General features: G+C 35.4%; 1 protein-coding gene across 1 annotated transcript; it reads right to left on the reverse strand.

Moving 5' to 3' along the window:
• Positions 1-16,400: 16,400 nt before the first annotated feature.
• LOC149544474 (protein CYPRO4-like) lies at positions 16,401-23,947 on the reverse strand. Its single transcript, XM_089798870.1, has 2 exons — positions 22,243-23,947; positions 16,401-16,897 (listed from the first exon to the last, which is right to left on the reverse strand). Exons 1-2 carry the CDS (start codon positions 23,833-23,835, stop codon positions 16,616-16,618), a joined length of 1,875 nt encoding a protein of 624 aa, XP_089654996.1. The 5' UTR covers positions 23,836-23,947; the 3' UTR covers positions 16,401-16,615.
• Between the last annotated feature and the right edge of the window lie 48,142 nt (positions 23,948-72,089).

Raw genomic sequence — 72,089 nt, forward strand, 5'->3', positions numbered from 1 at the left:
CCTTTGAAAAGTCACAACACTTTGTGGTTATAATCTTTTATAAAAGTCACAAAACTTCATAAATAAAATCCATAAGAAAAGTCCCAATACTTTATAATCTAAATATTTTTAAAAAGTCACAACTATTCATAATTATGACCCTTTCAAAGGTTTGTATCCTTTCAATATCATTGATACCTTTTCAGAAAGTCACTTCCTTATTTTCTTCATATCACTTTCCTCTTCCATTTTTCCTTTTTGAACTCCTCTCCTATCCTCCTTTTTTTGCTCCTCTCTAAAATAAACTCTCCTCCCTTTTATATCTTAATGTTAAGGAGTCATGTCTATTGATAAACATCTCTTGACTTTTCATTAGATTTAGTTAATTTATATTATTCTATGTTATATTATTTATCACTTACTTATTTGTGTTTATTATTATTTATTATTAAGTTCTATTTAGAAAGTTAACATACTTTCTACAATATTGTCTCTTGTATTAAATTTTATTTCTTTACTTACTCATTAAAATTTTATTATTTTTTAATTGTTGAAAATATTATACTAAATAATATTTCATTAATAACATAGATTAAATAATTAATGTTTCCTAGTTTTATATTTTAGTATTAGTTTTAATATAACTTTATTATCATTACTCATTTAATAACATTGTAATATCTAATTTTTATTACAAATCTATCTTAAAATGGGGATATGACAGTCTGCCCTTCCTCAAATTGTTTGTCCTCAAGCAATTAGACAATTTCTTCTGTTGAGTTGAAATATATATTTCTTTTAGTTCAAATTCTTAGGTTTCTATAATGGATATGTTTGAATCCTTTCTAATAGTCATTAATTTTCTACATTAGTCTTTCATATAAATTATTTTTCTAGATCCCTTTTTAACCCTATAGGATGGCAAGATAATGCTCTAATACCACTGTAATATCCCCACTATTAGGGTTAGTTTAGGACAAGTAATACCTTCCAAATAAAGGTTATAATCACAATAATAATAAAAACTAACTTTATTATTCTACCCTCAAATTTAACCCAAAGCTTAAGGACGTCTCTAGATTAGGCTTCCTAGCTCATAGCTGTTGGAAATATAAGAGGAGTAGTTGACAGGGTAGGGGTGAATTAGTTACTACAAAAATAAATCCCAGATCCCTTTTGATGTCAGTACAAAATTCAAATAAAAAATTGAATACTACTGAAGCTCAGTAAACACATAGTGTTGTAACTCGGTAGTAACTAGATTAGCTTAGTAAATGATTAACATATAAACATTTAGATGTTATCTATGATTACCATTACTTTAACTTAGCTACAAACACATAAAGAAAATAGCATGAACACATTCGACACTAGGATTTAATGTGGAAACCCAATTTGAGAAAAACCACCAATAGCAACTAGTTACTGATTTTCACTCTTCTAAAGTGAGCCCTATTAGGAGCCAACCCTATTAAAGGTTACAAAATAAACTGTTAGGTTTGACCCTAGTGGCTTGGTTAGAGGTCTTGAGAACAATTCAATGGAATTGCCACCTTGTTAGAGGATTTGCAAATAGTTATTAAGCCAACTCTGTTAAGAGATTTAGATCATTGCTACAATGATAGAGAGTAAATGCAACTTAATTTTTAATTTTAGATCTCTATTCTAGCTTGTACTTGATCCTTCCTGATCGAATATGAATTTGCTACACCATAAGGATATTCTACTTATCCTTCAAATTCACTTCTTTTGCTTACCAATAGATGTTCAATCACATCACCATAATTTGCACATTCTCTTGCACTCACGTTTGCACACTTTGAAATCACAACCTGACCTTATACTTATACCTTCCATTTGTCAAGTTTTCTCAAATACAACTTACAATAATCAATATTTATCACCTTAGTTGGTTGGAGTCAATAGATAGATCAATTAAACTCAATACAACAAAATAGAAAAATCTTTTGCTAGCTGACCCTGCTTGTTAGAAACTAATTTTGAAGCGATTTCTTTCATTGACCAACAATAGCTTAGTTAACACTACAAACTTACAAAAATATTTTGACAATTGAGTAAGCTCAGTTATCACTCATTCCATCCAACTTTCCTTCATTACCCGAGTGAGCTCAGTCAACACTCGCTTTCTGCAACTTTTCCTTCAATGCTTGAGTGAACTTAGTAGACACTACTTTTTGAACAAGGAAAACACAGGAATGCTCGGAAGACACTAAGAACTATCTTCACTGTCTGAGTGAACTCAACATATATTGACTGATATTTATTATGATATTTGTGTAACATCAAAGACAACACACAACTAATCAATTTTATCCAACAATTTCCCTCTTTAGCATTGATGAAACACAACATATCATAGCACAATAAAATTTTGGATTTGAGAACTCCCTCTATCAGTATGAGCTTTTCCTTTTTACTGAATCCTATCTACAACAACTGTTACCAAGTTCAATCAAAGAATTCTCCCTCTTTCAGCATACTTCATCTTTTAGAGAACTTCTCCCTCTCTAGTTTTTGACTTTATTTTGGTTCAAAAATTTCTTACAGATATGACAATAAACTTCTCCCTCTTTGACAACACATGTCAAAGACAATAACTCTGTAAATTCCAATGTACCTTAGGTACTGATTCATTTGCAATATGCCCTTGCCAATCCTGCACCAACTGATTGATCTTCAATAGGTTCTAGTTGATGCATTCACTAAACTTCAATTAGTGAATTTCAGATAGGGGAATGACCCCTAGCTTACCTCTTAGATACATAAATGCATCCTTAGTTAATGGCTTGGTGAATATGTCTGTAATTTATTCCTTTGTATTCACATATTCCAATCTGACTTATTTATCTTGCACCGATTCTCTTAAGAAGTGATATTTTATAGCAATATGCTTTGTTTTGGAATGCATTACTGGATTCTTTGATATGTTGACTGCATTGGTGTTATCACAATATATAACAATTGGATCTTTGATTTCTACCTTCATTCCTTCCAACAATTGTTTGAACCAAACAATGCTAGAGCAATTGAATGTTGTTGCTACATATTCTACCTCTACCATGGATTGAGAAGTACAATTTTTCTTCTTGCCATTGTTCCATCTGATTTATCTCCAATGATCTCATCAGGTGCATGATGTCTTCTAAAATATCTTGCTAATACAAGAATGTTCGATAGACACCAAGAACTATCTTCACTGCCTGAGTGAGCTTGACATATACTGACTGATAATGATTATGACATTTGTGTAACATCAAGAAAAACACACAATTAATCAATTTTATCCAACACATAGCTACCTCATTGTCTTCTTGGGAGCGCATCCCTTAAGATTTTTCTTGGGCGGACATCCTCTATCCAAGGCTACTCACATATGCATATGTTGACAATATCAGAATATTTTGGCACATCAATTATCAACAAAGGTAGACAATGAAGATCTTAATATCTCCATGCCCCATGCTTTGATATTGATTCTTAGTCATGACAAACAATGAAGATCTTAATATCTCACATGCTTCGTGCTTCAAGTTCACTTTGATATTTGGTCATGATAGACAATAAAGATCTTAATATCTCACATGCTCCATGCTTCAAGTCTCATTAATATACATGGTGCTAACCCCGTAGGTTAACACAATATTATACACAAGTATGATTCATCAATATAAATAAATTCACAATAATTAAACAAATATAATCCATAAACATACCTTTCTTACCTTCTTTTGTTGGTCCATGTGGCTCTATCTTTAGTTGGCCCTTCAATGAACTATTCCTTCTAGAATTATCTCAACTCTATATTTACTTTTTAAAATTCTTCCTTTTCTAATAATAAGGAAATGACAAATATACTTTTTTGTTTCTTCTTTTCCAAGAGTCACAACCTTTCATAATACAAATCCTTTGAAAAGTTAGGACACTTCATGGTTATAATCCTTTCATAAATAAAATCCTTTAAAAAGTCTCAACACTTTATAATCTTAATATTTTTTAAGAGTCACAACTATTTATAGTTATGACCCTTTCAAATGTTCATGTCCTTTCAATATCATTGATACCTTTTCAGAAAGTCACTTCTTTATTTTCTTCATATTACTTTCCTCTTCCATTTTTCCTTTTTGAACTCCTCTCTTTTTTTCTCTCTATAAAATAAACTCTCTTCCTTTTATATTTTAATTTTAAGGAGTCATGTCTATTTGTTAAACATCTCGACTTTTCATTAGATTTAGTTAATTTATATTATTCTATGTAACTATATTATTTGTTCACTTATTTATATTTATTATTATTTATTTATTAAATTCTATTTAGAAAGTAAACATACTTTCTACAATATTGTCTCTTGTATTTAATTTTAATTCTTTATTTACTCATTGAAATTTTATTATTTTTTAATTATTTAAAATATCATATTAAATATTAGTTCATTAAGAATGTAGATTAAATAATTACTATTTCTTAGTTTTATATTTTAGTATTAATTTTAATATAACTTTATTATCATTTTTCATTTAATAACATTGTATTATCTAATTATTATTAGAATTATATCTCAAAATGAGGATATGATAGGTTATATGTTGTCCATTTTTTGTCATCTTCCTTTGTCAAGTGAATGTTCCTTCCACAACATTATTCTCATAATGTATCGATGACATGTGCCTTTATAGGTGTTTGTACTTCTTTTGCACTCTAAATGTTCATGGTTCTTATTTTTGCAGGAGATTATGCATTTAGTTTCAATGTATATGTCTTACCTCTCAATATTATAGGGGGTTTATGTTGGTTCTAATGCTTTCTTGGTTTAATGGAGTGATCTGTGTATTTAGTATTTGTTCCTATGTACTAGGTGGATGTAGTGGTTGGTTAAATATTTTTTGTCATCTTCCTTTGTCAACTGAGTGTTCCTTCTACAACATTATCCTCATGATGTATCAATGCCACGTGCCTTTATAGGTGTTTGTACTTCTTCTACACTCTAAATGTTCATGGTTCTTATTTTTGCAGGATATTATGCATTCAGTTTCAATGTATATGTCTTACCTCTCAATATTATAAGGGGTTTATGCTGGTTCTAATGCTTTATTGATTTAATGGAGTGATCTATGTATTCAATATTTGTTCCTATGTACTAGGCTTGGTTAACTATGCATTTCAATGAGATAAATCATTTACCATATGGACACTCTTTCATTCCTATTTTTTGAGGCTATAAAGATATCTTCCATCTTCGATTGATCAGCTCTCCAAACTTAGTCTTCTCTACTTAGTCATGTTCTATTCAGTGAAGGTTTTTAAGATCAATAATTTGATAGTGTTTGTAGCTTCATGCTTTAGTAGTGTTATATATGATCATCCTTTTGTGCCTATTTTCTAGAACATTCTCTAATTTAGAGGCTTTTGTAGTCCTTCACTTGTATTTCAACACTCTTTTCGTCTCTTTTGAAAGTAGTGTTTTTCCCATGTGGTTTTCTCTATCTCCACTTTACAAAGATTTGGTTGTGATTAGGTACCTCATTAGGCCTTGTTGTTGGGACCCAATTTTACTTTCAGTAGTATTTTCTAGATTTTTAACTACTCCCTAAGTTTATCTTAAGAGAGGGTTGGGGTAGGGTATTAGAGTAATAAGATATTTTCTTAATAATTAAATCATTTTGATTTAATTATTAAGTCACTAATTATATCTATTTTACTTTATTAATTAATTCTTTTATTAATTATTATTAGACAACCTAGATTTTTAGCTTTTAGGTTTTTCCTTTCTCCTTTTATAATAATTATAATTGTAAATCAATTCATTATCTCTAATGTAGTTTTCTCTTGAGAATATTTTTGCTTTGCCTCAATTCTTCTTTAGTGACAAGTTTTTGTATGCAACTATTCATGGGCTAAGAAGATTTGTGTTTTTGAGATCTAATAAATACACATGCTCAATATCATATGTAAGATAGGATGAGTTAAGAAACTAGAAGGTGTAGATTGTCATTCCTCTGCCTCATCCAACATGGGTGAACTTATGTCGAGGATTACTGGATCGAAGAGACTAATCTTAGTCAACCAACCTGAGGTGGGAAGGCTTTGGTGGTGCTAGCTGTGAAGCACTTATTCAAGTGCTTTGATGCAAATAAGACATATACAAGCATTGCAGGCTCAAAATGAGGCTTTGAGAGATTTTTGTAGAAAGATAGTGGGTCTCATTGATCCTGCTAATCTAGATGCAACATTGAAGATTGCACTAGAAATGTGAGTCATGCCCGACATTCTTTCAAATTCCTCAGCACCTGTGTACAGTGGAGGTACAATTTTGTTGATTTTGGAATGGTGTTTAGAAGGCATCTTATGGTTATTTCATTCTATTTTCTAGACTAAAGCCAAACTTTGCAACATAGTAGAAGGCAAGAAAAACATCTTGGATCCAACCCACAATTGGGAAGAAATGAGTTCAAACCTCTAGATAATAAGGAAGCAGAGCTTCTAGAAGCTTCTAGAGCTATATGAGAGTACATAACTAAACAAGGGGCGCATGCACCAAAGTTCATGCCCTTATATTTTTATGGTTGACTAGAGTAGTATTGCATCAAGGGGAAATTAAATTAGTTACAATTTTTAGCATAATGGAATGAAACGCACAAGAGTGGAAGAATCATGTAGAAGAAATATGCAATTGATGATGCAGGAAGCTCCCCTTAATGCCATAGACTCATAATAGAAATAAAGAAACAACAAAAAATGCAGGAATAAAATATGGACTTCTTATTTGTGCCGCAAAATTGGTATTATAGAATTCACAAGTATAATAATTTGCAAGACAAGTTGTGAACTATCACCCAAAGTTGTCCTAGACAATGTTCAAGCCTTTCTTAAATAGACAATTTTATGCCACCCAAGAAGGTTCTAGATCCTCAATACCTAGTGCCAATAGACCCCAACAAAACATGTAGAGTTGGCCAAATACATCTTTGACAATTATTTTAGAAATTTTGGGTAGCCCAAATTCAGAAGGCCATAACTCACAAATCGTTCCTCTGACTGGCTATTATAACCACTTTTCAGAAATGCCAGCTCCTGATCTACATGCTCGAAATGACACTTACACCTCTCCATTGAGTTTTTGGACCTCATCTGAGCATTCTAAGGCCTCCAATGGTGAGCCTGAAGATTTTTCTATAAATTTTTCTATTGAAATCCGCAATAACTTCTCTGATACTTAAGCTGGAGCAATGAGATTTTTATGGTAGGCTCATATCTCTAAAATTGACCTTTCTATAGAAAATGGGAACAGTTCAAGCTCATATGAAAAACTTACAAAAAATAGAAAGTTTCAATAAATAGTAACCACCCTGTCAACTAGTCCTTATTAAAATAGAAAAGATTGAAAATAAAAATATTTTTGGGTGATGCAAGATTGCTCATACACCTAGAATGCTCCTGCATCAATTGAGATTAAATATAGATTTAATTGTAGAATGCTTACATAATACATTGCAGGTTAAAGGTAGTCAATCTTAAAACATAGAGTTATATATGTGGCTTGCTATGTAAGTAGTACTTGAACCATATTGAAAAGGTATTGTATATGTAAAAAGATAGATTCCCAATCCAAATCTTACTATGAAATCACTATTATAAAAGAGTAAAGCACCAAAAAAATAATTGAAGGCAATAGCTAAGTATCAATCTTTGCATTAAACATGGCAAGGATAAACGTTTTCAACTACTTGGAGCCTAAAAGCACAGAGCTATCAAACAAACACTTCAATCATATCTACATTAACATGTTTGCAGATGTGTGTATTTGATTTCTCTCTTTAATTCCTTGATGTCTGCTCTTGTTCATAATCAAGAGTCTGCTTCTAAAATCTGAATAATATTCCTTTACTACAACTCCCTCATCTCTTATTCTATTTTGACAATTTCCTAAACTCGCTTGATGTTGCATCTTTGAACATAAATAACCCATCGACCTTTTTGTGAAGAGATTTAACTCTCCCAAGAGAGCCGACCTTTTCATGTTTCTAAACATTTTGCAAGGGTGCCATTTTATGGAGAGTTAGGCCATGTGATATTTTATTTTAGCTTTGATAGTCGGCACTAACAATGCATAGTTAAATTTATTTGAATGGTTTTTACATCTTGTTATAGATCAGGTAGAAAGTTAATAATATTATGGTTGGCTATAATAGCCTTGTTCTTGAAAATTATTATTATTCTTATTGCATATCAACAGATATTTGGTGTACAAGTTTTATTATAGAATTGTTCAAATTATTTCTTGTACAAGTTTTATGACAATTTTTCTCAAAAATTTGAAGACTTCAAGGAAAGAGGAGGCTTTTATGACTTCTCCATATTGAGAAAAGTTCCATTGCATTATCTCCCATTTGCACATTGTTATGGTTCAAGGATGTTGTATCAGATGCATGTTTGAATTGAGAGAAGCTTTCTGTTGGAAATCTTTTGTAGTTTGTTGTCACTTTTGTGGAGGAACCTATACATGATGCAAATCAAATTTAGAATTTGTTAAGTAGAATCTAGAAAAAATAATGGTTTTTTCTATTTCTGTATGTATGGAAAGTATAAAATGAAGAAGGAGAAATTGTGTCTTTCATCATCAGGGTACCTTGCTCGAAAATGTAATTGCTGGTCATCTGCTATTGGAAGGTCAATTTTGTTGTTGATGAATGGAATCTCCATCTAGTGCTAGAAAGTTGGTTTTGATGTACATGATATAGACAGTGTAAGTAGGTTAGTGTAGAAGGAGTTATGAAGTCATTATTATATATGCAAGTTAAATTTAACAATAGAGGTGTGTAATAGAGTACTTGATTTTGTTTCTCATTGTTGTAGTTGATGCAGTTGTATCAGTTGGAGTCGATGCATTCGAGAAGTTGAAGAATGGAATAGGTGATGCATAGTGAATTGAAATACATGAAGCATATAGTAAAACTTATAGACAATTTATATGGTGAAAAAGCATTATAGACATAATAGCATTAGTAAAATGGTACAAGTAGCATCTAAGTCTTAATTTTAAACATGGCATGGAAAACATTAAGTAAAATGGTAGAAGTAGAATACAACTCTTAATTTTAAACATGGCATGGAAAAAATTCAATATATGCTGAAATATTTGTGCTCGAATGTTACTAGTGAATGTTCAAAATTATCATAGATAGCATGTATGTTTTATAGTAGACTTAGACAATCCTTTTAATTATCTTCATAAGAAACAACTGAGTCCTACTCTTCACACATGTTTGTTGTTGATGTGCAGAACTATAGAAAGTTGCCCATAAAATTTTAGTTCTGAGGTGCTATCCTTCGTGAATAGTAGGGGTGTTGTTGCCCATGCTAGTTGGAAAAGTGTTGTCCTTCACAAATAGGAGGGGTGTTGCTGATGTGCTTTTGAGGTGTTTCTAATCATACAAACATCTTACTTTCCTCTTCTACATTCTATTATACCTCTGAATCAACAAGGGACTATGCAAGCTTAAAATCACTAATAGAAAGAAACATTTACACAGTTTGTCATATCCTCAATATTCTTATGTCATTAATGAGGTAGCATAATTCAATAACATTACTTGTTTCATTCAAGTGTTGAAGCTAGGAATATAAAAAGGAGGAGAAGGCGGAAAAAAAGGTTTTCCTTCCAAGATCATTAAAATTATTTAAGATAAGTCTTATTTCTCTCTATTCACCTAAATATTAGTTTTATATGAATATAGTTGTTCAAGCTATTCTGCTACAATTAGACTTCTTGCTTCTAAAATTTTCTTTTTCATGTTATAGTTCTCTAAACACAGAGACTCAAAGTTGAAACAAATATCTAGATAGCACATGACAATACCCAAAAAAAAAAGACTTCTATACAACTCAAGAAAAAATTGATTCTATTGGGTATGCCCAAACAACTCCGATCAAGTTGATATATGATTGTTACATCATCTAATCTTTTTTTCGCAAGATCTTCAACCTTAGAGCTGATCTTATCAACATAATGCCTAGAACTAGACAAAAATAATAATTAATTAATTAACAAAAAGATCCTATTTTTTCAATATAGCACCATAGATAATATGAATACAACCCACTCTTAAATTCAAGAAAGAACCCCTTCATCTTTCTAGATGGCTAGGATTTCTATCAGCTACAAGCCTATAAGGGTTTAACAAAATGTAAGGCCAATTCAAAACAAAATGACCTAGCAATATCAAAAAGCTTAATGCAACATTTAGACAACAACTAAACAATGTTAGCCAGTTATACAACATTATTGTACATTGTAACAACATGATAAAATAATAACTTTCAAAATAGGTAGATATAACGAGAGCCATAAACCTCATCAAGGATTTCAAGCTTAGACAATAAGCATCTAATTCCAACATTGCATTTGAATTCACCTGCAAGTGCATGTAAAATTGAAGACATTTTTAGCATGTCACGACTCATTAATTCGACATATTTTTATTAGGACTTAGTATGTTATTTGACTTTTTGACTAAGAATATGTATGACTCGACTTGAGTCGAATGCCCTTATATTTTATTTTTAGACTTTTAGTCGATGATATTAGATGGATAAAAATTTACTTTCTATCAATGTAGTCATTTTTTTATATGTTGATCTTATGAGATTTCGACATGATGGTTAAAAATTGTGATTTCATTTACATGTTTATATTTGATGATGTATGATTGAATGTTTTTAAAATTTGTATTTAAGATATTATTTATGTATTATAATTATGACATCACTAATGCAATGGGTGATGTCGAGTTTGTGAGTGTGCAGGTACTGAAGGCGAAAGGGTGGTTGAGGTAGAGGAGTTTAGCTCCTCAACAAGGTTGGCCCAGAATTTTCATGGTGTAAGCGCGCGTGCACGCACACACACACACACACACACACACACACACACACACACACACACACACACACACACACACACACACACACACACACATGTAGATATTTAATTTCATTAAATCTATTCTCTTTCATTTTCAAAGCTACTTCAAATGCAAAATTTAAAAAATACAATTAAAAGAATAATGATGTGTAGTTTGTTTATTTTAAAATTTAGAAGAACTGTTTATTGTTTTATGACAAATTATGATTCAGATTTAAAATAAAAATTACACTCTCACTTTGTTTTCAATTATTAATTTTAAGTTAAATTTGAAATGGTATAGTTCATTGAGAAATTATTTAGTATTCAATAGTTTTTCAAAATTTTAAATAACATATTGTAGTGGTCTTGACTAAGATGTAGTTTTTTTTAATAGAACTCTTAGTTTTAAAATATCAGTTAGCCAAGTGGCAATTTTTCCTTGTGATAATTTTGTTAGTTGCAAACATAAAAGGGAAAAGGAGTAGACATGTGGGAGTTAATAGTGGATCGATCTGAAGAGAAGAAGATGTCCTCCTAGGCATGAAGAGTTGACTGAACTTTTTCAGCAAAAGAAAAGGCAGATTTAAGGGAGGTCAAACTGGAAGAAAGTGGGGGGACGTTTTTTGTAAAAGGGGGAAGAAAATGTGTTGGGAAAAGGGGAGAAGGATTTAATCCTTTCTAAATTCCATAGGGTGAATGGAGATGCATGCTAAGGGAGGGCAATTTTTCTGTTGAAAAGAGGAGAGTCAATAGTAAAGAGAAGGGGGGAGGGGTCAAAGGAGAGTGATCGAGTTGGAGGGGAAAAGTAGAAGTGAAGGAGGCAGTGGCTTGAGTGGTAAATCAACTTTTGAAGAGAAGCTCCAGAGGCCCTACATGTCCCTCAAACCATCCAAGTTCTGCTCTGCGTTTTATTTATTTATTATGGGTTTTACATTGTTAAAAGTACATTGATACTATATTTCATCTATGGGGTTTCATTAGCAAGAATAGATTTGAATTGCATGAGATTTGATGTTCTTCTATGTGAAATGATGGGAAAGATAAGTCAAACATATTCTAATATCACTTGTAACTCCTGTCAAATTTTATTTGCTGTGGATTTGTTTTAGTTTTCCTTGGCTAAATACACCACAACACTTATATCTCCCTCCTTGTTCACATCGTATTTTTCCTTTGACCTGAGCCTAGGATGATGAGTCTATTATGTTCACTGAGGAGATGGGTAGCCAAACTGGGTACAGTTTCTCCACACCTACGGCTTTCTGGGTGGAATGTCACCTAGTCTCCTAAAGTTTGCTCTCTCTCTCTCTCTCTCTCTCTCTCTCTCTCTCTCTCTCTCTCTCTCTCTGGGATCCTGGGAATGAGTATGTAGAGTGTAATATAAAAAACAACAAGGTTCGGATTGAAGTCAAATGTAAGATATTAGCATATGTTTCTAAGTTCCATAGTAATGTCTTATTATTATTATTATTATTATTATCCATATTGAAACAACGATTTTTTTTACGATTTGTTAACCAAATGATACATTGTGATGTTTGGTATTAACAACATCATAATTTTTAGACCAATAAACATTGTCTTTTATTTATATTTATTTGAGTGTTACCTTCATACAAAGTAATGTGCAAGGTTTAGTAAAACTTAGTTGAAATTACCCAAATGTGTAGAAAATATAACAACAATTCAAAGGGAAAACCATGATTTATAACATTAACTTAAATGGAAGAATGGATAAGTATGGGTTACATCTTATTATTTTTCTTGTACTTGAGATCATTTGAAATAATGAGTTACTTGGAAATTAGTTAAGTGTTATGTTAACTCACTCTTGAATCTAGTAGATTTGTTGTGATGTTGTATAGCCAACGTATTTTCAATTTTTTAGATGTTTCCTTTTGAGATAATTGATTATTGGGTTACATGAAGTTGTAATTGGGAATGAAATTTTGATTCTTTGGGAAGGGTGTTGAACGTGGAATCAAAGAGGAGGGTAATTAAATGGAAAATTTTGATGAATTATTTTTCCTTAGAAATTACCTACTAGTCTTGTACACTAAACTAGTTCATGATGCTTGGCCAAGCTCAGTAAAATAGTTATGCATATGATTGAGATGCAGTGGTTATTTATATTTTTCCCTCTTCAACATCCTTGTGTATGTTTCTACTAGACATATGAGTAAGTAGATTAGGCACAAAGCCTACACCAGATCTTTCCAATCCAATTGTGTCGAGTTGCTAGCCTTCTCGTGCCAGGGTTGAGTAGTTCTTCTTAACTAGAGAACCTCGGGGAGTTAAACACTCCACTGTTGGGCGGTAAAAGCACCTGGACCACTCTTCCATCTCATGATGGCAGATGGACGTTGTTCTGATGGCTCAGAGACGAGATTACATGCAGATGGACACTAAGATTCGATGGCATGTTATTTTTATATGATTATGTTATTTTTATATGCTTATAGAAATTGAGGATATAAGAAGAGATGCATATGAGAAAATAACTAAAGGAGATTGCCTTTTCAGTAAGATTAGTTTGGAGATATATTAGGATGATCAAAAGACTCATCTATAACTTGTAAAGTTGGTGATACAACAATTCCAAGGGTCATTTCAAGTTGTCACTATAGAAGACAATCTCTATTTGTTGTTCAAAAATGAAGAAATTATAAGTAAAGCCATTGGGAAGATCGAAGAATTCGAAGCTTTAGAGCACACTATCAGAAAGTTTCAAAAGAAGCAATGGCAGAAGCTTTGCACGATGGACATTCTAGACCCATTCAATATCATGGTTACTATTGAGAGATTCAAAATAAAACATCCAAGGGTCTTACTGGACTAATAAGGATCAATACCCAGAAGCAAGTTTCACAAATTTGGACTTAGCAATATTTGCAATTTTTAGGAATTTTAGACCTCCAAAAATTCGGACATCTGACAAGTCCAAAAGTGACCAACACTTGGGAGGATTTTGAAGATAAAGTTTTGGACGGTCATGTTCTGACAATTTCAATCGATAACACATTTTTGCATTTTTCTTCACCACTACTAAATATAGAAGCTTTTCTTGCGAAATGGCTATACAACCATTCAGATAGAATGGCTGTATATTATAATTTATTAATTTTTGAAATTTACAAAACAATCAATTTGTAATTTTAATGTAATATTTAATAAGAAATTAATACCCATTCTATTGACTGCGTAGACACTTCCTTTTCTTGTGGGCTTTTGGATGGGATAAGATGCTTCAGAGTTAACTATGAATTGCAAATGAAGAGATAAAGTTGTGCATACAAGATGGGCAATATTTTTATAAGTGAAGTTCGAGCTTGTTGTTGAAGATCATTTTTTGTTGCACTTCCATCTCCTCCTTTGCTCTTTCTTCTTTTCAATTCTCGACATGTAGTGGTTTCGCGCACATAATAAATGAATAAAAAATAGTTCAAGTCAGTTAGCGACTAGTTAGGAGATAGTTTTGCATATAGAAACAAATGTATTTGCATATTTTTTCATATTTATTTGTATACTAGAAACTCTTAACTCTAAAAATATTTTTTCATATTTTTTGTATGCTAGAAACTCTTAACTCTAAAATTCTCAATTTCAAAGTTGTTGCTCTACAAAAGGGGGATTGTACAATGTATTATAGATTGACAAATTGTACAATAAAGTGTGTGCAATTCATGGTCCTATTGAGGGTGTGGTTATTCTTGCTTGAATATTGCATTTTTATGAATCTATGTTGCTAATTTGTAATTGCAATAGAGTTCTTTGTGATCAATATCTGCAACCATTAAATTTTCTAGAGTTTGTTATTGTCATGATTTCTCCATTGTTACTAATTGAAGATAAGTTTTCTACTAGTGCATTAAGATCAATTTGTTTTGTGTGTATACATGTCAAATGTGGTTGCATGATTCAATGAGTTGTGACTAATCATTTGTCTCATAAGTTTTCCTTTGATGATTGCATTTGTGAAGTTTATGTTGGACTTCTCTTGGCTATGTGGATTTCCTAATATTCTCTAAGATTTAATTCAGAGTGTTCAATGGTGGCTTATATCCTTTCAAGAATTTCATTTACTAAAATTTGCTCACAATTGTTGTTACCTTGCTCCTTGCTCCCTTTGTGTTTATTTCTAACAACTAATTAAAATGAATCCATCATAGTCGCATATTAAAATCTAACTAATTAAAATGAAAATCCATCATAGTCGCATATTAAAATCTGTAGTCATTTAAAAATGAAAAAATACAAAAAAAGGAAAGAATTCTCATTGTTTTTTTATTGTCTTACAAATTCATTTTCACAATCTTCAATTGAGCTAAAGAAACCTTGAACTGACTCTCGTCTCCTTCCAGGAGAGAACTCCGTTGATGTCTCCTACACTCGTGAAAGTCAAATCAACAAGTTTAAAATAACTTACATTAGCAAACAATGATTCAATAAAGCCCAACTCATTTATTTAATAGCTTACAAACAATAACCACAACAATAGTGTGATATCTTTCCAATATTCATTTAATTTTTCAATACTTATTTTGTAATAAAATAACTACGAAGTAGCTATTCCATCATAGAATTACTATTTAATTGTTTTATTTTCCAATGGCATTAAGTTTCCACAATGCATGATGATGGTCATTGAAGGCTTCTCAAATAACCATGTGTATATATTTAGTCTTGACATTCTTTTTTATTTTCTTTCAGACATAAATTTCTTATATTAGTGTAACATATTGTTTAATTGTGATAATTTGTCAAATTATACTAGTATAGATATCTTAAATAAATCTATCCGAATAAATGTCAATAGATATCTATTATAAGCATGATTAAAATTTAATTTACTACATCTAAAAATATTTTTATTTCCATTTTTTTTTTGCACTTAAATTTTTTTATATTTTGCCTCTTTTTTTGCACACACAAGTTATTTTAAAAATAATTATTTGTCTCTTAATTTATAATTTTTAAAACATTTTATGGATCATTTTTAAAACTTTTTAAAAATAATATACCATATTTATAACAAATATTAAGATCTTGACATGTAGATGGTTGTCAAATTTAACGTAGAAAGTAAATTTTACACACCTTCCCACTCCACCCATTCTGCCATTATAGAATGCCTGCCATTAATTACTAGCTAAATCATTAATAATATTCAATATACAATAGACCAAACTTAAGGGTTCACTTCACATTTATTTTAAAATGGTATTACCAAAATAATAGAAGTCAATAGGCCATCAACATACTTTTGAAGTTTAATGATTTTCTACAATAATCTAAAGATGGTCTTGTTGAGAGAAAGGTCCCAACATTATAAGAGATGGTACTTGGTCTAATGACTTCCGCAAAACCCATCAATCCCTAGCTCTTAGGCAAAGAGATTTCAGTCTAAGATTCAAGCTCTTATGTCAAGAAACTAAATGATTCTTTCCAGTATTGAAAATAAAATATTCCTCTTTAACTTTGCGAGAAACTTGGGAGAAAAAAATGCGAAGTAAACGTAACACACCGTAAAAATGTAATAAGTATGGATATAATGTTACAATGATTATTACATTATCTTCAAGTTCAAACTACAGCTTTAGTCAGGAATTTGTTCGAAGTCGTCACATCACTATGCTTTTGCTTCGTCATCATACATAAAATGCTTAGTCAGATGTTGTTGCTTAGTCATCAAATATACACAAAGTGCCGTGGTATATGTTATTGCCCAGGTGCTAGGCTAAAAGAGCTTACTTTCAATGGTGTTGCAACCACAAGTGGGGCCTCTGGAGAATTAGTAATAGCATAGTTATCATGCATGAATCTGCTTTCGACTATGGATTCATCTTTTGGAACAATCTTATAGCAATAACAGCTTTTTAGCCCCTCCTGCGTTCTGTAGCACTCATGATTACTATTTTTCACTTGTTTGAAATTCCAGATGACAGAAAAATTGCCAATGCTGGCAACAAGATGGCGCTCTTGCCTCCCGCTATCAGTAACCTGCAATGACAAGAAGATGTTAGATATTTCTACTAGTGCGAAAGTGAGAGAGGTCCTACTGGTAATCAAATAGATGTAAATCCATACTTTCTAAAACAATTTATATTCTTAAGCATCCTACTCAAAATTGATGATATTTATCTAATCGAGATTATTTGCGTTCTAAAACTCAATACTGTAAGGATAGGGCAGACGATTCGTACAGAATAAATTTCTTAAAAATTGGAAGATGTTTAAAATTTAAAGACACAAATATATTGGGAACCCTGTGTTGAGAAAGATTGAATATCTTTCAGGTTTCCATATCTGCTTATTTTGAAATTATTGCTCCTAATTCAACTGGTTCAATTCTTAGTTTAAGGGAACAGGGAAAGTGGTCAGTAGAGTTCAATCCGTATAAATCCTTACTTCAAGAAACAAATACAGAATATTGATAAAGATTGGAGAAGATTTCTCAACTTTCAGAATTGCATGATTATTTGAATCATAAGTAACCAGTTTACCAGTAAGCTACGAAGTCCAGGTAAACTTGCCGAAAGAAATAGGTTAGCATTAATAGTTATTTTTTACAGGCTCCTTGAGAAAAATTTCAGAATATCAATCCTATTTTGAAAAATAAGTCTTGTTTGTCGGTAGCCTTTATGTACTTTAGGATGGAACTTTGAGAAATATTGTCTACTATTCATGGAACAAAAAATTTCGTTTCCATTAATTGTTAATTAACAAAAAAAAGTTTTGAGTTCATCACCAGTGCCACCACAAACAATCATCTCACAAAAAATTGAGATGACTTAATCATGGCGTAACATAACCAGTTGACAGAGAAGACATGGATCTGTGCGGAGAGACCCTAAAGAATGGAAAGGAAGAGCTATGACGAGAGATCCTAAAGAATGGAAATGAAGAGCTATTGTTACTAATGTCACTATCCCTCTCAACTAACATAGGAGCTTGGAAAAACCTACGTCTCAAATAATTTATTAGTTGCAGAAGTATTTTGTATACGGTTTTTTCAGAAAGGATGTCAAATTCTTTCTTAAACCTAAAGAGGAGAAAGATAGAAGGGAAAAAAAGCTATCAATGTCTACCCCATAATTACCAGTTAAGGGAGAAATGGGCAGCACAACAAAAAAGTATAGATTATTATTCAGCAATATCATTCTTCAGATAGTGTGAAAGGATGGTCTGGTAAAAGGAATTAAATAGGAAATAATCTCTCTCATGCCTGTGGCCTTAAGATGAACAACACCAAAAACAAATTCATTCAACCGATCACCTTGAGATTCCCTCAAAAAGTAGATAAAAGTATAAGGTAAAAGAAGAGACACCTAAGAAGAAAGATATTTGTTTCCGTTTAAAGCATCTGAGAGGAAAGAATTCATACTTTTGAAAGTATATAACAGATCTATCACCCATCTTATCTTATCAGATGGGCAAATGATTAATAAAACAAATTATCAAACTAGTACATCTCTGATGCAGGAGCATCTTGCATGGGAAAATTGAATAAAATAAAATAAAATAAAATAAAATTTGAAAAATTAATATAAATTAAAAAAAAAAAAAAAAAATTTGTGGAGGAGAGAGAAAGTGACGAAAATTAAAGGAGAAATAAAAAAATAAAAAATAAAAAAATAAAAAAGGAGAAAAGAAAGAAAAAGAGGATTTCTATTTTCGAGGTGCATAGGTGGCATAATAGAAAAATAAAAAATAAATGGTTGTCATTCCATTTATCGAAGTGTGTGGGTAGAATTCTAGAAAGTTATGAATATTGTAGAAAGTTGTGGATATTGTAGAAGGTTATGGAAGTTGAAGAAGATTGTGGAGGAATTCTAGAAGGTTGTGGATAAGTCATGCATGGGGTGGTAAGTGCCTATTTAAGCAAGGCATATGAGCATTTCTAAATCAAGCTCAAAGAGTAGCTTGAGAAGTAGAAGCTCAAGGAGTAGCTTGAGAAGTGGAAGCTCAAGGAGTAGAAGCTCTAGAAGTGGAAGCTCGAGAAGTGGAAACTTGGAAAGTGTGAAAGAGAAGGAGGAAGTGAAGAGTGAGTTTTCTTGAGTCTGTGGACAGAGCGCCGAATGTGAGGCAGTTTACAGCAAGATTGTGATGGACTTGTGAGTGTAGACAGAGCGCCGAATGTGAGGCAGTTTACGCTTGGATCTTGGATAAAGTTGGAGAAGAGCTAGTGACTGCAATTTAGAAACAAGGAGGTTGCTTGGTGGCTTGCGAGCACAAGTTGAGATCTCAGAGGTTTCTACCAGAGTGTGGAGCTGGACTAGCTTGGGTTTGGATTGGATCTTGAGAGATCTTGTAGAAATGTTATTGTAATTGCTAAAGATTTTCAAGTATAATAAAATTGCTTGGGAAGTATTTTGTCATTTCTTGTCTCCATTTTGTGGCATTTTTGGTTATGAGTTGGTAAGGGTAGTGCATACCTTCATTAGTGGTATCAGAGTAGGCCCTTCGTCAGTGGTATCAGAGCGTACCTTCATCAAGTGGTATCAGAGCGGTACTTCGTCAGTGGTATCAGAGCCGTACTTCATCAGTCGTATCAGAGCCATACTTCATCAGTGGTATCAGAGCAGGAGTTCCTGAGTGTACAAGTAGATCACCGAAGTGTGAGGCAGTTTGTACTAGGATCTTGGTTGGGTGAAGTTTATTAGAGTGGAAGTTCTTAAGCGTGTAAACAGATCGCCGAAGCTGAGGCAGTTTGCACCAGGACCTTGGGAGGACATGTAGATTGATCGATGGATGCGGAGATGGAAGACTAAACTTGTTGAGGCATGATTGTGGAGAGCTGGTGGATTGCAGATCCGTTGTCCTAGACTTGTGATGTGGTTCCTCATTATTCGTGCGAGGTGGCAGGTTGCGATCTGACTTGCAAACAATTTGAGGTTGTCACAAGGAGTGTGGGAAGGATTTGTTGCAAAGGGTTTACGAAGATCTTGGGAGATGGCTCCAAGAGGATTGGACCCTAAGATGATTGCGAAAATCCATGATATAGTGGAGAGGAATTTTTCTAAGATGATTTCTCAGTTGGATGCTAGATTGGCTAATCAAGCTAAGAAGGTCAAGGTGGAAGAGGTTGGTTTTGTTGATCAGATTATGGAGTCTGATACAGAACTTGCAGAGCAACTAGAGGTTGTTGCTAAAGATATTCATAACCTTGTTGATGTTGGGACAAAGGTTGGTTTTCATGATCAGTTGGTTGAGTCTGACATGGAGACTACAGAGCATTTGGTCGTGGATGATCTAGTTGATGTTGGTGGTGACTTGTATGTTGCAGAGCACTTGGTCGTGGATGATCCGATTGTTGTTGGAGGTGAGTTATGTATTGCAGAGCATCTTGTTGTGAGCAATGAGGTTGCTGGTGTTGAGAGTTTGGCATGTGTTGATGGAGATCTACATGTCGCTGTTGATGTGGGGTTTGTTGCTACGGGTGTGGATTCACTAGTTGTTGATGTGGATGAGAGTTTTCTGTTGAAGCATTATGTTCGGTTTGTTCCTGAAAGTGAGCATGTTGATTGGATGTTTGAGATTTGGGTGTTTGATAGAGTAGTGCAGATGTGGAAGATTTGCATGGTGGTTTTCTTGTCCCTGTTGAGGTGGAAACCTTTGGTGAAGATGAAGATGGTGGTAGATCTTTCTTTTTGGCGTCAAAGTGTGGGACACACTTTTCTATCTACCGGGAGAGTCTGATGTAGGAGCATCTTGCATGGGAAAATTGAAAAAAAAAAATAAATAAATAAATTGTGGAGGAGAGAGAAAGTGACGAAAATTAAAGGAGAAATAAAAAAAATAAAAATAAAAAAAGGAAAAAGGAGAAAAGAAAGAAAAAGAGGATTTCTATTTTCGAGGTGCATAGGTGGCATAATAGAAAAATAAAAAATAAATGGTTGTCATTCCATTTATCGAGGTGTGTGGATAGAATTCTAGAAAGTTATGAATATTGTAAAAAGTTGTGGATATTGTAGAAGGTAATGGAAGTTGTAGAAGATTGTGCAGGAATTCTAGAAGGTTGTGGATAAGTCATGCATGGGGTGGTAAGTGCCTATTTAAGCAAGGCATATAAGCATTTCTAAATCAAGCTCAAGGAGTCGCTTGAGAAGTAGAAGCTCAAGGAGTAGCTTGAGAAGTGGAAGCTCAAGGAGAAGCTCGAGGAGTAGAAGCTCTAGAAGTTGAAGCTCGAGTAGTGGAAACTTGGAAAGTGTGAAAGAGAAGGAGGTAGTGAAGAGTGAGTTTTTTTGAGTCTGTGGACAGAGCGCCGAATGTGAGGCAGTTTACGCTTGGATCTTGGATAAAGTTGGAGAAGAGCTAGTGACTGCAATTTAGAAACAAGGAGGTTGCTTGGTGGCTTGCGAGCACAAGTTGAGATCTCAGAGGTTTCTACCAGAGTGTGGAGTTGGACTAGCTTGGGTTTGGATTGGATCTTGAGAGATCTTGTAGAAATGTTATTGTAATTGCTAAAGATTTTCAAGTATAATAAAATTGCTTGGGAAGTATTTTGTCATTTCTTGTCTCCATTTTGTGGCATTTTTGGTTATGAGTTGGTAAGGGTAGTGCATACCTTCATTAGTGGTATCAGAGTAGGCCCTTCGTCAGTGGTATCAGAGCGTACCTTCATCAAGTGGTATCAGAGCGGTACTTCGTCAGTGGTATCAGAGCCGTACCTCTATCAATCTCACTAGCTCCTACGAATTCAATAGGGATCTCATAACAGATGACTTGGGTTCAGGTCCCATTGCTTAAGCATAAAAACCCAAATTTTATCTTTTGGGGCATATAGCTTTCATCTCCCACTACTTACAAGGTAAAACTAAACATACAATCTTATCCAAAGGCATTTACACTAGACCTATGGATTGTGGAAATTTAATAGACTTAAAGATAACATTAGTTGGATCAATTACAAATTTACTACCTAACATAATGATTAGATTCAAATGAAAAAAATTACCAAATGAGGGTATAAAATAAAGAAAGTTTTGTTCATCCAAACTTTGTAGTTTATCTTGCTAATATATGTATACTCCAGATACAAACTATTCCTGCAGGGCAATCCAAATTTGCACATACTATATTCAAAAGGTTGGATCTGCATAATTGTACACAACAAGCTACTACCATTGACTGTGACATATAAGAACTTGTAGCATTTGCTCAACATGCCTGTACTGTTCCCCAATCTACTGACTTAGAGCATGCAAAAGATATTTTCACATCTATGCAGCAGATGATGTATATTGATGTCTAGTGCTCTCCAAAAAACTAGCAATAGATATTTACTAAATCAACAAAAGAGAATTTGCAAAGCAAGTAAATAGCTCAAGAAAAGGGAAGCCTACCCAAGAAAACTGGCCTCCATGTAGCTTGTTCTTTTTTCCAGCAAGATGTGCATGTACAGGAGTAAGCTTAAGCAGCCTTGGTGCTGCAATCTTGTTCCCCATCCGACCAGTGAAACCTGTCTTTGGCTTCCCATCTTTGTCTGTGAAGACGGTACTGATAAGAATAAGGTAAGTATCAGTGGTTCCAAGAATCCATTTCCCATCATAAGTGACATCAACATGTGTGATAGGCGACCCAAGTCCAGGAAAAGCTGTTTTGGCCTGCCTCATTGATGTCTTCCCATACAAACGTATCTTTCCATCAGAGGATCCAACTACGATACATCCATCTCCAGAGCTTGCAAAACACTGGAAATTAGTCCCTCGGGAAAACTGGTGACCTTCATTCCAACCTAATACAGGACTATTGATCTGTTGGACATTTCCAACCCTGTCCCGCATATCCCACCTACAAAGCCTATTGTCGTCAAGCCCCAGGAATGTTGATTCGGAAGGATCCAATTGGGCACCCTTGTTATCATTAGCGACATCCCTCATTGTAATAGGAGTTCCATCCTTCTCAAACTTCCATTCCGTCACAACCTTACCCGTTTCAATATCCAACTGATGAACTCCGGTGGAGTGAGGCATGCCCTTCTTTGCAGGACTCATCAGAATCATATTGCTCTCTGCTTTCATAAGCATGCCCTTTTTGGGTGTAGCAAAATAAGATTCCCCACCACCACCGCCAACGCCACCCAATTCAACCTTCCTGAACTTGACAGCCATCCCCTTTCCGTGTAATCCAAGAGGAGAATTCTTTACCGCCTCAATCCCATACTCGTTGACCAAAAAACTATGATCCAGGCCACCTATTGTCAAACTTTGGATCCCCCCATTAACAGCTTCTTCATACTCCTCTCTCAAATTCTTCACCTTCTTATTCTGATCTTCTTCCCCCAAGCTCTCCTCTGCATCCTCCCAAACAGAGTCATCAGCAGCATCGGGATTAGCCCATCCCATAAAATCCTTCCCAAATACCTTAACCTTGTTCTCCTCGGTAGCCTCAAGTAAGTAGGTATTCTCGAACAAACAATTCTGAAACCCCGTAACAAAATTCCTATATCCCTCTGGACTGAGAAACTTCACTGCCCAAACCCCCTGATTTACAAAATCAGCCCTTAGCTGTTCATCACAAAACCTCATCTGCAGCCTATCATCCACTCTTCCCTTCACCTTGTCTCCCACATTAATCATCCAACTCCTAAAAACCCCTTTAGCTCTATCCCCCATCCAGTCTTCTTCTTCATCCGTACCCTCGTCATCATCATCACCCCCTTCTCTGAAAAAACTATAACTAGCCACTTTATCAGCAACTACCCATTTAGCATTGGCTGAGTTTCCCCCAATATGTTTATACAATTTAACCTGTTGGGAACTGTTACCTACCTGGGCATTGTCCAGAGAAAGCGATTTGAGCTTTGCACCCAATTCGGAGGCCGCGAGATTCGATCTCTGGCTGCTGGATTCAGAACCTACAGAGGAACTGGTTTCTTCCTCGCCTTCAGAACTCGAGCTGTCTAGCTCATCAACCCTACTGTGAGATCCACCCATTTGAGAACTCTATACTTGGTTTTCAGAAAAGGGCAATTCAGTAGAAATGACAAAGAGGACAGGATATATGCGGGCCAATGTCGAGCTCTTTCTGCCTAAATTTTATAAAATCGCCCAGTCTTCCCTTCACTGAGAGATTTATAACTTTTCTTTTTCTTTTCTTCGACAAGAGATGACTTAGGATGTAAGCAACACAATGATTATCCGTAGTCGGTTAAAGATAAATGCTATGCCAAGCGTGATGAACACTACGTTTCGCAGTGGTGCACATATTTCAGGTAACTAAGTGAAACCCTAGTTTTTAGTGGAAATGACACCTAGGGTAATTAACGAGTTGAGTTTTAAAGGATTTTGTAAAGCCGCGTCCTTTTAGCCCATTTGACAGCACACGCGGAAAATTCAGTATGAAAATGATAATTTGTTAGGTCTAGTGGCGAATTTTTTACCTTTAAATGTATACGACAACTTCAAAATTTATTGGCTTGTATGAGTGGACATAGTATATATATATATATATATATATATGGCGTTTTCTAAGTTATTAATGTTTAAAAATCTAATTATAGGTAAATATAATATTAATACACCACCACTTCAATATGAGTGGACACAGTGTATGTATATGTGTGTGTGGGGCATTTTCTAAATTATTAACGTTTAAAATCTTATTATAATTAAACATAATATCAAATTATATTGTAGTTAATAATGTTAATATATAAATATATTATAATATTTATTATAAAAATAATTGATTTAGAATATTTTGAAACAATAGAATATAATTATTTCGTAATATTAAATTCTATTTATTTTTATGAATTTAGAAACTTATTATAATAGATAAAATCTTAGATTCTTTTCTTATTATTAATATTCATCAATTAAATATGATTTATCATTAATATTGATATATAATATTTATCATTTAATATTTATAATTATTATTTGATTCTAATTTTATAAGTTTTCTTAAGAGAACTATGAGAAATGGGCTAGTTTTAAAAAGTTATAATTTTTTAAAAATAATTTTAAAAATATTTTCTATCTAAAACATTTTTTATTGAAGTATATCTATAATTTTTATATCAAACAATATTATCAAATTGAGTTTTCTTCAATTTTATTGGTCTAAAGTTTGAAGTGATATAAGTGGATTTGTAGGGGGTATAAATATTTGTCATCTCATGTACAATGAAACAAAATGGCAAAACATGTTATACAAATAACTAAGAGAAATTAGGGTTTTCACACTGTTCTAATTCTAAAAGCATGCAAAAAGACCCTAATATATTGGCATTACTTTAGTATAGTTTTATAATATTTAGTTGACACGTTAACCCAATTACATCCCCTTTTAAGTATCGATGTCAAACTTGTTCTATGCTATTCAATAATAGACCACATTGTTAGGCTTCTCTTTATCTCCCAATTTTTGTTATATTTTATTTTTAAAAGTATAAAAGTGAGTTAAAATAAGTTTTATTTAATATTCTAGCAACTCATGTTTACTATTCGTCTTGCTCAATGCCTTCCAACAAAGGATACAAGGACTCAAATAAAATTATTTATCGATTTCTTTGAACTAAATGAAATGGCAACATGTGATTTATAACCACTTCATGGACTCATTGCTTTCAACCCAAGTCCAAAAGGGGTCTTGAATTACTAAGTCTCAAGACTCGAGATTTTGTTAGCTACTAAATGGATTATCATAGTTATCAAAAAGGATGATTTGTGAAAAGTCTTTTTTCAAAATAATTAAATTTTCTCTCACTTAAACAAAAAAGGAAAGTTGTGGGCATTTAGATATAATTATTGTTGTTCATTTCTTCTCTATGAAGGCATCTCCTTCCCTCCAATTAATTTTGAAGGCTTGACAAAATATTTGTCATCTTCTAAGATGGAGAAATGCTTATCTACAACATGGTTTTAGCTTCTCCACTTCTTCCATTTTGTGGAATAAACATACATTGTATTATAAGAAACTTTACACCTTCTATTTTCCAAGATAACCATACTTCCTATGTAAAAAAACATCAATAAGGTTGTAGATCTATGGGATTTTAACATATTGAATTGGTTACCATGACATCTTGTTAAATCTTAATTCTATTTGAACTTCAATAATATAAATTATTTCTAATATTTATGGAACCATTATGGGGTTATCTATGAAATCTTGTAAACCTATTCATTCCATCTTTTTCAAAGATTGGCACTAGTTATCTTCTTACCTTTTCATGTTTTTTCCCTTCAAAAGGATATGTAAAGGATATGTATGTAGTTGCTTCCTATTCTTCCCATGAAATCTCATCCAAACATAAAATGGAATTGTAAATTTACTAAAAACAACTTGTGCCAAACTTTCTTCTCAAATTTAGAAAACAAAAAATAATGTTGAAGCCCAAATAATGGCATAGCAGATACTACATTGCAAGTTGCCTATTGGAGGCAATTTGAGGTGTATTATAGTTCAACTCATTAGTTGTCCTTTTTGCTAGAAATGATAAGGCATGGGACATACTTTTGGAGATTTTAGTTTGTTAAGAAACTATGGAAGCTTGCCTTTCATTCTATATACCAAATATATTATATTTTATCATAGTCTTAATTAGAAAGGAGCATTACTTAGTTTCAAGCTTCTTAATAATGTTATTGGTGATGGAGCTCAATAGACTACCTTATTACATTTATGCAAAGTCCTTTGTAAAGAACTTTTTAACAACCACAAAAAAGCATCAAGAATTTTTCGTTCAAAAACTCTAAATTGACATATTTTATTGTCTTACATTGCTTTTTTGTCTACCATAGACAAATTCTAGAAAAAAGTTGAAGATTGATCTTTAAATTCAATAGATCAAATGTCAAGTAGATCAACTACTAAAATATGAGAATATTTATGTAAGTAATGAATTGAATTTTTTGTTACAAAAATGATAATGATTTCATATTCTTCTAGTCTATTTGTCCATGGGCTTGGCTATTTTTTTTATGTTCATCAAGTCTAGTTACTCATGCATCTAGTCATTTTGGATGTGTTTGTTGTTCTAAGTGGTTTGTAATTTCTTGGCATACTACTCGATTGTCTTATTGTGAAAAAGTTATTACATTATTTCAATAAATAAAAAGAGACCATTTGAAGAGTTTTTTTTCTATGTTTAATAATTTACATCATTTATTTTTATGTCCCCCTTCATAGCATCTTCATGAGAATATTAGATCCTTTAAGTTCTAGGCTCATTGTTTTCTTACTGTGCTCCTTGTTGAAACCATGCTTATCTCCAACACCTTTTTACTAGCTTCAACAATATATCGGTGAGTAATTTGGCATCTTATTCATTGTATGTTTGTTCGTCATTGAGACTTCATTATTTATTGAGGCAATTTTGAAGTATAAACAATTCCCTAACATCCTACATGGATTACGATGTGCTTCAAATTTCAACCAAAGGCTATGCTAATGAAAAGTTATTCAACATTTAAACCTCTAATGTACACTTCATTAACTTAATGATGCACATATGGTGTTAAGTGCATTGCTAACTTGGATATCATTGCAATTGTGCTCTTGGGTATGTGCAGCAAGTTGTGGTGCCAAAAACATGACACAAAGTTTTTTTTTTTAAATTCCAAAACCCATGTGCGCTATATCGCATGTGTGTGTGTGTTCAAGAATTTTGCCACCTACCTCCTCATCATCAAATATCAAGATTAGGATCACATAGTATGTTTTCTACTCTTTTTTTTGCATTGTTTTATATGTTTTTGCATTGTTTTGTAAGTTTTTACATTGTTTTGTAGGTTTTTTCCAATTTTGCTTTAAATTTGTTCATTTATTTAGATTGTAATTGGTTTCTTATTAGGAAATGTGAATAATGAACTGCCAAATCCCTAGTTGAATCAACAAAATCAAAATGAAAACCCTCCACAAGATCCAAATCAAAACCCTCCATAAGATGAAAATTAAAACCATACACAAGAAGAGCAAGAAATTTCACAACCTACACTGATTGGAAGACCTCCTCCTAGCATCCAAGACAACATAATGAATAAAATAGAAAGAGGGAAAAAGGAATTAGAAGCACTCATTGGTAGGTTGAAAGCTAGTGGACAAACCAATCCGATGAGAGCACAATTGGCATCCTCCCTTGAGTCCATTATGACCCATGTAGCTTTTGTTAGTGGTCATTTGGATATTTGGCATGTTAAGAGGGATGAACAAAGAAGATATTATGCAAACAAATTATCATATCAAGATGTAAGAAAAAAGGAAATAGAAAAAGGTACCATTTTTGCATTGTTTAAAAAGCCTAGAGAACAAGATACTATTAAACATACAACTGAAAGGTTTCCCATCTATTGGTGCATACATGGTGGTATTAGAAATAACTTTTGGGATAGATGGTGGATGATCTTTGATGCCCCTTCCTACAATAATCACGAGGTTCCAATGTATTTCTTAAAGAAATTGTATTATGAATTTGTCCTTGGGGAGATCCCCAATTATTTTGATATATTAGAATCTTAGAGTAGAGGTGGGGGGTCATCAATTGAGATGTCGAGGGCACGTCATGACCCTAATGTAGTTAGGCAACCTGTTGTCAAGCCACAGGGTGAGCATGTGATTATTTCTTTAGTTGTGAAGGAACATGTAGAGACCAGCACTCTAAGGACTATTAATGCTTTGACGCATACCCTCATTCATTGCACTAGTCCATTAGTTGAGGAGGAGCCTTCTATGCATCACGGTCACATGTGCACATCATGTGGATCCTTATACACATTTGGCAGTCATGTTGGAGACAGTATGGATGATGGGCTAGTCACTTATGAGTTCTTGAGTGACACATTTGGCATTGACACACAAGTAAATTACAATTATAATAAACTAATTTGATCACATTTCATATGTATAGTGAATGACTAATTAATTAGCATGTTTTGACATTGTTCAAAATTAAGGGTAAGAGTGTTGTTGGCCCTAGTTCAAATTCCCTGGCCCCATTTTTTGTCTCGTCAATGAGTTGAGAGGTATGTATCAATTTAATAATTTAAATTAATACATATGTTTATTAAGTAATCATATGAAGGATTGACAAAAAAATATTTATGCATGTGCATTAGTTCTCTATTGGACCATCGACATTCACAAGAGACTTTGAGCCTAGGCATGATATGAACTTCGTAGAGGTACATTCGTTTCATGTTAATTTAACTCATTTTATTATATTGTTTCATGTTTCATGTTACATGTAAATTATATTATATGACATGCAGCTAGTGACATTTGAGACTCCTCATCTTCGCTAGTCCATCAATCATGGACTTGTTGTAGCGATGGCTAGTTCAGAGCCATTGACCAAGGTATGAAAGAATTTTCTTGGTTTTAGTTGTTGTTTATAATAGTTAGTGTTGAAATTTCAAATGTTATTTATAAGTGATTATATTGATTGAATTGTTGTAGAGCCTTATTACACCCGATCATCCATGAGCCTTTGAGGTGGACGTACAGAGTGACTATTTACTGGCAATAAGAAAATAATTAATTTTGTGTGTACATTTATTTGATTTCAATGTATAATAATTATTAATTCATATCTACTTTGTTTGTATAAGCTCAAGTTAGAGAAGAGCCTAAGCAAGAGGACGAGCGAGCGTGTGAGGAAGACCCCATTATCCCCATTATCTCCCTCCACACGACGACTAAAGACCTCTAGGGATTTGTTTCCTTCCCCTCATGGGAAGGAGAATATATAGTTGATAGACCCACATGCATAGGAATTAGTGGACATATATGTTGGATTTTATGTTAGTGGACATATTTGATATACATTTGATGTATATATGACATTTTATATTTGATCTATGACATATATTTGATGCATGACATTATTGGTTAATATATGATATATTTTTTCATGTATGACATTATTGGTTATCACAATATATTATATGTTTGTTAATGTATGACGTTTTTGGTTATCATAATATATTATATGCTCGTTCATGTATGACATTATTGGTTATCATAATATATATCTTGCTTTTTATGTTTATGTTTTAAGTACATTGAACATGTATTTTATTTTAATGTAATCTGCATCCAAAATGGTGCAGAGTGCTCATACCAAAAGCTAGTGGATTCTCAACAAGAACACTTTTAAGGAAAACTACCTTTCCTAGCTTCCTAAGTGTCTTCAAAGACTCTTTCCAACTTGGTTACAACATTGAACAAACTTCTACCCAACTTCAAAAAACTACTTGATCACTTTCCCTATTCAAGACTTGGGAAACAATTAGGGAAAAATGAGTAAATTTGAGAAATGGATCATAATCAACTTCTTGCTTCAAACTAACACCTTAGACACTTCAAGGAACACGTAATAAATATCTGAAAAAATTCAGTCTCTCATCTATTCTATCCTTCCAAGAGATTCTTCAACATCCTATGTGTGAAAACAATCTTCCAACATCCTATGACTGTATTTTATTTGCAACAACATGTAATTTGCTGATATTTAGACAACTCTTCACAAAGGAAAGTGATTATGTTTCAAACCTATGAAATGGCTATTAAGACAACCAAAAAGATCCTTAACATCTTCCACTAACTCCATTCAGTGATAGCATGTAGTTAAAGTGGTGTTTCATTTTGACAAAGTAAGAGTTTGCTATTGCAAATAGGAAGTAATGATATTTGACAATAACTCAATGATCCTATATACAAGTTTAACATCAACAATGATTCCTTACTATATAAAAAAAAACTTAATAATCACCAACACCTTATGAATCCTCTAAATTCATACAGGGTATTTTCATCATTTGAAATCCATTCCAACCAAGTACTAGTTGGTTTGATTGGTTACAAGGTTAATTTCAACATTTTCCAAAAAATTGCTAAAATTGCTAAAAAGTTGTCAACAACTTTTATTGCAAAATGCAATTTTTGCACTAACTCTTCCTAGAACTTAACCAAGTGGTTTTTGGTAACACATATGCTCAATAGGATGGGAGGAGCTTGGGGCTAGGGTTTACTTGACCATCTAGAGCTAACAAAATAGACAATTCGATCCCATGAAAAATGGTAAGGGAGATTTGGTAGTTGGCAACTTTGTACTAGCCAACACTACAAGTTTCAACATCACCGAGATGGAGTCACAAAATCAAAATGGAATAATATCTACAAAAAGCAAGAGACATTATTGTAGGTCTCCACAACATGGTCCTATAGCACCTAGAATCACATTAATACCTTGCACGAGCTCCGAGATATGCCCTGTCAAAGATTGTTGCCCTATGACATTTAGTGACTCTTAGGGATGATTTAGTTCAGCGTTCTCAAGAACGTTCGAGCACTCAACGAGATGGGAGGAGCTTAAGGATAGGGTTTACTTAGCCATCTAGAGCTAACAGAATAGACAATTTGATCCCATGAGGAATAGTGAGGGAGATTCGGTAGTTGACAACTTTGTATTGGCCAACACTACAAGTTTTAGCATCACCTAAGATGGGGTCGCAAAATAAAAAAGGAATAAGATCTCCAAAAAGTGAGAGAGGTTATTGTAGGTCTTTACAACACAGTCCTATAGACCTATAATTGCATCCATATCTCACATGAGCTTCGAGATATGCCCTGTCAAAAATTGCTACCCTATGGCATTTAGTGATTATTAGGGACAATTTAGTTTGGCATGCTCAAGAACATTCAAGTGCTTAATAGGATGGGAGGATCTTGGGGCTATGATTTATCTGGTCATCTAGAGCTAACAAAATAGATAGTTAGATCTCACGAGGAACGATGAGGGAGATTCGACAGTTGACAACTTTGTACTGGCCAACACTACAAGTTCCAGCATCACTCAAGATGGGGTTGCAAAATGAAAATGGAATAAGATCTCCAAAAAAAGAGAGAGAATTTATTGTAGGTATCCCCAACATGGTCCTATAGCACCTAGAATCACATCCATACCTTGCACGAGCTCTAAGATATGCCCCGTCAAAGATTGTTGCCCTATGGCATTTAGTGACTCTTAGGGATGATTCAGTTCAGTGTGCCCGAGAACGTTCGAGTGCTCAATAGGATGGGAGGAGCCTAGGGCTAGGGTTTACCTAGCCACCTAGAGTTAACAAAACAAATAGTTCTATCCCACAAGGAACAGTGAGGGAGATTCGACAGTTGGCAACTTTGTACTGGCCAACATTACAAGTTTCAGCATCACCCGAGATGGGGTCGCAAAATCGAAACAAAATAAGATCTCCAAAAAGTGAGAGGTTATTGTAGGTCTCTACAACATGGTCTTATAGCACCTAGAATCACATCCATAGCTCGCATGAGCTTTGAAATATGCACTATCAAAAATTATTTCCATATTGCATTTAGTTATTCTTAGGGATGATTCAGTTCAATGTGCCTGAGAATGTTTGAGTGCTCAAAGGGATAGGAGGAGCTTAGGGCTAGGGTTTACCCAACCATCCAGAGCTAATGGAATAGACAGTTTGATCCCATAAGGAATGGTGAGGGAGATTCAATAGTTGGAAAATTTGTATTGGCCAACACTACAAGTTTTAGCATCACCTGAGATGGGGTAGTAAAATCAAAATATAATAATATCTCAAAAAAATGAGAGAAATTATTGTAGTTCTCCACAACATGGTCCTATAGCACCTAGAATTGCATCCATACCTTGCACAAGCTCTGAGATATGCCCCATCAAAGATTGTTGCCCTATGGTATTTGGTGACTCTTAGGGATGATTAGATTCGGCATGCCTGAGAACATTTGAGTGTTCAATGAGATGAGAGGAGCTTGGGGCTAGATTTTACGTGACCACCTAAAGCTAATAGAATAGACAGTTTGATCTCATGAGGAATAGTGAGGGATATTTGATAGTTGGCAACTTTGTACTGGCCAACACTGCAAGTTTTAGCATTACCCAAGATGGGGTCACAAAATCAAAACAGAATAAGATCTCCAAAAAGAGAGAGAGGTTATTGTAGGTCTCTACAACATGGTCCTATAGCACCTAAAATCACATCCATACCTCACACAAGCTCTAGGATATGCCTCGTCAAAGATCTCTACCTATGGCATTTAGTGACTCTTAGGGACAATTCAGTTCGACATGCCCAAGAACATTCAAGTGCTCAATAGGATGGGAGGAGCTTGGGGCTAGGATTTACTTGGCCACCTGGAGCTAACAAAATAGACAATTTGATCCCACAAGGAATGATGATGTAGATTCAATAGTTGACAACTTTGTACTGGCCAACACTACAAGTTTCAACATCACCCGAGATGGCATCACAAAATCAAAATGGAATAAGATCTCAAAAAAGTGAGAAAGGCTATTGTAGGTCTCTACAGCATGGTTCTATAGAACCTAAAATTGCATCCATTCGTTGCAAAAGCTCTGAGACATGCCCCATCAAAGATAATTCCCTATGGCATTTAGTGACTCTTAGGGTCGATTCGGTTTAGCATGCCAGGGAATGTACGAGCACTTAGCAAGATTGGAGGAGCTTGGGGCTAAGGTTTACTTGACCACTCGAAGCTAACATAATAGAGTTTAATCCCATGAGGAATGGTGAGAGAGATTCGATATTTGGCAACTTTGTACTGGCCAACACTACAAGTTTTAGCATCACCCGAGATGGGGTTGCAAAATTAAAATGGAATAAGATCTCCAAAAAGTGAGAGAGGTTATTGTAGGTCCCCGCAACATGGTCCTATAACACCTAGAATTGCATCCATACCTCGTATGAGCTTTGAGATATGCCCCGTCAAAGATCACTACCCTATGGCATTTAGTGATTCTTAGGGACGATTTAGTTCAGCGTTCCCAAGAATGTTTGAGCACTCAACAAGATAGGAGGAGCTTGGGGCTAGGGTTTACCTAACCACCCAGAGCTAATAGAATAGATAGTTTGATTCCATGAGAAACAGTGAGGGAGATTTGGTAGTTAGCAACTTTGTACTAGCCAACACTACAAGTTTCAACATCATTCGAGATGGGGTCACAAAATTAAAATGGAATAAGGTCTCCAAAAAGTTAGAGAGGTTATTGTAGGTCTTTGTAGCATGGTCCTATAGCATCTAGAATTGCATCCATACCTTGCATGAGCTCTGAGATATGCCCTGTCAAAGATTTCCGCCCTATGGCATTTAGTGATTCTTAGGGATGATTTGATTTGGCATGCCCAAGAATGTTCAAGTGCTCAATGAGATGGGAAGAGCTTGGGGTTAGGGTTTACTTGGCCACCTAGAGATAACAGAATAGGTAGTTTGATCCCATGAGGAACAGTGAGGGAAATTCAACAGTTGGCAACTTTGTACTAGCTAACACTACAAGTTTCAGCATCACCTGAGATGGGGTCGGAAAATCAAAATAGAATAAGGTCTCCAAAAAGTGAGAGAGGTTATTGTAGGTCTCCACAACACAGTCTTATAAGACCTCAAATCCCATCCATACCTCACACAAGCTCTAAGATATGCCTCCTTAAAGATCACTACCCTATGGCATTTAGTGACTCTTAGGGACAATTCGGTTTAGCATGCTCAAGAATGTTCGAGCACTCAACAGGATAGGAGGAGCTTCGGCTTGGGTTTAGCCAACCACCTAAAGCTAACACAATAGACAGTTTGATCTTGAGATAGATATGACCAAGATATGTATGCCTAGGCCTCTTTGTGCAAGATATGAGCAAAAGTTTCTTATTAGGTAAAGTTGGGTCTTTTTGAGTTTTTGGTCAAGATAGCCCAAGATTATGTGTTTTCACTTGTTTTTTAATAGTTTAGAACCTTTTCCAAGTCCTACAAGTGGAATCTAGTGACTACTTTTTAATACAGTGACCAATAGTTGGCTTGACTCCCCATGCCTTCGCATTCCTATAGAGGAAAGCTTAATATATAGAGGAATATATATAGAGGAATTGTAGCTACATCTATTAAATATACAGAGGGAGATATAGAAAACCTGCTTAATAGAGAGATTAATCTGAGAGGAAAGGACATTCCAGAAGAAAATGGTTATCTTGGTTCCATCTAAGGTATGCCAATTACTTAGGATGAAGAGACAAAACCTATAGCTATTGGGAAAGAGTGTACATGTACATAGACACAAAATTTTTAGATAGGGAAGTAACAAGTGCAATATAATTATCCATAGATAAATGTGATGCGAAGCATCAAATTGGCTCATTAGTAGGAAAAGAATTTGGTCACACACTTCATTCCAACACCAAATTTTTTTTAATTAGAAATTCCTATTCATCAATGTCCTTGCATTTATAGGACTTGAGAAGCCAAGATACTTAAGCTGGGCATGTGATGGGGAAGCTTGGGACAAACTAGCTAGTCTATGCTCTTGATCCTTAACTGAATCTAAGTGTTCTTCTGACACCTCTAATGGTCTCTAGGATTCCTTCATAGTCAAGGGTCCCTAACCTACCCAAACTTACCCACCAAGTCAAGAATTCAAACTCCATAGAATTACAAGTTTGCTCTCTAGCAACCAACTCTCTACAAGCTTATAAGGGTCATTTATGGTTTTTCACCAACACAATATCTAATAGGGATTGTGAGGAGTTTTATAGAGGTTTTACAACCTATTCCACATGATAAAAGTGATAGTCAAGTTGGGTTGATACCCGATTGAATAGTTCCTTCATAAACAGGGCTACGAGAGGAGCCCCAATCAGGTTTCCTTGCAGATTTCTAGGGCTTTTACCAACTTTTCCTCAAGGTTTCATAAAATATGGTAATAAGAACAATTTTTGCCAATGACCAACCCTAAAGGATTTTTCGGGTCTTGAGCCACCAAAAAGTTGTACAATAATTATGCTAAAATTAAGGGTTTTCGAGTGTTCATTGTTGTCCTCACTTCTTAAATACCTTCCCAATCTTATCAAAACTTCTCCTACATAACATAACAGGTCTTCTAATACTCCTCTTGAATTCCTCTAAAGGGCTTAGCTTATAACCCAATCCTCTATATTCTAGAACCAATTTATTGTTGTTCACTCCTAGCCGAATACTGTTGTATTTGCCTATGGCAAGCTCAAAAAAATGTTGCACGTGAATCTAAGGGCCCTGCACTTTTGTACAAAAAAAAGTGGCATCTGCACTTCAATATTCCAAGGTTCCATGGTTTTCCCACCACATAAACCAAAGATACAATCCCTAATTTACATGGTATGCCAAAACTAGCAACACAGTGTACAATTTGAAAAGAATTTTATAAAACACTATCAAAACTATAAGAATCTAAACTAATGCACACATATGAAGCCTAATACACTCTTAAACAATAATGCATTGAAAATTTACACAAAACTCCACTCTATTCACAAGAAATTAGTCATGAAAGTGACTGTTCCTCAAAGATTGTTGCATATAGCCTGCTTAGGGCTTTTTAGCCTCTTAGTAAAGTTGGAAAAACAACAAAAAAATGAAAAACATTGCTAAGTAACTTTTACTAGCAACTTTTTGTTCCTTGAGAAAATTTTTCTCATACATTTCCAATGACCATTATAGGTCCTCCTAAAGCACAAATGCGCTTAAAATCAAACCAAACACCTATCTTTAAGCTTCTAACCAATCAATGAACTCCTTATGCATTCATCAAAATATATTAATGATCTTTAAAAAACAACAAAAAGCTCATTTCCCTATCCCACCATCCCCTGTCCCCTACTCTCTCTCACTCTCTCTCCTCTCCCATCGCCTACTCTCTCCACTCTCTACTCTCCCATCCCCTACTCTCTCTTTGTCTCTCTCTTGCTCTCCCTCTCCCACCACCTATTCTCTCTCACTCTCTCTCTCTCCCCCATCCCCTACTCTCTATCTTATTCTCCCACCCCCTACTCTCTCTCTCTCTCTCTCTCTCTCTCTCTCTCTCTCTCTCTCTCTCTCTCTCTCTCTCCCCCATCCCCTACTCTCTCTCTCTCTCTCTCACACACACACACACACACACACACACACACACACACACACTGCCATCCCCCCTCTCTCTTTCACCCTTCATCTCCCACTCCCTCTCCCTCTCTCCCTCTCCCACTCTCTCTCCCATCCACTACTCTCTCTCTCTCACACAAACACACACTACCATCCCCCCTCTCTCTCCCTCTCCCTCTCCAACTCCCTCTCCCACCACCTACTCTCTCTCTCCTATCCCCTACTCTCTCTCTCTTACACACACTCCCATCCCCCCTCTCTCTCCCTCTCCCACTCCCTCTCCCACTACCTACTCACTCTCTCTCTCCCATCCCCTACTCTCTCTCTCATACACACACTCTTTCTCCCATCCCCTACTCTCTCTCTTACACACACTCCCACCCCCCCCTCTCTCTCCCTCTCTCCCTCTCCCACTCCCTATCCCACCACCTACTCTCTCTCTCTCTCTCTCTCTCTCTCTCCTATCCCATCCCCTAATCTCTCTCTATCTATCTCCCTCTTCCACTCCCTCACCCACCTCCCACTCTCTCTCTCTCTCTCTCTTGCATTGTCTAGACCTCTCCCATCCCCTAATCATCTCTCTCTCTCTCTCTTAGGCTAATCTCTCTTGCTCTCTCTCCTCTCCCATCCCCTACTCTCTCTAGATTGTACTCTTTCTCCTTTCCCATCCTCTACTCTCTCTCTCTATCTATCTCCCTCTCCTACTCCATTTCCCACTACCTATTCTCTCTCACTCTCTCTCCCATCCCCTACCCTCTCTCTCACTCTCCATCTTCCACTCCCTCTCCCACCACCTACTCTCTCTCACTCTCTCTCCCATCCCCTACTCTCTCTCACTCTCCCTCTCCCACTACTTACTCTATCTCTCACTCAATCTCCCTCTCCCACTAACTACTCTCTCCCCCCATCCCCTACTCTCTCTCTCTCTCTCACTCTCACTCTCTCCCTCTTTGCTCTCTCTCTCTCCCATCCCCTACTCTCACTCTCTCTCTCTCTCCCATCCCATACTCTCTCTCTACCACCCCCTACTCTCTCTCTCACTCTCACACTCTCTCCCATCCCCTACTCTCCCTCTTACACACACTCCCATCCCCCTCTCACTCTCCCTCTGCCACCCCCCTCTACCATCGCCTACTCTCTCTTATCCCCTATACCTCTCTTAGGCTATACTCTCTCTCCCCTCTCCCATATCCTACTCTCTCTCTTTCACACACACACACACACTCCCATCCTCTCTCTCTCTCTCTCTCTCTCTCTCTCTCTCTCTCTCTCTCTCTCTCTCTCTCTCTCTCTCTCCCCCCCCTCTCCCATCCACTATTATCTGTCTCTCTCACACACACACTCCCATACCCCCCCTCTCTCACTCTCCCTCTCCCACAGCCTAATCTCTCTCTCTCTCTCTCTCTCTCTCTCTCTCTCTCTCTCTCTCTCTCTCTCTCTCTCTCTCTCTCTCTCCCTCTCTCCCTCTCCCTCTCTACTCTCTCTCTCCCATCCCCTACTTCCACTCTCTCTCCTCTCTCTCCCTCTCTCTCCCATCCCCAAATCTCTCTCTCTTACACACACTCCCATCCCCCCTCTCTCTCCCTCTCCCACTCCCTCTCCCATTGCCTACTCTCTCTTTCTCTCTCCCATCCCCTACTCTATCTCTCTCTCTCTCTCTCACACACACACACACACACTCTCTCTCTCTCTCTCCCCCATCACCTACTCTCTCTTACACACACTCCCATCCCCCCTCTCTCTCCCCCTCTCTCCCTCTCCTACCACCTACTCTCTCTCACACTCTATCCCCTACTCTCTCTCTATCTCCCTCTCCCAATTCCTCTCTGATTGCCTACTCCCTCTCTCCTTGTTTGGACCTCTCCCATCCCCTAATATCTCTCTTAGGCTACTCTCTCTTGCTCTCTCTCCTCTCCCATCCCCTACTCTCCCTCTCACTCTCTCTCCTCTCCCATCCCCTACTCTCTCTATCTATCTCCCTCTCCCACTCCCTCTCCCACTGCCTACTCTCTCTCCCATCCCCTACTCTCTCTCTCTCTCTCTCCCTCTCCTACTCCCTCTCCCACCACCTACTCTCTCTCACTCTCTCCCCCATCCCCTACTCTCTTTCTCTCCCTCTCCCTCTCCCACTCCCTCTCCCACTACCTACTCTCTCTCTCACTCACTCTCCCTCTCCCACTCCCTCTCCCACCACCTACTCTCTCTCTCTCTCTGACTCTCTCTCTTTCCCATCTCACTCTATCTCTCCCATCCCCTACCCTCTCTCTCTCTCTTACACACACTCCCATCCCCCCTCTCTCTCCCTCTCCCACCCCCTCTACCACTGCCTACTCTCTTTCTCATGCACTCTCTCTCCCATCCCCTACTCTCTCTCTTTGGCTACTCCCTCTCCCCTCTCCCATTCCCTATTCTCTCTCTTTCACACACACACTCCCACCCCCTCTCTTTCTCTCTCCTCTCCCATCCCCTACTCTCTCTCAAACACACTCCCATCCCCCTCTCTCTCTTTTGGTCTCCCTCTCGCACTCCCTCTCCCACCACCTAATCTCTCTCTCTCTCTCTCTCTCTCTCTCTCTCTCTCTCTCTCTCTCTCTCTCTCTCTCTCTCTCTCTCTCTCTCTCCCCCATCCCCTACTCTCACTCTCTCTCTCCCAACTCCTACTCTCACTCTCTCTCCCATCTCCTAACTCTCTCTACTACCCCCTACTCTTTCTCTCTCACACTTCCTCTCTCCCATCCCCTACTCTCTCTCTCTCTCAAACACACACACATACACACACTCCCATACTGTTGGGCCCACTTGCCGTTGCACCAAAAGCCATGACTGTTAGTGAACATGGAACACCACATAATTAACCACCTGTGGGCAGGGGAGCGTGTCGCATCACCCAACAATCTCCCCCTCGACGTGCATACCAGGTGCTTACGCGGGTCGGGAAAGCACCGGGGAGATTTGAACCCATGACCAAGCCAAAACCAGGCTTTGATACCAATTTTAGGGCCCATTTACCATTGCACCAAAAGCCATGACTGTTAGTGAACATGGAACACCACATAATTAACCACCTGTGGGCAGGGGAGCGCATCGCATTACCCAACACATACCTCCTCTCCTCTCTCTCTCTCACTCTCACTCTCCCACTCCCTCTCCCACCACCTACTCTCTCTTTCTCTCACTCTCTCCCCCCCATCCCCTAGTCTCTCTCTCTCATTATCCCACCTCCTACTCTCTCTCCCATCCCCTACTCTTTCTCTCTCCCACCCCTACTCTCTCTCTCTTATCCCCTCTCTCTTTTGCTCTCCCTCTCCCACTGCCTACTCTCTCTCCCATCTACTACTCTCTCTCTCTCTCTCTCTCTCTCTCTCTCTCCCATTCCCTCTCTCTCCCTCTCCCTCTCCCTCTCCCTCTCCCTCTCCCACTGCCTCTTCTCTCTCCCTCTCTCCCATCCCCTACTCTCTTTCACCCCCTACTATCTCTCACTCTCTCTCTACCTCTCTACTCTCTCTCTCCCTCTCCTATCCCCTACTCTCACTCTCTCTCCCATCCCCTACTCTCTCTCTCTCTCTCCCATCCCTTACTTTCTCTCTGCCACCCCCTACTCTCTCTCACACACACTCCCATCCCCCTCTCTCTATCTCCCTACTCTCTCTCTCTCTCTCTCTCTCTCTCTCTCTCTCTCCCATCCCCTACTCTCCCCCCCCTACTCTATTTCTCTTTCTCTCCCATCCCCTACTCTCTCTCTCTCTCTCTCTCTCCCATCCCCTACTCTCTTTCTCTCTCGCATCCCCTACTTTCTCTCTCTCCCCCATCCCCTAGTCTCTCTCTCCCTCCCTCCCCCATCCCCTACTCTCTCTTTCTCTCCCATCCCCTACTCCCTCTTTCTCTCTCTCTATCCCTCTCTCCCTATCCTACCTTCTCTGATCCCCTAATCTCTCTCTCTCTCTCTCTCCCTCCCTCCCTCTCTCCCTATCCCAACTCCTACTCTCTTCCCATCTTCTAATATCTCTCATTTTCTACCCTCTTTTCCTCTCTCCTTCCCTCTCTATTGAAATTTAGGTCTTAATAGTGCATGCGCACTAAAGTGTGTACATGCTATTAAGACCCAAATTTAAGAAAGCTTTAAATGACATGTGTGTGCTATAGCACACATGCACTATTTAAAGCTTTGTATTCTACCAAGCCTAAGGCTTGGTTTTTCCTTGGGGATCTAACCCAAAGATTTGGAGTCTCTAAACTGGTCTGAGACATATTTTGCCGCAAACATACAAAAAAAGATAAATTTTCTTGTGTGCTCTCCTTCAAGTTTCCTCGTGGTTGAGCATCAATAAAATCATGTTACATGACATTGTAGGTCTTTGTGTTAGCTAAATAACCATATCGTTTATTTTTTATTTGAACTATTTCAAGCCTTTCAACTATAATTTATTTTGAATGTATGTCCATTTTTTGTCAAAAACTAACCTATACTAATTGGGCTATAGATTTTAGCTTGTTCATCTAATTTCACAACAACTTAGTTTTTTAGAAACTAGACTCCATTCTACACACTTTGAAAAAAATAAGTTTTGATTTTAGATTAGTTTTCAATCATTTCTAGGGGGAGCACACATATTTTACATTTTTGGGATGTATTCAATTAAAAAATTCATAAAAAAAATACACATTATAAAATTACCCAAAAAATATGGGATAAACTACACAGTGTTAGGTAACTTTTGACTAGAGCGATTAAAGAATTTTAAAAAAAAGTTAAAATTTTGGGGGGCCACACTTTTTACTGTGTTATGTTTTTTCTAAATAAACAATACCACTTTCTATGGCCCCCTTTTTTGAGTACCTAAAACTAAACCATTTAAAAAAAAATTTAGTAGTTTAGAAACTAGATTCAAAGGACTACTACTTTTGTTTTTGTCATATCTTAAAATTTTCAGCATAACTATCTTCAAATTATTGTTGAAGATCATAAATTAATGATTTTAGAAAAAAAGGTGTCCACTTATACCCCCCTTTTGGCACCACAACTTGGTGCACTTACCCTCCTTCACCAAGCTTTCTTCTAACTTCAATGATTTGGAAATGGTAAGTTTGCATCCTTGCCTTTGTTCAAACTAATTTAAATATTTGGTCATTCATTAACGATCCATCTTCCTAGTGATGTGGACATTTTATTGAGGCTTACATTATTGACATGCCATCCAACCTTTTATTGAGTCTAATACATTCAATGATGTTGAGGTGAGGTCCTATGTGGCTTCCACCTAATCATTTTGAGGTTTCATTTTTTATCATTGAGATTTATTTTGAGTCTCAGTGATTCAACAATGGTATAGATGCATACACTAGGATTATAAAAGAAACTTATTTGTGTGATGAAGCTTGTTTAAAGCCTTGTCAGTTCAAAGATTCCTATGTTGAGATCCCACCTATTACTTTTTAGTGCTTATGTGGTAAGTAAAAAAAAGAATGATGTGAAACCTAATAGAATTCCAAGTGTATGATAGCTTAAATAAAGTGTGATTATTGATCAAATTTATAATGTTACAGGAGAAAAAAGTATGTTCTATCAATTCATTGGTGGCTTGTGTGGACAAACTGACAAATACAAGTGGGGTTATGTCTTCTTTACTAAAGATTTTTCTAAATCTATTGAAAACTAGGTCTAATGCCATGATTGTAGTCCTAAAGCTTGTGGATATCATCCCCACCCTAATTTTACTTTCTATTTGGAAGGTTTCTGGGTCACCAAATCTTGTGTGTTCAAGTGTTATGTATGTTTTCATATTTTCAGTTTCTCATGCATGCAGTTAGATCAGAATTCACATAAAAGATCAATTGATAATTGGGACCAAATTTTTAAGAGTTACTAATCACCCCTCTCCTCTCAATAACTTAGCCTATCATAATATTTCCATCAATTGGTATCAGATCCTTTTTGGTTCTTAGAGAAAAGTTTAACAGCTTGAGCAAAGATCAAAGACCATGGAGATATTCAGACTTGACAAGGCTATTGACAATGAGAAGCTAGGTTTGGAAATGACTATTGCCCAACTCAAGAAAGCAAAGGTACAACTCTCTCAATCCCTAAAAAGAAGAAAAGATCTTGCAATTCAAATGAATGATCATCTCTACATTGAAGAAAGAATTAAAGACCTTCATTTAACAAGCAGCTCAAATGAAGCCAATGAAGCAATCAAAGAACTATTAGAAAAGAATAATTCACTACAAGAAGAAGTAAGAAAACTAAGAAGAGAGCAAGAAATTTAGTTAGTAAGGCTATGTGAAGTATGGAAGAAAAAAATAAGATAAAATAAGAACTAGAAGGAAAAGATAATGAGATTCAACATCTATCCCTTCAGCAGACTTACTTCATTAATCAACTCACCAATGCAAATGAAGAAATCATGAATCTAAGATCAGAAAATGAAAGATTGCAGAATGATCTAAACTGTGAAAGGAAACCCAATGAAAGAATGATGAAATCCTAAGCAAACATGAATTAGCTGAATGAAAAAAGTCTTCATAGACAAAAAGGAAAAGCAGGAATTGGATATAAAGAAGAAGTTGAATCTTCCGAGCAAGGAGCTCAAAAGAATCAATGACCTACTTGAAATCACTGTGGTAAGATAGGTCATACATCAAACAAATGTTGGAGCAATGGAAAAGGAAAATTCAATAGAAAATGTTAAAATTGCAATCAACATGGCCACAAGGCTAATGAATGCAAAGAGAAACCAAGATTTGAAGGCAAATGTCACAAATGTAACAAACATGGAAACAAGTCATTAGAATGCAAAACTAAGATGCTAAATCTAGCAGAACAAATTGTGAAAGGTATATTTGGTTGGGACTACAACACCTGGTGCAAATGTCATTACTGTGGAGAATTTGGACACATTGGAATGCATTGTGTAAAGCATCATATGAGGAAAATAGATACTACTAAAACATGTTTCATTTGTACAAAACTTGGTCATCTTGCCAAGAACTATATGAATATTGGAAGGATAGAAGATGAAAAGAAGGCAAAAGCTAATAACATCATAAAAAAAATGAGCTAGCAATGGGTTCCAAATTTTACTAAGAATGAAAGTCCGAGAAATGATGATCAAGTCACTCAAGAATTGGATGACTCCACCATTTCCACTTGATTTATCAAAGGAGAACTGGAATTAGGCTACTAAAAAAATCATCAACTATCAATTCTAGTTAGTAGAATAAAAGATCTAAATCAACATTCAAGATGCAAAAAGGATCACTAAGTAAAAGTTAGAAGTTATTAGTGAGTAAGCTTGGGTTATAGTTTTACCAAGCAAGGCCATGTCGCAAACTCTACCAAGCAAGGTTGGGAGTAATTGAAGTATGTGTGATTACTGAGTCATGAAGACTTCATTGAGTATTCAATAAAAGGAAGTGGATGAAAGTCTATCAATTTGGTCTAACATTCATACTAAGCATTTATGGTGAAATTTGATAGAAGGAATGAAATCGAAGTCATTTTTCACTGTGAATTTTCAAGAGCTATTTGCATAGAGTGATCTTCAAAAGCATTCAAACGATTTGAGAAAATTGTTACCAAATTTTTTTGAATTCTCTCAAACCCTAGTGAGTGAAGATGACAACTACTAGCAGCAAAGCAAAATGAGGTTCAAACATGTTGGTTGGTGGTATAGAATGGAAAGCACCAGATTTTAAGCTAACACCTACCATTGCAAAAACCCTAGATCTAAGTGGAGTGTAGTCTCAAATCCCCCCTAAGGTACTTTTGATTAATAATATTTTTTTGTATTTCAAATGTGCTATACAAGATATAGAAACACTAGAAATGGATGAATGTTTAAAGGAGTTATACGTTGAAGGTGTGTTGAAACCTGAGCATCAACATCTTGAGGCAAAAGGTTTAACACATATTCCTCACATGCCATGAAATTTCCAAGTGAAATGGATTAGGTTTATCCTCAGTTGTGTGCATAATGGTCAGTTGTGGTTGAAGCAACCAATTTTGATCACAAAGAACATGATCCATAGGATCACTAGTCTCCCAATATTGGTAAAGGCAAAAACAACTAAAACCCTACGTCAGTTTGAACTGGAGAAGAAAACCCTAGCCAAGTGGGATGGAAGGGGCATGAAGATAAGTAGTTTAACTAACATGAAATTGAAGTTCAAGATTCATGTCATTGCACATAAGATCTATAGTTTGAGTAGATTGAATAGTGTGTCATGTGAAGTAGTTGATTTGGCTTACAAGGTAGTCAAGAACAACCTATCTCTTGACCTTGCCGAGTTACTGTTGAATCAATTCAACAAAAACATGGAGAGCATCACGACCTCAAAGAAAAATCCATGTAAGTTTGGATCACATTTGACATGTTTATTCTTTTATGTTCAAAAGTTCTTTCCATCAAAAGGTACTATTGTTTGGAGGAAAGATGTGCCAGTACTCTATCAAATTAATGACTACATTCTTGAAATGAGAGAAAATTATACTAGTATCATTGACAATTATTTTGATGCATTCAAGGAAAAAATGAATTACAGATACTAAATTCCAAAGAAACTAGTAGAAGATTATAAAGATGATATTTGTTTCATGGTAGATAGTGTTAAAGTGTACATTTAGGAAGTCAGGCCTAGAATTGTATGAGTGAAACCTCTAGGATATGAGGTTAATATTGATGAGACAAAGGATATAATTGAGGCATTAGTTAGTGAACTAGTTGATTTGAAGGTAGCCTATTTTGGCACATATGATGAGGCTAAGGCTAGGATAGAACTAGAGATTAATCTCCTTGATGCAGTTAACGAAGGAAAAAAAATGATTGCCAAATTGAAAAAAAGTTCTACTCTTTTGTTGATTGATGGAAAAGGTGAGGATGAAGGAGTAGAGGATAAAGAAGAGGAGGAAAAGCCACTGAAGAAAAAGGGTAAGAAAATAATTACCAAACCTGCCAAGACTTCAACTATCATGTTCACCAGAAGATCCTCCAAGATGAAAGCAGATAAGGAAGGAGGAGACATAATATTCAGAAAACCTCCACTCACCTTCCAAGATAGATTAAAAGATTTGGAGTTAGAGGCTGACATAACCAATTTCAAGGCATTGAAATATGAGATCAGGATTGAAGAAGAGCAAAAGCGGATTGAAGATTTGGTGATAGACAAAATGGTTATGTGGAAATACTCACCTGATCAGCTTGCGCTTTAGATACTGAATGTTTTGATCGATAAGATTAAGCAAAGATGGGAATTTTTTAAGTAAATTTCAATAGACATATATGAAAAAACCATGAGGTAGCTTATGCCAAGCCTAACTGATAATGAGATGAAGGAATCTCTGAAGAAGAATGAAGAGAAATTGACCTTGAGATTTAACAGATGTCTGGTATTGATGAAGGATATTGAGCATGTTGTGAAGAATGCCACAAACACATGGAAAACTGTATATCTTCTTCACAAACCAAGTGATTTTGTTGTAAGTGTCATTAATGATAAGGATGATGAGGAAGATATGGAAGAGAAAGATGACAAAGAAGTTACTCATTTTGATAATATTGATGATGAAGAGGAACATGGGCAAGAGGCCAATAAGGAACACACACAAGATGTTGAGGAAACTGACCTAGTTAAGATTGTTGTAGTGGTTATAGCCTCACTTCCTCACTTTCCAAGAAAAGCATTGATAATATCAAGCATGAAGACAACCTCAGTAGGATTGATTATGAAAATCACTAAAAACAAAAGCACTCAATCAATCTTTGCATCGGTCCAACTCCACACTATATTGACTGAAGTGTCAAACACTTCAACTACCAAGTTGTAGGTTCTAACCTCTACATCAATTTTGGCTACACTAGGTATTCCTATCACCAGTAAATCAATAAGTGTAGTATCCATTTTTGCAGCAAGTCCTACTATTCCAACTATTGTTCAATTCCAAGTATATAATCAATAAGTGCAAGGATAGTTGAGACTAAGCCTCAACCGAGCATAAATTTTTTGGTTAAAGGTAAAGAAAAGGAGGAGGATGTAGATCTTGATGAGGAAATTATGATTCCAAATTGGGATATTTCCAAACTAAATCCTGATCAGATACAAACCTTCAAAGAATTACTCCAAAAGAAAGCCAAGCAACAAAGGCTTAGAGAGGAAAGAGATAAGAAATTCAAAACCATTGAGGATGCCAAGAATATTTTGGCAGAGGCTCTAGGTATAGAGGTTGATACTTCTCAACCAATTTTGTATCAGTTGGCAGAGATAGCCTAGAAATACAACGAAAATATGGATGTATAGGATAAATTGTTATAGAAAGTAGAGAAAAAGTTTGAGAATAAAGCGTTAGAGCTCATTGTTCAATAAATTTCCATTTACCAAGTAGAATTATCTACTATTTTGGGCTCTCTAGAAACCTCACGTACAAGTGTATCATTACTTTTTTAAAGAAAGCTAAGCAAAAAAGGCTTAGAGAGGAAAGAGATAAGGAATTCAAAGTCATTGAGGATGCAAGAATATTTTGGCAGAGGCTCTAGGTATAGAGGTTTATACTTCTCAACTAATTTTGTATCAGTTGGCAGAGACAACCTAGAAATACAATGAAGATATGGATGGATAGGATAAATTGTTACAGAAAGTAGAGAAAATTTTTGAGAATAAAGTGTTAGAGCTCATTGCTCAAAAAATTGCCATTTACCAAGTAGAATTATCTACAATTTTGGGCTCTCTGGAAACCTCATGTACAAGTGTATCATTACTTTTTGGTAAGTTATGTGATATTTCAAATTTTACAAAAGAAATAAAAGAAAAATTTTCTAAGATTGATGAAGACCTTAAGGTGAGTGCACAACAATTAAAGTTTGACACAAGTTCAAGCTCTACCCATTTCAAAAAGATCAAATTTTTGATGGATATGTAGGCATAATTGCTTAGAGAAGAAGCTAGAATTAGATCAACCTTGATAGATATCTAGAATATGATTCTTGTAAGAATTTTCTTTAGGGAAAAATTCACCCAAGAACTAAGAACTATAACACAAGCACAATTGAAGACCAGAAAGAGAGAGTATGATCAGAATGATGATATATGTTGTTTAGTGTGGAGCCTGATCAGTCCCCAAGTGGGAGATCATTAGATTATGGTGACTGATCAGGAAAGTACTGTACATACTTCATAAATAGTGGGGTTTGGGGCATCGGCCCGAAATTTTTTTTTTTGGGAAGTAGTCGACATATTATGGTCGACATATGGCCGACATGTTATAACCCTAAAGCGGTTTAATACTTGTATAAAAAGGGCTTAGGGTTGGGTGTTTTTCATGTGTGGTGATACAAAATTGGTTCTTGCAGCGGTATTGAGCTGTAAGGGATTACTGATTGTAATCAGGTTGTAATCACTGGATTGTAATAAGATCGGACTTGCTGTTTGGTGGACGTAGCCCAGGGATTGGGTGAACCACGTTAAATCTTGGTGCCTTGTGTTCATTTCTGTGTGTTCTATTATTTTCTGTTATTGGTTATATTTGCATGTAGTTTTTATTTTTGTCTGTGGTTTATCCTAACAATATATTCATTCAATATGCCATTTGAAAGTACACTATGAGTGCCTATATATAAAGGCCTCTGGAGAGCTTCTAGAATGCATAGAAGTTAGCAACATGATAAGTCATACAACTAGGCACATGTCCACCAGATATGGGTTATCCTTCATTAAGCATAGAAGTAAGTGCGATGATGAGAGGATAAGCCTACAAAGGTGTAGCAAGCAAATCCGTGTTGTAGAAACATGTGCTAAAAAGGGAGTGTGAGTAACTGTGTTGTCTACATGACAACTCAATGAATGATGCAAACTCTAGAGTTGTAGACACCATGTGTTGAATTAGAGTTGCATACTTCTATGTCGTCAACATGACAACTCATGAGAGTACACAAACTCCTAAGTGTCTCACCTAAATAAATAATAAAATAATGTAATATAATAAAATAATGCATTAACCTAAGTAAACTTAAGTAAAGCGTAAATAGTAAATACTTATTTACACCAACACCCCCCTTAAGTGCAACTTAGGGGAATGCCCTTAAGCTTACAAAATCTAGAATGAAATAGATGATGGGTCTTGGCTACTAGGCCATGTTAGGTGTTGGCGCTCAAAATTGTAGCCTCGATTTTGAGCACCATTGAGAAAATAAAGCCCTATAAGTACTTTTAAATGCACATGTACCTGACTATCCATTTGAGGCCTAAGAAGTGTATAATGCTTCTAACACCTTCCATTTAGCATATCCACTCATTTCATGAAGTTAAATTGACATTCTAAGCCATTTTGTGAAGTCCTGTTTTGAGCAATTGTCAAATCTGCATTTTTGCCTAAGTATCAAATAGTGATAGGAGGCCTTGTTTGCAATTGAATGCCTCATACCCATATATGTTTCATGACTCACCTCTTTGGGAGTATTTAGTGTACATACTAGAGAGCCTATGTTTTATATTTCAAGTCGTTTCAAGTTTGTTTGACTAGGTTTTGAATCCCTCAAAGTTGGTTATTTATTGATGTCATGTTGATGTGAATTGTTTTGAATTCTGGGAAGCCCTGTTTGACGAGTTATAAATTTGGACCAGTTGATCCAAATGCAAAAATTCCTTTTGCATTGCATATTGGAGGTCAGAGACATACTATGTTTCAAGTTTGGACTCTTAATGAATCCATTTGATTAGTTTTTGAACGCAATTCCAAATGCAACTTGTGACTTTTTAATGGTGTCAAGAAGTGCAGATTTGTCGAAACCTCTATTCATGATGTCATATCTCCTAATCCACGATAGGTGAGATTGAATGGATTGTACCACTACTTTGTACTCTAAAAATACTTTTAGTGTGCCAATTTTTAAGTCTTGACGAATCCGTTTGCATACTTTCCCAGGTCAATTCCATTCGTAAAATATGTTTTCTGTCAACATTTCCAGTCTGTAAATTTTGAGTAGCCAACTTTGATTGCTTTCCATTTGCGTCCTATTATTTTTCATGAGCCCAAATCACCAATTTATATTGTCCTCATGATAGTGAACCAATGCCCTAGTTTTCATCCCCCCAAGTGTCAGTTTGCCCAGTTTTCAAAGCCGAATCCAAATGCGGTTTGTTGTTTCCTGACATGTTTTCATGTAGGCAATTCTAAGAGGGCAACTTTGATAGTCAATATCTTTGGACTGCAAATTCATCATGAGACAAAATTTGACAGGGTAAGAGCATATAGAACAAAGAATCAATATGTCAGATTTCAAAGCCCAGTCAGTTGTTCTTGTTAGTTTTTAAGGCCAATCAAAGGACCTCCTGATGCAAAAGTGACAGTTTGAAGATCAATGATAAAATGAATTTCAATTGATTGATAAGTGGTCAAACTTAGTTCCAATCAATATGATGGGTTCAATAGGCTAGTTTGAGAAATCAGGTGTTTGAAAATAAATCTTTTTTTAGCCAGACCCACTTTGGAGCTTGACTAAATTCACTAGATTATTGAAGGGGTGAAATCTAAAGTCAATCTTGTCGTACAATTTTGAAGGGTAATGATTTTGTTTTCAAAGTGTTTCCTGAATTTTCAAATTAAAGAGCATTTTTGATATGACATTTTCAACATCTTGGTTTTAGTTCGAGGTAATAATGATTTTAGAGTTTGGTATGTCAATCAGAAGACATATTTTAGAATATGGGATCCTATTGGAAAATAGTTTTAACATATGATCATTCAATAGAAAATTGCTATACCGTGTTTATAGGGATCAATTTTATTAGTCGTTATGGCGCCCAAGGCCACCCTCTTTATTGAGTCTTGAAAAGGAAGAAGAGATTGCCAAAATATTTGAAGAGAGGAGTATATGAGAAGGTTTATTGAAGTGTAAGAGGCTTATGAGACTCTCTCTGATTCTAGGAGGAAGAATTTATATGATAGTCATCTTGCAATGGGGCTTGCCTCTTGAGCTTTTGGAAACAAGTGCTGGGATTACCCATAAGAGGAAGTTATGAAAGAAGAATGGAAATCAAGGTGGGAAGCTTAGCTCTCAAATATGAAATGGAGAGGTGCTATAAACAATGAGAGTCAACCATTGCCCTGGGCTACCAAGATGTATCAAAAGAGGAATTCTACTTGTGATTAGTTAATACTCAAATTTCTCTGAAAAAAAAGCCTATTTTAGGGATTGCAAAAGAGGACCTTCATAAGCATGAAAAGTTGCATCAGCTTGAAACCTTCTTCCTAGATACTGGTCCACTTTTTATATCTAAGTTCTTATAGTACTTGGCAAGCTTGTGTTATTTGAAAAAGAAGGCCAATGTGCTTGTTCTAGAATTAAAAGGAAGATGTATATTCCTTGTGGCAATGCCTAGGACAATGGAAGGAAGTACTAAATTATCACAAGAATCAAATGGCTATAAAATGTCCTTAAAGGGGGAGCTACATGTTGGAGAATCCAAACTACAAAGCCATAGTCAAAGAGGGTGAGCACTTGTGATAGGAACAAGGCAGAGCATGCTAAAAAGCCACCCAAAGAAAAAGGGAACCCGCGGCAAGATGGAATTGCAAAACAAATGGAAGAAGCTCCATACACATGGGAAAGTCAAGAGGACATTATTATTGATGAAGGGGCAACGTAATTTCATAAATGACATGCAAAAAATAGAGGTAGTGGCATAATGGAAGAGAATGCCTAACAATAAAAAGGAAGAGCTTCATGACTGAAAGATTAAGCAAGGAACTCCACAGCTTGGTGAATGGAAGCTCACGTAAAACATAAAACCCACAACAAGGATAAAATGAAAATGTTTCTTTTTAATGTCGCACAACAATGAAAACATCTGGAGGACACTGTTTTGAGGAGAAGCATATGCACAATGTGTTGGTGTTTTAAAACTACCAAGTAGCAAAAATGCTCAATACCAAAATGATAATACTGAAATAATCTAAAGATTACCCAATTCCTATAATCAATTACATAAGTAGATCATCTAGACCCAACTTCAACAAAACCAAAGATGGTTTCCTACTCTTTAGGCTCTGCTAAACCAAGGTGGGTATACTTGGGGATGATTCAAATGCAAACTGATGTATTACAACTATCTTAGTTTCATTCTGATTCTCATCTTCTATCCTCATGCACATGCATAATTTATTAGTTTCTTTAATGCTTTCAAATCCATATGCATCCCCTATAAGTAGATCTAGTCCTAATTCTCCTAGAGTTTACAAGTGTTTCTAGGAATAGTAGCTACCTATGACTCAAAAAACTAAATGTAAAAGAGTGGTGACCAGCATTACAACCTTGAACAAAATAGAATATGAATGATTTTGAATTTATAATAGTTTTAACATGTAGAGGCAAAATTTATTCTTAATCATCTCTAATTTATAAAACCAGTACCTTATCCATTGGGCACAAAGAATCACTTATTGGTAGGAAACCTTGTTCAATTAGCTTGTAATTGAATTTGTCTACTATAATCACCTACTTCTATTCTTACACAATATCCTCTTCATAAACTCATGAATTCTACTGATCTATTGAAGCATTTACATAATTCATTGAATTAAAAGAAACAATATAACCAATATACACCCCATCCAGAATGCATTCAATCAAATGAACATTATCCAAATGATTTCAAAATTGATAAACTCATGAAAAGGAGACAGAAAATGGTGACACAAATTTGGTGAAAGTATCCCTTTGTATTATCCTTTTTGCTAACTAATACAATAGCTAGTAGGAACTCAGTAAAGAACCCAAAAGATCATATTGGTTCTGCATTTCTATTTTTTATCAGAAAAGTACATCACTGAAAATAAACTCAAAACAACTACATATGATTGGACCAAATGTATTTTCTTAAGAAACTAAAAACATACAAAATTTTTGGACCATCACAATGCCTGAAAACTCATTTATATAGGCATGAGTTGCAAAAAGCAAAAGAAAAATGTGATTTATGGGTGTCCTTTACACAAGAGATTCAATACACCTATCAGAAAATACAAAATTGCAAATAACAAAAAGAGATGTAGATCAAATATTCCTTTGCAGGTCCCTTTTTGTTACATTTCTTCATTTTGATTTGGTTGCTACTCTAATCCCTTTGTGTATGCAACTGCTAAGCCCACCAATGATGAAATTTGTTCTGATGATTGCAAACTAACCTCAACCTGTGGGTTTCATTGCCATTATACTATACTGTGAGAGTCACTTTTACCTGCCACTATTCCTTGGCTATATCAGTATCCTAGGGTTATGGGATTGTCACTTAATATGAAGCATCCAAGCTTGGAGGTAATGTGGCTGTCAAATATAACAAAATGGGCATTTTCTGCTTCCTCAACTGTATCTACATTCAAAACCATTCCTCTACCAAAATATGTCCCCCTTTTGAAAAGAAAGACATGCATTAATACAGGTAAGAGTAATTATACACATGAAACTCATGGGTATAAAATCTTCTTCACCCTATCTAAAAACTTTGTACAAGGCTTTATATATCTCTACTACTCTAGTGTTGAAGTATATTTTCTAGAAAAATTCTTTAGAGAATGATGTTATTGCTGATAGGGTTCTAATTTTTCCAAGTTCACCCTTTGCTCTTTTCACTACCTTAGTGGCTCGATCACAACTCTTTGCCATAGTCTCATGGAGATCATAATCCATAAAAACACTTGGGTCTACTAGTCTTTCTTGATCAAAATTCCATATACTGGCATGTGGAGCAAACAACTTCCTCTCTGCAAACCATCTTTTGAACAAATTTAAACCAATTTGTGAAGTATTAGCATCCCGAACCCAATTACCTTCATTAAGCAATCCCTCTACCATCCACAATCTAGGATTTGATGAGTCCATTGGGGGCATTTTTTGACTATATCTTGTAGGACTGGAGCACAATAAGAATTACAATATAGTTACTTACTTGAAGTTCTTTCTTATTCCTTTTTGTAATTCTACAAGTTCTCCTTGAACAAATTGATTCACAAACTTTCCAAAATCAATACAATTTTCTCATTAATTGCTTCTGCTCAAAAAATGCTTGAAATCTTTATTCACACAAGGTAGGACTAAGAATATCTTCTGTGTTATACTCTATTTTTTACACAAATGAGGATTTCATATCTAATAAATACACAGAGTGGCACCACCTTTTGTGCTTAAAATTGTGCTGTCATTCTTTAAAAATCCTGTGATGAAGGGAAGCAAAAAAAGGTGACAAGAATTCCACTTGACAAGTTGGCCAATCAATCTAGTGAGAACTAACCACACATATAGCTCCCTCCCTAATGGCATCTCCATCTAGACCCACTAGCAACTGAAGACACGTATCGATAAGTTGTTACCTCGCTATACATAAAGAATGAGCACCTTACCATAGTGAAGTAGCGATAGCTATTGACTCGATCTCAATCCTATGGATGACACGTTACTACATTACTTAGAAGAATAGTGGTGGGCTCCATATTCACTATCTCTTTGTACATATCCTCCAAGCAACTCTTCATAACGAGATAGCGGCGACTATTGATCTGAGATCAATCCAAGGGTACAGGAACTACATGAACTTCTTAAGATGAGGTGGGTCCCATATTTGCTATGTTGCATAGAGTAAACAATCCACACACTTTTTGTGGCGAGATAGAGAGAATCATTGATCTCAGCTTGATCTAACAATCAGAATCCCTCCTGCATTTTATGAATGGGGCATGGGTCTAGAAGATTGATGACGTGATAAATCCTGCACAACTTGCAAAATAAAAACCATACTTTAATTCCATTCACCTTTCCACATTGCTTAGGTCCCATTGTATGCTTATTTCATGACAACTCGCTATGTTGGTAATGGCAAGATGCATAAATTTTCTAATCGTGAGGTAGCGAGCTCTAGTGTCTTAACAAAAACTAGACGCTGGAAAGTAAAATCATGTCACATCACAATTACCCACTTTGTGGTTCTGACATGGTAGTGATATCATCATTTATTATGCCACTTGGAACTCTTAATGAGCACCCGAAAGTTTGACAGCTGCCATAATATGGATTTCTAGGTTGGTCACTACTTCACTATTAGCAAGAAGCTTGATTTTCCCGATAGCGATGATGCAACTACCAGTGCTTGAAATATTTGTAGGATCCTTGGTTCCTTTTCCAATTCAAGTAGAAAAAACAAAGTACACATGATTAAAAAAACCAATGCAAAACATTTTCAGTCACTACCTCCATCTATCCAAGCACCACAGCTCAGTTTAATGGTAGTCGCTATGTCATGATGGTTAGATGCTCATTCTTAACACAACGAAAAAGTAACATCCCTCGACCTTGTCACAATTGGGTGGTGCTCCTTAAAAGGAAAAGTGATGTAGGGTGCGAAAGCTAAAAAACATAAGGGAATATTTGAAAACTTTAAAATGTTTGCGCTCGAGTTTAAAATAAACAAAGGAGACCTAGGGTTACTTAGGGCTTTCAAGGTTTTTCAAACTTTCAAAAAAAAAGTTCAAAAATCCTAAGTTAAACCAAGGACTCAAATCTAACCCCTTTTTACCATGATTTTAAGGAAATTTATTCTACAAAAATTAGACCAACAGTGGCTCTGTTTGGGAATGATAGACTACATGATTCTATGCAAGAATTCAGAATCTATGGAAGAGTAGACCACATACTTGACTTTCTAAATGACAACTTCTTTAGAGAGCATAGAGCAACACATAGAAATAAGAAACTAGACTATACAAAGAAATTTACAAGGATCTACAACATATACACAATGGACAAGAACATAAGGAAACCCTACTATTGTTCATGGAAAAGTAGATACCTTAAGAAAAATATCTCTTCAAGAATTGTCGATGAACTAGTAATTCAAGAATATCTCCAGTTAGATCTCTCAATAAATATGAATCTTCTCCATTTGTATCACAAATTTTATATGGGCCAAGTCAGATTGGGTCAAATTTACCATGCTTTCCTTTATCTTCCACTCTAGCATTCCACATTAGTACCATGTCACCTATTTCAAATTTCCTCCCAATGGCCCTTTTTTCATATAAGTGCTTCATTTGTGATTGTAACTTGGCATTTTGAACAGAAGGCTCTCTCCTTGTTTCCTTTAGTTGCAATATATCATCCATTCTGAGTTGTATTTCATCAATGATATCATCTTCATACAACTGAACAAATTTATACATCTCTTTTAGGTTATTCTATGGAAGTCTAGCCTGTATGCTATAAACTAGGTCAAATGGAGCACATCCAATTGCCTTTTTCATAGTAACCCTATTAGCCTATAGGGCTAATGGAAATTTTGAACCCCAGGCTTTCTTATTTTCTCCTAAAATCCTCTTGATGATTTTTAATATACTCTTATTACTTGATTTTGCCTAAAAATTTCCTTGGGGATGATAGGGTGATGATGTGTACACTGTAATGCCATACTTATTACAAAAGTTTTTATATTTGTCTGATCTGAACCACATAGCATTATCAATTACAATCCTTTGTGGGCATCCAAATTTGGTCACAATATTATTTAGAATGAAATTAATCACCACCTTACTTGTTGCATTCTTAGTAGGGACTACCTCAACCCACTTGGTGAAATAATCAGTGGCTACTATGATCCATGAATGTCCACCACTGGATTTATTTGTGAACTCACCTATAAAATCAATTCCTCATTGTTGAAATGGTGCCTACACTTCAACTAGTCTCAATCGAAAATTCCCAAAGAATTTTAACTTTCCACTAAACCTTTGACAAGCATCGCACACTTTTACAAACTCATGAGTATCTCTGAAAAGGGTTGGCCACCAAAAACCAGCCCTAAGAATTTTATGAGCAGTGGTTCTAGCCATTTAATGGCCACCACACACACCTTCATGCATATCTTTCAAAATTATTTTAGACTTAGTCTCATCCACACACTTTAAAAGTACCCCTTCCATATTTCTCCACCACAATTGACCCTGCAGTATAACATACCTTATGGCCTACAACTTGAGGGATCTTTTCTAATTATCTGTTAGCTTTGATGGAGATTTCACGTTTTGTAAATAATAAATTATATCTTTGTACTAGTCAGAGGTATCCATATCACAAAGATTATTCTTGCAACTATCATCAAGTTGGTTAATTTGGTTTGCCTCTAGATTGGCTTCTATCATCAATTTGGCCAAACCTTGACCCCTAACTAGTTTGGTAATCTAAATATCAATATTAAATTCCTGTATCCTATTAATCCATCTACATCTCCTACCCATTGTGAAAAGATGTCCTTCACAACAGCAGTAGGAACATAGGAAATGATAGTAGCTCCCATTAAGTAACATCTAAAAGCCTTGACTCCTTTCACTAGTGCATATGCTTGTTTTTCATTGATGTCATACTTAAGTTCTACTACTTGCAAAGACTTGCTAAAGAATGCAATGGGTAACCTTCTTCATTTTTCTATAACAATACTACAACAATATTGTGAAATGAGGCAAAAGAAAATATAGGCATTGGTTTATCATAATTTGGAGCTCTAAGAATAGGGGCATCTTTAATAGCTTGCTTAATTTTTTGAAATGCTATACTAGGTTCAACATCCCATTTTATCTCATATCATTTCCTTAGCATCCTTGATATTGGCCTACTAATTTCTACAAAATTTGTTACAAATCTCCTAAGAAAGTTGATTTGTCCAAAGAATGACTGAATGCCTTTAACACTCTTGGGTTTCTGAATCTTGTCTATTTCTTCCACCCTTTCAGGGTCAATCCTCACTCCATGCTTTCCAACTAAATGTCCTAACAACTTTCCTTCAGTAACACCAAAGTTACATTTCCTTGGATTTAAAGATATTCCATATTTGAGGGCTTTAATAAATACCTTTTCCAGGTGCTTGCAATGATCATTTTCATCCTTGGAATAAGTAGTGAGGTCATCTTACTATACAACCAAAAATTTGTCAATGATGTCAGTAAAAGCCACATCCATAGCCCTTTGAAAAGTAGCTCTAGTACTAGTAAGCCCAAAAGGCATCCTGACATAAATATAAGTACCCCATGGGGTAGTAAAAGTAGTCTTGAACTGTTCTGATTCTTTAACAACCACTTGATTGTACCCTAAAAATATGTCCATCATAGACATAAGCTTAGAACCAGTAACCCTATGCAACATAGCTTCCATGTTTGGTAGACCATAATTATCTTTTAATGAAGATATATTAAGATTCTTGAAGTCAACACATAACCTTATATCTCCATTTTTCTTCCTAATAGGAACTAAATTGGATACCCAAGAAGAATGTCTAATAGGCTTTATGATTCCTGCATCTCTCAATTTGATTGGTTCCTCTTGCATTTTGGGAGCCAAAGTTGGATTTATTGGTCTTTGTTTCTACCTAAAAGGCTTGGCATCTAGTTTTAAAGGGATTTTAATTCTGAAAAATATCCTTCCTATAGGCCTTTAGGTCATCATATGACCATGCAAACACATGTCTATACTTCCTTAGTAGGTCTATCAAATCTTTCTTGATATTGGGAGGCAATTTCTTACCAATATACACCTTCTTAGGTGTTTCTTGAGTTCCCAAGTTCACCTCCTCTAGATATTTGGCAATGTATTCATTAGTATTCATTTTTGACCTATCCTGGTTGTCAAAAATAGTTTCTAAAATGACTAAACCCTTTGGGATTTTATTTGTCTTCAATTGCACAACTTACTACCCAAAAATAGTATCTTTTCCATCTATGTCCTCTACATAAGCTACATAATCAATTTCTTGTCCTAACAACATATTCTCACAATTCAAAAATTTCAAAATATCCTTATCATCTTCAAACACTAGCCAATTCTAAACATTGTCGGGGATAGAAGGTCTAGTTTGAATGTCAACCTTAGACACATTAGAAAATGTAATATCATCAGGTTTTATTGCTATGTTTTCCAGTAAATCTACCATTTTATTATTTGTCCTATCTTTCCAAAATATCCCAAATGTATCAAAAAATTCAATCATGTCCCATACTGCATTTCTATATTGTTTTAATCTTTTTTTATTTGACACATAAGCATTTCTTACTTGGGATACCACCAATTCCGAATCTCCTACAACATGTAAACACTTTATCCCATGCTTATGAGCTAATCTAAGACCTAGCAATAAAGCCTCATACTCTACTATATTATTAGTACAAGGGAAATTTAAAGTAAAGGAGAATTTGCATGTATTCCCTACTGGAGATATTAGCAAAATGCCTACACTAGATCCATCTTTGCATCATGCACCATCAAAAAACATAGTCCATAGATCACCCTTGTTTGTTTTTTTGTTAGCTTCCATTTCCATTTGAGACTTATGATTGGACTTCTTCAAAGTCAAAACCTTAGCTCTGAATGCATTAATATCTATATCCACAAAATTTGTTCTATATCTTCCTCTATCATGTATATACTTTATGCTCCCTATTAACTTTTATCAAATTTCCCTCAATATTAAAAGTAGCAAATGACAAATCACACTATAGACTCCCACCCATGATAGCACTCCACTTTCTTGATAACAACATGCCATACTGAGTTGGAATGTTAACAACCAATACACTCATAGTAAGTTCTTTGTCAGGATAGGCTGTCAATCTATATGGCAAAGAATTTATAGTGCCTATGACTATAACTTCTATTTTATCCATAGCACAACATCTTCCTTGAATAGTATCCACCTTTAAGCCTAATTCCTTCCTTATTTCAAAAGGCATCACAGTAGTGGAAGCGCTAGAACCAATCATACAATTTTTTAATGTTTTATCATTTACTAAAATGCTTAAGAAAAATGGTTCAACATTTCCCAAACACTGATTTACAGAATTATCTAAAAAATTTTAAGGGATTTGAGACACAACTACTTTAGCTTCATTTTCCTTTACTTTTTCTTTACTGCTCTCTTTGGGACTATGGTTTTCACTACACTCATGTCTCACATTTGTACCAGTATTTCCTAACCATGCTAAAGCTTTGTTTCTATGTTTAGGGATCCTTAATAATTTAGACAAAGGGACTTTGATAGTGATTTGTGATAACATTATAGTCATATCTATAGAGGAATTAGATGGGCTATCAATGATAGTACTCCTCCTATCATGATGTTTATCAAAAATACTTACATCACCTTGGTGATTCTTGTCATTTGTAATGATTTCTTTTGATATCTTCTCATCTAACTTCTTTGGAATATTAGTTGGGCACTCACAATCTTTAGGATTATCTTTCTTCTTTGGTTCCCACTTTTTATTTGTAATCTTAACCTTCTTAGTAGGAATCTCTTTAGGTTTCATAGCTTCTCCTTTTTTAGGGCTAACTCCCTTTATAAACATACTAGCCACCTTATCATTGCCTTCCCTTTTAGCCATGTTTCTAGTTTGTACTTGAGCTATCATGTTTGTAGTAATTTGGTCAATCTCTTCCCTAGAGGGCTTCCTTAAAGTGATTTCTTCTTTGGCACTTACCATGTTACACATAGTGTCTTCAACATCACTTTCATTAGAGAATACTTGCTATTGCACTTTATTTTGAAACTACCTTTGCTCGTTTACATCTCTGTCATGATCCTCACAGTCAAAATAATCATAATGTGATTCAAACATGTTACACCCTACATCCTCTTGGTTTTCTTCATGTTCTTGAAATTTTTCTACTACATTCTGATTTCTAGGGAAAGACAAGGCTACTGTACAAGATTCAGGAGCATGGGGCAATTGACACACAAAACACCATATAGGTTCAGTAGTAAATTCAAGTTCATCTACTACATTCACAGAGTTTTTAGATAAGGGATCAGGGGTGACCTTGCTATTAGTATTCTTGGGGAAAGGGACATTAGGTTGACCATCTTTCCAAGTAGTAGTATAAGGGAAATTTTGCAACCTATTCTATCTATTGAAATTTAACTGATAAGGGGCCCTAGTTTTAGTGGGATTCCTATCATTTTTTACCTAAGGGATATTTAGAATCTTTATAGCATTTAGAAATTGAGCTATCTCACCAGGATTTTGCTTCTTCCCACCTAAACCTTTGTTATCCTCCTCTCTATTTCTCTTTTATTTTCCAACCATCCTGAAATCCTAAAATTGTTTTCCACATTTATAGCAATTCTGAAAGCATCCCTTAAAGTCCTAGGTTCTTTATCTCTAAGCTGATATGCAATTTTTCCCTCAAAAGCATTCAAATAAGTAATCAAATAGATCTTGTCATCAAATTGCATGGCTTGCATGAGTTTATATATTCTCTTTTGGAACCTATTATTAAATTCAGTGACAGATTCATTAGGTAACCTCTTAACATTACTAAATTCACTTAGGATATAACTCTTATTTTGCTTATCAGCATATTGCTCTTTGAAACAACATTCAATATCCTTTCAATCAACAATAGATAATTCATGGAGTCTTTTGAACCATTCTCTAGCATCTTCAGTTAATGACTAAACAAACAATTTCATAATAACATCTTCAGCTGCAACCTCATAATCACTCATCATATCAATAAAACTCCTCAAGTGGTCTTCATAGGTGATAGCATTGTTCCCAACAAATTTAGGAAACCTTTTCCTTTTCCTTATTTCTTGTGGGATGGGGTTAGGGTAACTAGGGATTCCATCAAAAAATATTTTCTTATAGCCTTCTAAATGGACAAGTCTTCTTTGTAAATCAATTTTGGGTTGATGATCAACATCTTGTCTAGTGTTACCCACAGTATTACTAGTGCTAGCATCACCAATAGAATTGTTAAGATCTACTTTATGTGAAAATGACGATGAGAAAGGAACATGTACCTTGGTAGTATTTTTATTTTCATCATTAGATCCACCATCATCTCTAGGCATTACTACAGATTGCCTCCTAACATTCTCCAAGAATTTGAGCTTATTGTTTATCTTAGCTATGGCTACTTCATTTTCTGCAATCTCTAGTCTCTTTACTAGAGCATCCTTTTCCTTCCTTTTATTCTCCAGTTCAATGTTTGAATGTGACATGGGGTCATGGATCTAAACAATCTTTGATGGTTCATTAATCTTAACACCAATCTCCTTTTGTTTCCCCTTATCTTTGGCCTCAATAGATTGCCCCACCTCTTTTTCTTTGTTGTTGTTAGCTTCTAGAGCACTATAATTTTTAATCTGTTGTATTATAGGTCCTTCTAAGTTTACTTTCTGAGCTTGCAACAATTTTTTTTCCTGCATCTTTAGCTGTTCAACTTGACCTATAATCTCTGGTTGCCATGCATTAGCTGCTATTTCATTTTTCTTCTTTAGGCTAGCAATTTTCCTAAGTAATGTCTATTTTTCCTCAAAGGCTTTTGTAATATTTTCCTCTATTTCCTTTTGCAATTTTTTATTTATGGCTTCTTTCTCATCAATTTGCATTCTCAGCACTTCAATCTCATTAGGATTTGGGATAGTGAACTCAAAACTAGCAGTTTTTTCATCATTGAAACTTTCAGGATCTAGATGTTTTGGTGCTACTTCTCCTTGAGAATAGTCAGAAAAGAAAGGGTTCTTACTTTATTGAAAAAGATTATTGCTATTCCTTTTGTCTAAACTGAGTGTATTATGCATCTCTACAGTTTCTTGGCATATCACTTTGGGTGTGCTAAAAAAGTCATCACTAGATAGTCCAGGATGAGATCTAGAGCTTTGGAAAGATGATCCCCTTTCCATAATAGAGAAATGAACATTCTCTCCCCTTATTTCTTACTCTCAAGGATGGTCTTCTCTATGCATCCGAGATCTTTTCACAACCCAACTCTGTCTTCCCCTAGGAGGGAGATCAGTTTGTAATTTAATTCCTGGGTTTTTCCTCACATTTTTTCGTGTGTTTCTTTTGTTTTCCATGATTTTGTGATAAAAAATCCTCTAAATAATGACACTGGTTAAAACCTTATGAGTTGGCACCCACCCTATCATAATGGGAAAAACTTTTGATTGGATCACAATTCTTTCACTAAATTCCACAAACAAAATATGAATAACCATCGAGACCATAGAAAAGCTCTCAATAAAAACATATACCTCAGACTCTACCCAAGGGAAACATGCATCTTAAACTATGCATTGGTTTATGACATATAAAGCATATTCTCTAGCAGAGTCACCATTTTGTTGGTGTTATAAAACTACTGAGCAACAAAAATGCTCAATACTAGAATGATAATACTCAAATAATCTAAAGATTAGCCAATTCCTATAATCAATTAAACAAGTAGATCATTTGGACCCAACTTCAATGAAACCAAGGATGGTTTCCTACTCTTCAGGCTCTGCTAAACCAAGGTGGGTATACCTGGGGATGATTCAAATGCAAATTGATGTATTACAACTATCTTAGTTTCATTCTGATTCTCATCTTCTATCCTCATGCACATGCATAGTTTATCAGTTTCTTTAATGCTTTCAAATCCATATGCATCCCCTATAAGAAGATATGGTCCTAATTCTCCTAGAGTTTACAAGTGTTTCTGGGAATAGTAGCTACCTATGACTCATAAAACTAAATGTAAAAGAGTGGTGACCAGCATTATGACCTTGAAAGAAATAGAATATGAATGATTTTGAATTTATAATAGTTATAACATGTAGAGGCAAAATTTATTCTCAATCATCTCTGATTTATAAAACCAGTACCTTATCCATTGGGCACAAAGAATCACTTATTGACAGGAGACCTTGTTCAATTAGCTTGCAATTGAATCTGTCAACTATAATCACCTACTTCCATTCTTACATGATATCCTCTTCATAAACTCATGAATTCTACTAATCTATTGAAGCATTTACATAATTCATTGAATTAAAATCAACAATATAACTAATATACACCCCATCCAAAATGCATTCATTCAAATGAACATTATCCAAATGATTTCAAAACTGATAAACTCATGAAAAGGAGACAAAAAATGGTGACACAAATTTGGTGAAAGTATCCCTTTGTATTATCCTTTTTGCTGAATAATACAATAACCAATAGGAACTCAACAAAGAACCCAAAAGATCATACTGGTTCTGCATTTCTATTTGTTATTGGAAAAGTACATCACTAAAAATAAACTCAAAACAACTACATATGACTAGATTGAATGTATTTTCTTGAGAAACTAAAAACATACAAACTTTTTGGACCATCACAATGCCCTGAAAACTCATTTATATAGGCATGAGTTGTAACAAGAAAAAGGAAAATGTGATTTATAGGTGTCCTTTACACAAGAGATTTAATAGACCTATCAAAAAAGACAAAACTACAAATAATAGAAAGACATGTAGATCAAATATTCCTTTGCGGGTCCCTTTCTATTACATTTCTTCATTCTGATTTGGCTGCTACTCTGATTCCTTTGTGTATGCAAATGCTAAGCCCACCAATGATGAAATCTATTCTAATGATTTCAAACTAACCTCAACTTGTGGGTTTCATCATCATTATACTGTATTGTGAGAGTCACTTTTACCTGTCACTATTCCTTGGTTATATCAGTATCCTAGGGTTATGGGATTGTCACTTAATATGAAGCATCCAAGCTTGGAGGTAATGTGGCTGTCAAATATAAAAAAATAGACATTTTATACTTCCTCATCCATATCTACATTGAAAACCATTCCTCTACTAAAATACATCCCCCTTTTGAAAAGAAAGACATGCATTAATGAAAGGTAAGAGTAATTATACACATGAAACTCATGGGTATACAATCTTCTTCACCCTCTCCAAAAACTCTACACAGGGTTCTATATATCTCTACTACCTTGGTATTGAAGTATACTTTCTTGAAAAATTCTTTAGAGAATGATGTTATTGTTGATAGGGTTCTAATTTTGCCAAGTTCACCCTTTGCTCTTTTCACTACCTTTGTGGCTTGATCACAGCTCTTTGCCATAGTCTCATGGATATCATAATCCATAAAAACATTTTGGACTACTAGTCTTTCTTGATCAAAATTCCATATATTGGCATGCGAACCAAACAAATTCCTTTCTACAAACCATCTTTTGAACAAATTTAAACCAGTTTGTGAAGTATTAGCATCCCGGACCCAATTACCTTCATTAAGCAATCGCTCTGCCATCCAAATTTGATGAGTCCATTGCAGACATTTTTTGACTATATCTTGTAGGACTAGAGTACAATAGAAATTGCAGTATAGTTACTTACCTGAAGTTTTTTCTTATTCCTTTCTATAATTCTGTAACTTCTCCTCGAACAAACTACTTTACACACTTGCCAAAATCAATACAATCTTCTCATTAACTGCTTCTTCTTAGAAAAGACTTGAAATCTTTATTCACACAAAGTGGGACTGGGAAAATCTTCTGTGTTATACTCTATTTTTTACACATGTAAATCTTTCATATCTAATAAATACATAGAGTGGCACCACCTTTTGTGCTTAAAATTGTGCTATCAATCTTTAAAAATCCTCCAATGAAGGGATGCAAAAAAAGGTGACAAGCATTCCACTTGACAAGTTAGCCAGTCAATCCAATGAGAACTGACCATGTATACAACTCCCTCCCAAATGGCATCTTTTTCTGGACCCACTAGCATCTAAGAACATGTGTCAATAGGTCACTACCTCACTATACATAAAGAATGAACACCTTGCCATAGCGAAGTAGTGATAGCCGTTGATTCAATCTCGATCTTGTGGATGACACGTTACAACATTGCTTAGAAGAACAATGGTGGGCACCATATTCGCTATCTCATTGTACATATCCTTCGAGCAACTCTTCATAGTGAGATAGTGATGACCATTGATCTGAGATCAATCCAAGGGTACAAGAATTACATGAACTTTTAAAGATGAGGTGGGTCTCATATTCGCTATGTCGCATAGAGTAAACAACACACACATTTTTTTGGTGAGATAGCAAGAATCGTAGATCTCAAATTGATTTGATGATCAGAATCCCTCTTGCATTTTATGAATGGGGCATGGGTCCAGAGGATTGATGGCACGATAAATCCTACACAGCTGGCAAAATAAAAACCAAACTTTAATTCTAGTCACCTTTCCACATTGCTTGGGTTCCCATGTATGCTCATTTCATGACAAATAGCTATGTTGCTAATGGTGAGATGCCTGCATTTTTTGATAGCAAGGTAGCGAGCTCTGGTGACTTAACAAAAACTTGGTGTTGGAAAGGAAAAGAATGTGACATCACAATTACCCACTTCATGGTTATGACATGGTAGTGATATCATCATTTATTATGCCACTTAGAACTCTTAATGACCACCTGGAAGTTTGACGGCTACCGTAATATGGATTTTTAGGTTGGTCACTACTTCACTATCAACAAGAAGCTTGATTTTCCCAACAGTAAGGGTGTGACTACCAGTGCCTAAAGTATTTCTAGGATCCTTGGTTCCTTTTCTAGTTTAGGTAGCAAAAACAAAGTACACATGATTTAAAAAAATCAATGCAAAACTTTTTCGATCACCACCTCCATCTATCCAAACACCGTAGCTCATTTTAATGGTAGTCGCTATGTCATGATGGTTAGGTGCTTGTTCTTAACATAATGACAAAGTGAAAACTCTCATTCTTGTCATGATTGGGTGGTGCTCCTTAAAAGGAAAAGTGATGCTAGACATGAAAGCTAAAGAACATAAGGGAATATTTAGAAACTTTAAAATGTTCATGCCTGAGTTTAAAATAAACAAAGGAGACTTAGGGTTACTTAGGGATTTCAAGGTTTTTTAGACCTGCAAAAAAAATGCTCACAAATCCTAAGTTAAACCAAGGACTCAAATATGACCCCTTTTTACCATGATTTTAAGGAAATTCATTCTGCAAAAATCAGACCAACACAATTTGCAATATAAAAGAACATGTAAAGAGAAGAGAGCTGCCATGAAGGAGAAAAACAAAATCAAAGGTGACTGATTTCTACAAGCTGGCATGTGAAATAGGGCTCCCACGATGGAATGAAGGTTGTAGGTCAATCTACGCTAAAGACCAAAAAGAAGCCTACACACAAAAGTTGTAGGGGAGCATCCATGACAAGAGTAAAATTATATAGTAGATATTAAGACCATGCAAAGATATTTATGACCCTACAGGCATGGGGAGATTTCAGTCAAGGAATCTAAAATGTTTATTAGGAAGGATCCATTTATCGACTACATTGCAAAGTCGATTTCCCAGGGCAAAGTGAGGTTTGATTTATGGAGCAAGCAAATACCATGGAAGTCCACACAAAAGGGCAAGGAAACACTTCACAGGTTTAGTCCCACATTGAGTGGGTGAGGGTTTTTGAAATGTTTAAATACAATCTCACACAATATAAAGAATGTCTTAAAGACATGGGCTATTTTAGAAGCTGTAGGTTGTGTGGTGGGGCTCGTGGTTGGCCAGAAAGAGGTAAAGTTTTGAACGAATACCCATGCAAACAAATTGATGATGTCAGCATTGTAGGTCACCAAAAAAGTTGAACAATTTGGAAAGGTTCCATGTCACTACCAAAAAATGGCAAGGTTTCTCAGTAGCAACATAGTGACCTGCCAAAAAGCCTTGGAATCCAGTAGGAGTTGTTGTGGGTCCCACCTAGATGTAGTCAGTGAGCTAGATAATGACAAGTGGTAGCCGAGTAGTATGTGCAATAACAATATGATGATGTGTTAATGATCAAACCAACCATAAGGTGCCATGTGGCATAAATTTCAAGGAAGGATGTGATGTGGTGGGAAGATCTTACAAATATACTAGATTGTGCCACATGGTAGATTTGACAGATGTCGCTATGTCGCTAAGGCAAAGTTACACACCAGTTAACATAGAAACATAGTGACCAAATAAGATGTTGACACATGGTGCTGACATGGTGGCAAAGTGGACCAGTTAGAAACTGACAAGTGGTAGAGGTTTCTGATGTGGAACATTTCCTGGGGTGTTGACATGGTAGAGGGCAACACGTGTCGCAAGGTTGCTATATGGCTATTGACATGGTGAAGTGCTGACTCAGATGGTGACATAGCGACCATGACATGGCATACTAACATGGTAGAATAGAATACCAATAAGATTCTGACATGTGGCATGCAGGTGGTAGGGATAAATGACCAAGCATAGGAATGGACCAATTAGGGCTTGACACGTGGCAAACTTGGTCAAACCAAGTTTGACTAGATGAAAAGTAAAGGGAATTTTCAAAAGGAAAAAAAGGTTTATTATTTTATGTTTTTACCTCAAGTACATGCAGGTCATTAGATTTTTAAATAAAGTCTGAATTTTTAACATAGTTCAAACTATTGAAAAAGGTTAAATATTTGTGCAAATGCTATGAAAGCCATGAGAAGGACCTTAAACTTTAGAAGGGCATAACAAGGGCATTTTTTCACCAAAATGGGCACTCTAGTATACCATCAGAATCATGAAGATACGAGCTATCCATTTCTGAGGTCAATTTTTGCATAGGTGCTCACTGGTTCAGTCTATAAGCAAATTTGCAAATTTTGGGGCATTCTTGGTAGAACAGGTAATTTTTGCCATGGAGCATCAAAAGTGGTTAGAGGGAAGATGTGAAGGCTTGTTGAAGTTTGAATGTGGATAAAATTGACTTTAAACAGTTTTCTTGCATTCTAGAGGCCATTTTAATTGATTTTAACTTTTACCTTGAGTTCAAATTTGACATCAGAAATCAATTATTCTTTCCAATCAAAATATCTAAATCACTTTATGCCTTTAAGAGCTACAATGATGATGATTTGATATGTAGTTATAGAGAGAAGGTAGAGAGAGGCTTTTTCAGCTTCTTGGGAAAGAATTTTGGGGGGACACTTGTCATCTTTTGATCAAATCCGAGAATTCTCTCCTCCTATATCTTTCTTTCTTTATATTAGAAAGTTTCTCTGGAATGAAGACATTTATTAGAATTGACTCTGGAATTGATGAAGTTTGAATGGAAGATATGGGATGTGCTGGTTCCAGACCATGAAGCTTTTCTTTGGCTATGATACCCCCTTCCCATCCCATCATTTTCTCATTTCAATCATTTTCTCTCTTGTATGACAACATATGTTATTGTACAGTCTAGTTTATTAGGTATCTTGTGAGTCAATTTTATGCATTTTCATGTATTATTTCAAGGAAATTAATACAAAGAACAACAAATGTGAAGTTCCATCTTAAATCTGTCTCCTTTCTCAATGAGCTATAATGTTTTATGATCTTTGAACAAAGAGCCTAGGTCATAGTTGTGGTCCCTTAAGGCTATATGCTATTTCATTGTTGTTTATAATTCAAAGAGTTATGTAAATGCTTCAAGGAAATCAATAGGGTTGTAGGTTTATTGAGGAGGATATCAGGTAAGAATGAGATTTAGATTGAACATTGATATCCAATTTACAAGGTAAATGGATAGAACTAGAGTCTTGGCATATGATATGTCTAGGATATCCAAAATGCATAAGAGAGATTTATGAATTTTCCCAATGGATTAGGCACTAATCAGTACAAGGTCATTAATTTTTTGTCCATGCATGGTTTTCATCCACTTTCCCCACCCACATAAAATCAAATCGAATTCAAATCATCCTTACATTTTATGTTGAAGAGTTAGAATAGACTACCCTCACTCAACTTATGAATTTCATAGATTTGCATTTAGCTACTATAGATATGTGTTAATTCATGAGTTATTAGGAGATATAATGGTTAAATTTGCTTTGATAGATTCAGGAGTATGTTTTTGCACTGGTACCATATTAATTGAATCTGAGGTCCACCTGCCTAGGTTTTGCAGAGCCTAAAGTAGAAGAAGGATCTAGCCTTATAGCTGGTTCAGTGTTGAAAAAGATGTGTTAAGGATGGGATTTAGCTGCCCCTAGATGTGTCTTATTCTCATCAAGGTAATTGGAAACGTATAGCATTTTCAAACACCAACAAAATGGCAACTCTGCTAGGGATAATGGTTGTAAATGCCTAAATTATGGAGTTAGAAATATTTGATATATTATACAAATTCAATTTTGTATGAAATGTTTCATGTTCCCCAGTTAAGTTTTATTCATTTCCATTAGTAGCTTTGAGGGATTGAATGTAGTTTGTGTTGTTGCTAAGTTTTATTTCCAATCAATTCAGCCATTTGTGGTTTTCAAAGTACTACTGTAAATTTAGAGTCATAATTGTTTATGAAGTATATTCTCTTTTGAAGATGTTGGTGATCTACAAGTTTCTCCTATATTGAAAGTCTGGTTCAAAATTTACAAGTGGTAAATTGTTTCAAATATTTTCTCACTAAGTGTGGGTGGTGATTCTGATCTAAATCTCTATATTAGTGCATAGTTTATTTCAATATTAGAGGCTTTTAGTATTTTTGGATAGATCTAGCTTGTTGGAAAAGAGAGGTGCATTTTGGATCTATAGTGTTGTTTGTTGTGTGTTTCTATTGCAAGTGGGATTATTTCAAGAATAAATTATTGTTGTGATTTAATTTTCCTCATCAAGGAGGTGGCAACTCTATAATGGTTTCATATGTGGTGCGAGGAAGTTCATGTTAGCACCAGTGCCAAACCAATAGATCAATAGTTTTAGCATCAACACTTGAGGTATTATATTTTCATGATGTTATTCTTTTCATGAAAGAAATCGGTATACATGTGTGTTCTCCATCAAGTGATTTTTAGCACTAGGAGGAGGAGAATAGTATAATAGTTTTTATACACTTCATGGGAATATGTTTTAGCTTGTAAAATTTTGTGAAGTGTTGGAAGTGATTCATTGGCAGAAGGTTGTAAGCCTGCTGCAAATTACAAATTAAAATTTATTATGGGTGAATGAGTTTCAAATCTTTGAAGAATGTCAAGTTTCCTTTCATCTAGTATGCGGCCTATCAGTGAAATTGTTAGATCTATTTCTACCAAGTAGTATATGCCATTAATTTTCAATGGCATTCATGGTTTCCCAAATGTCATTTATAATGATGTTAGAAATAAATTGCCTAAGTTTAGTGGGAACCATCTTGCTTCAACTAGTCATCATGTAGAATTGTTCAGTGATTTGATGGGTGACTATGAAATTTCTCATGAGGACGTGCATATGAAGTTATTTGTTCAAACTTTGGAAGGTGATGCTAGAGACTAGTTTTCTTTTCTACTAGCATATTTTATTTCATCTTGGGGTGAGTTGCATACCATCTTCATGGAGCAATTTGGAGAAAGGGTAAGCATATCTAATTCTTATAATAAATTTTTAAGGATTCACATTGAGTGTGATGAACTTGTCCCTCAATTTAACATTAGATTCGCAAGTGTTTTGAATGAGATCCATGAGAGTTATAGACCCGGTGATCAAATGTGTTTAGCTGTTTACTTTGATGCATTTGACAAGAAAATGAACTATCTATTAAGGGATAAAGAACCACATACATTATATCAAGCTTTTATGACTGCTAGGGATATTGAAAATAATTTGAAGTATGGATTGATTAGAGGTCATTTTTTTATGAATGATTTTTGGTATAATGGTTATGAAAGAAAAGTGGAACATAGTGTTGACACTTTAATCCCAAATTAGAATATCAACACTCGTACTGTAATGTGTAATCAGATTGAAATTTCAAATCAAAGTGTGTGTGTGTAGGGAATAATGAGTCTATTGCAAATGAAGAAACATATGTTCATGATGTTACAATAGTAAGATATATCTCAAACTTTGATAGCAATGAGCAATATGATGATATTACAGATCAAGGATTAGCTACAGTAGTGAGTTCTTGTAATGCTAATTATGTACATGATGATGTTGTTAATGTTTCTAAACATAAGGTTGCTGTACCTAGATCTCAATCTTCTGCAAGTGAGGAGGCTAAGAGTTATGTCTCTGGTCATGAATTTAATATTGTTGATCTGAAATACCATGGAGATATAACACAAGATGAAGAGTGTGAATCACATTTATCTTAGTCACAATCAATAGAATACAACACATATGTTTGTAATGTTTTAGTAGTGGATGGTAAGGTGGATTCACTTGATCAGTCAACTATGCAAGAAATGATCTCTCTTATTCATAGATTGCATCATGTTGAGAATGTTATAAAATCCAAAATTGAAAGATATTCATCTCAATGTGAGTATGAAGAAGCTAAAAGTCATCTTCCAAGTGATAAAGATAAATTTTCTGATCTGACATATTGTGAAGAAGCATCATGTGAAGGCAATGGCAAGATTTGTGGCTCGAGTCAAGAAGAGGACAATGCTAGTATAAGTTCATCTTCATGTGATTCTAATGCAAATTGGGAAGAAGAA

This window comes from Cupressus sempervirens, chromosome 8, assembly GCF_028749045.1.
Source record: "Cupressus sempervirens isolate cs-2001-9-10 chromosome 8, ASM2874904v1, whole genome shotgun sequence".
NCBI lineage: Eukaryota > Viridiplantae > Streptophyta > Pinopsida > Cupressales > Cupressaceae > Cupressus > Cupressus sempervirens.

Coding starts and splice junctions, on each gene's coding strand:
- LOC149544474 (XM_089798870.1), bottom strand. CDS start 23,835: ATGGGTGGATCTCACAGTAGGGTTGATGAGCTAGACAGCTCGAGTTCT. Junction 16,898..22,242: donor ATGGAGGCCAGTTTTCTTGG/GTAGGCTTCCCT, acceptor TTGTCATTGCAG/GTTACTGATAGCGGGAGGCA.